This window comes from Grus americana, chromosome 2, assembly GCF_028858705.1.
Source record: "Grus americana isolate bGruAme1 chromosome 2, bGruAme1.mat, whole genome shotgun sequence".
Lineage (NCBI taxonomy): Eukaryota > Metazoa > Chordata > Aves > Gruiformes > Gruidae > Grus > Grus americana.
Window position 1 is genome coordinate 43607728 of NC_072853.1, and position 72089 is coordinate 43679816.

The window sequence follows — 72089 nt, forward strand, 5'->3', positions numbered from 1 at the left end:
TGCTGCTTTAATATCATCATCTTCATCTTCATTTTGGAGGGTCTCCTTTGCTTGACAATTGTCTGCATGGTATCTGTGAGTCCTGAAGTAGAGCAAAAATTGCCTCCACATCGAGAAATAAAAAAGCTGTTCCTGAATCCAATTTTACAGTGACCTTTCTTGAAAAAGCACTTTTATTTAACGATGAAACAAAACCAAATCCCAGACATTGGGCTGAACGACAACAACATAGAGATGGCTCGCCCTTACGCCGATGGGCAAATGTCAGGGCCTCTTGCAGCTTGCCAGTTCTTCCTGCAGCCTCCACAGTTCTGGAGACAAACAGGATTATCTGCCCTCAGATATCTGCAGTGCCTCATCCCCTCAGCATCGTGCCAGCTTAGAGATTACATTTACGACTTCGTAGGTTTTAGTTAAGTTGAAAAGGGGGAAGACAGGCACATAGTGGTTGAATACATGTCAGAGGAACAGGCTGTAACAATCATGAAACACATTTTGTCACCTCGGAGTGAATGTATTTTATTTACAATTTGAAGGAAGAAGCAACTCAGGATGTAGTTATACTCTGAAGGCAGCACCAAATGTAGATGTCTGTCTTAGGTCAGTGGCACCTGTCAATCACGTTTTTTCTCACCGACTGAACAGATGGTCTACTGGTAATCCTTCCAGCCCCAATGAAAACACCACATGAGCAGCAGCCATGTCTGCAGATAGAGACAAACTAAATATAAAGACTAAGACTCCAGGTAGATTATTAATAGATCATTTCTCTTAGCTTTATAGAGGGCTGCCAGGCTTTTGCCTTCTGTTTGTCAACATTCACTTGCTATTTATTTTTTGTGCTTTTTGAAATACAGATGGGAGAAACACAGAAAAATTAGGAGGAATATTAAATTATTGTGAAATTTTCATTCAAATAATTATGTAAATATGGTTTATAGTTCTGGTCATTAGCAATGCTGTTATAACAAGAGCTAAGTAAATACTAGTGTTCCTTGTGTGGGAAAGCATTTGGGAGCCTTTTAAAACACCTTACCCTGGAGACAGCAGAAAGTCAAACTCATACGTATGTTGGTGTGCATTGAAAAGAATGAGTCTGATCATTTATTCATAATTTCAAAATACTCCCAGTTTTAATAATTATATACTTTAAGTTAGTATTTTTATTAGACTTAGCTGACACTTCCAAATGAGAAGTTACTATAAATAGGGAGCCAAGAGAGCTTCCCTTTTACAAGTATCTGATGGGATATTCTATCTATTTTGAAAGTCTACAACATCTTTTTCCAAGTTGAAAAATATGTCTAACCCAACATCTTTTTCTGTCAAGAGTCAACAGTTTTGACAACTCAGCATTGTAGATGTAGATGCAATGCCATCTGCCCCCATAGCATCTCTTGTGAGAAGAGGTGCCTTGGTCACATCTCTGTCTTTTTAAAGAGAAATCTATTAAGTGCTGAGGGGAAAAATGAAGAACGCTGAGAGAACACTTTTTCCAGCCTTTGGCTTGACAAGCTGAATTGCACTAGAAGTCATCATACAGTAAGAAAGCTGTTGTGTAAGCTCTGATAATAAGTCTGACTTTGGCAGAGTTACTGCTGAGGTTTAGGTAATCACCTTCTTTTCTGTCCTCTAGCCAGGCTTACTGTCAGCAGCACTGGGTAGCTCAGCATTTCCTTTTTCCTCCAAGGAGCTACTCCTCTGACCTAGCCTTTTCTTGTGAGAGAGGATGAAGTTAGAGGATCTATTGCTTCTTTTTTTTTTTTAAATTTTAGCCCAGAGGTGGGCTTTATTTCACCTGGCACTGCAGCAATTTCCCAGAGAAGAATGCTCCTTCTACACATTTGGGTGCAGACTCCCTTGCCCAGACAAGAGCTGTTGGCACAAAGCAGCAGAAACTGACGGTGAGAGGAGACATGTTGTAGGCTGCAAAGAGGGGGCTGGAGACTCTGAGACCCTCGAGCTTTCGATATAGAAGTGCATGTTCGTGGGACAGAGACACTTGTCCCTACCCCCTAAAATAATGTACTGTACTATTTTAACCCCAAAGGCCTTTATTTCTCAAGGCTATAAATAGTTTTGAGCTGGCCTTTCTGTTCCTGTTCCTGCACAGTACTTCACTTCCAATTTTCTGACAATATAGCATTGTGCCATTCTACCAGGGGAAAAAAAATTGAAGATGTATTTATTACAATAAAATGTTAGTTTATTTTTCTTTCAAAAACATCGCTCCTATTGAGGATAAGATATGTGCGATTCCTTAACTGAGCATGCAAAATTTAATTTCAAAGAGGTGGTGGAGCAATCAGAAGATTGCCTGGTATGACATTTGCAAAATTGTGATGTATTAGCTTTACCAGATCCTTTAGGCCAGGATCTGATTAACTTAAAAGAAAAGCGATCCAAGTTCTATGACCCAGAAGTCAGATAAGTCTATACTGGTTGCAGGAAGCAGGATTTACTCATTTAAAAAAGTACTCACAGACTAATGTTCTTCTGCCATGACACAGACACTAAAATGAAGATAAAAGGAGAAAACAAAGACAGACGAAGCAGTAAAAACACTGTTCACAGTGGGCTAATCTTGCTATAATTACTCAGAAAAAATGTCCAGTGAAGCACTCCCTACCCCCTCACATTGAAAAGTCACTTCTGTTTCCTTGAAAGGAAGCCTCGTCCATGACAAGACAGAAAAGAATCCAGCATCCCCCATTCTCCTGTCCCACAGGTCCTCCCTGATACCTGTGAGGCAGATGTGACAGCTGCTGGTAGAGAGATGGATTAAATGGGAAACGCATGAGATGAAAATAAGGAGAAACCAGAATTGTAAATTTAGTCAAGTCCATTCAAAAGTTACAAATGTCACAGAATCTCCTCTCCAGGATAAGAAGCTGGTTGTGTATCAGTGGGTCATCAGAAATCACTGGGATTTGCTCCAGTATGTGAGCAATTTTCACACTTCCTTGCAATATCAAATCATGCTAGATTTTTTGGCAGATGATTTGGGCACCTAAAGAAATATCTAGATGTCCAATGAGATTTTTCAAAAGCCATTGGGCTCTTTTGTTCCATACCACTAAAAAGCCCAAAGGAGCACCTCAGATGTGAAGTTTTTTAGCAAAAAAATGCGTCAAAAGGACTAAGACAGACAGTGACTGCCTTTTTCTTATCTGCAGTTGAAATGTATGTTTAAAATTATAAATAAAAATATAGAATAGAAAATATTAAAGTATTTAAATAATTAGCTTTATTTATTTTATTCTGAAATTTAGAGATAACACACAAATTTCCACCAGTGGGAAAGAAGAGCAAATCGTATCTTCTGTGAGGCAACTAGCAGTCTTCCTCTTCAACCCTTAAGACATAGCCTATGAGATGAAGTGCTGGAAGACATAAAGACGGACACATTCTGATATATTTCTTCTCACCTTGCATTAGAGACAGATTACTGTAGGTTCATTTCTTTTTTGCACTATTGCCTTCTTCCATACTGTGGAGCAGTGCTTTGGGGAAAGGAATATTTTAGATTTACAACAACATGTTCTTTGGTTTTCCCCATTTGTGTGAACTTGAATTAGTTTCTTCATATTCCTCTGCCTCAGATTATCTAGAAAACAAAGACCCTCCTACTTTACATGAGTGTTGTATGGACTTAGCCACTGATGCTCAAAAAGGCTTCAAGTTTCATACATTACAAAAATCAACTAGATTCCTTCTAACGTTTCCCTCTTGCAACCTACAAGCAGACCTGAATCGTAGTTATTTCTTCTTCTCCGCTGTTGCCTCTCTCCTGTTATAGAATCCCCTTTGCCAAAAAATAACAGGTTTAGTTTAGTCTGCTGGCCAAGTGCACCTGACGCTTAGTTCTGTGGTAGAAGAAACATGTCCTACTCTTGCAATGCACTCATGGGGGCTTCAGGCTGAAAGAAGTCACGCTAAGAAGCCCATGCCTACGGCTCACAACCATCCCTTGTCATGTGACATACATGCTGCTCCTTTCCACACTGCCCTGGAGGATAGGTTTTAAGCCTTGGGAAAGTAGGAGCTTGAGGACCCAGAAGATCTGTTCTGAATCCCTGGATGAATAACCTTAGGGTAGAATGAGGTACTTGGTTTAGGAATGGTAGTGCTTAAAGGTGAGGCTAGTCTCCGTGTTTTTCTAGTGTATAGGTATCACTTTGACAATGTCCTCCTTTACAAATTTTGCCATTTTTTATTTTTTCATGTGTGAAGAATATTCTGTGAATTAGAAAAGTGTGTTCACTTTTCCTGACCTTTTGAGTATGTTTTGCTCAGATGAACTTTCCAAGCTGTTTCTTCTACACATTAAAAACTTGTACAGACATGTAGGAGACAGCCAGGTGATGTTCAGAATGCTGAAAGGTTAAATGGCAGGTGTGCAAAACACTTCTGTAATTTGCAGAATATACGAGAGACAATGATACATTGTTCTTATTACAAGAAGGAAAGGAGAACAGAAAAATACTCTCACGATCCAACTGTCTGTAGTCTTACTGTGAGGATGACTCATCTGCATTCATTTTTCTAGTATTAAACTATTGAACATTTTTATTCTTTGTGATCCAGGCAATTGATGACTTTTATTTCTGCATGCTGATATGCATTTCATTTTTTTCTGTGTTTCACACATCAATAAAGTCATGTAAATATAACAACTTCAAGTGAAGCTGCGCTGCCAGGAGTTAATGGACAAGCACTGATGTGACCAAAATTAGGTAAATGAGAATTGTTTTGCAGCACCTGAATCCTGAAGGATAGATGCTTACCAAAAAGTTGGAGCATAGTGCTTTTGCAATCATAACCCTTAGCAAGATCCAGTTCAAAGAATCAACCAGTATGAACAAAGCACTATGAGGTGGTCTCTCAAATTGATGGGTTTATACTGGTTGCTGAGGATCGCCTCTTGCTGTCATAGTGATGACAGGCACACACGAGACAGGTTCCTGTAATGACTATATACTGGGTTTCTCAAAGCCTCTCCTTGCAATGCAATCAAGTTCCTTAACGCAGAGAGGGCCTTATGGGACTCACACCGAATGAAAATTTTCAGATGTGCCCAAGCATTTGGCAGGCAGGGTAAGAGCGTGTGTAAATCTGCAGCGTACCCACCATCCCATGGCAAGGGGGTTCACAGTGCAACTGTGCGCTTGTCAAAGGAGCAGCACTATCCTCGGCAAAGTTTCCACTACACTATTTACCTCCTTTCTCAAACATTTCTTGTCCACACACACGAAGAACTCCAGCAGAGGTGTGAGACATTACTGTCCCTTAAAGAGCTGTGGTGACTTCTTGCTAATGCTTTGCATTTATTCCCTTACATGCTGTAGAAAAAATACGTAAATTAAATATATTATTATACAGGTATATTCAGGAGCAATATATTGTTTGCATTCTCTAATATGATACATTGTGTTCACTAATTTGATTTGTCTGCTAGAGACTATTAACTTGACTGATATAATGTCATGTTTACTGTTTGGTAGTTCCTTAAATGCCCCCTGGAACTGCTGTTAAAATATCAATGTAATTAATTACTATTAAGTATGTATGTCTTAAATTCCTCTCTTTGCATTTCTCTTTCTGCTAATTCAGTAGATGCATACCACTATGCCTTACTCCAAGGTTACAGAAAAGTTACAGGACAATATTTTTGACTTTAGCCTCTCAACAGCCTATGAAATGAATAATAAAGCCAGAGTCTGCCATTCATGACAAAGTCAACATGCTAAATCACAGTTTTTCAAAGTTCTTTTCTATAGAAAAATGACCATGTTGCCGTAGCATCAAAATTTCGATTGCAAATAGCAATGTCTTCTTTTAGCCAGACTGAATGGATGGTGCTAGACTCTTGCAAGTTGTGCAATTAGGCAAAAAACCAGCCCACTACCAAAAAAACCAGACCCACTGATGACCAAATGCAAATGAGGACCTCCAAATAAGAGATCACACTGGGCATCAAATTGAAACCATGTATTTATTCTTCTCACATGAACACTGTGTACTAACAAGTACTGAACAATACTGGAAGTGAGGACTGGAAGTGAGGACTAGAAGTGAGACAATCACACTTCTAGAGAGGATAATTTCCTGGAAATAGGTGATCCCCAGCAGAAGAAATGGCTTTGCATGCCTAGGCAAGTATTCGGGCCGTTACTCTGCTAGACATATAGATGGGCACACGATGGAGAGCAACTCTGTGTCTTAAAACTGGTAGCTGGAACTGCACTTTCAGAAGTGCTGATCCAGCTTCCATGGGTTTACTAAACTCTGAGAATAGCTTTTGGACTGAGCTTTGAAGGGCGAAAGTGGAAGAATACCACGTCTGGCTTAGGTAAGAGAAGGCACTAAGTTATCAGTGTTTTCAGTGCTGAGACATTTTGGGGTTTAGGCAGAAATATCATTGTGGACAAGTGACTAAGTTTCACAGGAAAGCCTGACATGCCTCCAGCTTAGATAAGGGCTGAATGGTAACTTATAGGTTCACTGTATAGGCCTTTAGCACCTTCCTTCCGCAAGTCCCATTTAGAAAGCTTCATCCCTTGTTCAGATTATCTTGTAAGCCCTTTGTGCTTTGGTTTCTTTATAAAACGGGGAGAGTCATATGTATCATCAATGGTAACGTGGTTTGAAATGACTGTGGAAAAGGTGAATATGTTTATGCCAGGTGCTTGATGCCAGAACACAAAAGAAGAGCAGTGAGTGAGACATGCCATAAAAAGGCGGAGCAGAAGAAACGCAGAATGACACGGGACAGAAGTGACAAACACTTGTAAAAGAGGAACTGGTTAAAATAAGGCCTAATTCTGTGTCTCAGCCCTGAAATAAAAATCAGATTCAAATAAGCTTTCAAAATAACAGATTTCTATTCAAGACTGTGTGGAGATTTATATGCTGGAGATCAGGAGTTGTGCAAGTGTTTCTTATCAATGTATGTAAGCAAGCAACCTGCAAGAACACAAACGTGTTAGATTAAACCTCAAAGCCCCATGTGCTGGGTAATCCACAGAATCACATTAATGGATGTGTTTATTACAGACTAGACAGCACATGGCTTAGAGAGCTTTCTTCTGCTAAAGCATAAAGAAATGCAAATGCTGTTGCTTGAACTATGCCAGGGATTTAAGCTCAGTTTGTCATGTTATCAAGAAATCAAGAGTTTTATTGTGGTATTAAAGAAAGATCGATTTTAAAGGAAAAAAAAATCTTATGGTGGAAATATAATTAATCAGTGGCACAGTAATGAAGATCCTCCTTGAGTTAAAAAGCACTAATAGAGGTAATGGCCAGGTATAATTTAAAGAACAGTGTGTCCCCTAGATGGAAAATATAGAGACCGGAGCAAAATGAGTTAACTGTAGACATCTCTAGGCCAGCTCTGTATCAGCTGTCTTGATCTGCTCACACACAAAACTCTCTGACCTATTTCTCTCTTCTCTGCCTTTCCTCCTTATATGTTAGCAGAATTACTCTTCAGGATCATTTCTGACTAGGAGTGGTTATGTCTGTGCACTTCATCACAGTATGACTGGAAAATTTCACTCAGCAGCCGAAGAGAGTTTTTTTCTCAGAAACATGGGAATTTAAGCCTGTGATTTCTGAAATACTTCAGGATTTCGGTCTGAAAAGTTTCCTGCTCCTTTCGCTTGTAGGGACAAAGCCCGATACATACAGGCTGATGTTTCTTTTAAAAGGAAGAAGTTGTGCAGGGTGCTCTCTCTTGGGAAGAAGGAAACGGCGTGCCCCAGCGCACAACCCAGCGCAGCTCAGGCGGCGAGGGAGAGCCGTGAGGCACAGCCTGGCCTCCCTGCCAGGCACACCCGCCCGCTTCCCAGCTGTAGGAAAGGGTAAGCTGGCGCCATCGCAGCATGAGAAGCAGAAAGCAAGAAAACGCAGGGTACTGGAAAAGAAAACCAGCGGAGCCCCAGGAACATTTCAGCGCCAGGGGCACAGCCCACTATCCCCGCGGCCATTCCCCCTCCCAGGGCTCCCTCCCCAGCTTGGCGGCCCATCGTCCTGGCGGGGCGCGGGGGAGAACGGCGGAGGCCTCCCCGGGGGGCGCGGAGGAGCCGGCCCCGAGGGACAGCACCGAGGGGAGCCTCAGCCCTTCCCTGCCAGCCTCGAGTGCTCTATGCCAACGCGGAGCCGTTTCTCGGCAGCAAGCAGCACGGGTGGGCACCTACACCCTGTATTCTCCTGTTGGTCTCCTCAGTACCCTGTATAAAATCATATACTTACATATGTGTGCATATAAATATGTATTCTAAATACATACAGCCGCGCAGGCACACCACTCGTACCACACGCCACAGCTCTACGCGGGGGCAGGGGTGTCGGGTCTCCCGCTCTAATGGCCGCCGGGTGGGGCCGTGCGCGAGCCCCGCCCACCGCTCGGCTCAGGGCGGTGGCGGGGCGTGCTCGGGGTGAGTTGGCCCTCGGAGGCCGCCGTTGCGGTCAGGTGAGCGGCGTCACATGACGGCGGTCGCTGTGGGGTCGCTGCGGAGGGTGGCGGAGCGTAGCGTTGGGGTCCTTTGGGTGCGCGGGCTCCTCGGGCCTGCCGAGGGGCGGCTGCAGCTTTCGCCGACCCGCAGCCCTTACCCGCAGCCCTTACCCGCCGGCGTGCCCGTGGGGTGAGTGAGAACTGTCCTGGGCCCTGCCCGGCACGGGGGGCGGGCGGCTGGGGGGGTCCTGGGATGGGAGCGTGCTGCCGCACGGCCTCTCACGGCGGCTCTGGCAGGCCCGGCGGCGGTGCGAAGGGATCCGCCTGGCGCCGCGGCTTTCCTGAGGGCTTGGGCGGCCCGGGGTCCCCCCAGGAGCACAGGGAGCAGGGAGCACAGGTAGGACAGGAGCCAAGGGTCTTCCTCCCCCCTCTGCCTCAGGTGCCTCTCGGCTTCTTTGGTTTCTCTGTAGCTTGTGTGGGCCTGAAGCCGCTGTTACCGGCCCTCCCCTCCTCTGCGGCTTGAGGAGTGTTTAAATGCCTTTGCCTGGGTCATGTAAGAGCTAGGAAACGTTCCGTGGTCGTTGAAGGGCATAGTAAATAGTGGCGTCTTTGTGGGTGTCTGCTCACAGAAGTAGTTTCAAAGGGAGGACAGTTCTGCTGCTCCGTTTGTTCAGGGTAGTTCCTTTTTTTTTGCTTTTGTTAGAGTCATATTTTCATTCAGTCATAGGAACAAAGTGTATTTGTTAGGGATGGGGCAGAATGTGCTGGTTTGGTCCTGCTTGCTTCTGTAAAGGGAGCCAACAAAGTCCAGAAGTATGCTGCGTGGAGAGGCTTGATGCAGTTTGGGTTGTAAGGAATTCCTGCTCCAGCTGGGTCTCAAGCCCTTGCAAACACGCTTCTTGTTTTGGCATCAAAGTCAGGTGGAGATTAAACCATAAAGGAAGGAGAAAGGAGAAGTGGTGAAGGTCACTGTCTATGGTAATGTCCCAATGAAGAGCTTCTGTTTGTATTTATTTTTCTGTTTGCTTTTTGTATAGTGATGATTTTAATCTTCTTGTTAGTCTATGTAACATGTTTTTTAGTTTACATATTTTTTTTCTTTCTGAAGTTGTAGTTCATGTGTTTCCTATGTCTAAATACTCTTAGACAAATACCTGAACTAAGTCAGCCCTAATATGTTGGGGGAGGGGTGGTGTGCACTGAATTTTAACCCTTATTGTCAGTCCTAACTTGGAAGAAAGACAACTGCTGTTATCTGTAGGGCTACTTGGGGATTGCAGAAACGTAGTCTTTATTCGAGTAATGTCATTTGATTGTTTGAAAATTTACAGAACTAGGAGTTATTTAGTAATGGTATATATTTTCTATTTTAGCAAACTTGTGATTGGTTGCACTTTAGTGTATAGTTATGGCTCATTTTGTTTGTTTTAGGGAAGTCATCTTTTAGATGCTGTATAAAACTGATTACTCAGAAGGTACAGTTTTAGGGAATGGGGCACCTGAAAACAGATTTTCCTTTTTTTTTTCTTTAAAATATTGGACAGATACTCTGCTCTTTAATACTTTAATAAGAGGTCTCAAATCTGACTTGCATTTCTAGGTACGTTTTAACTATCAATTAAGATGGATATCCGAGGTGCTGTAGATGCTGCTGTCCCAACAAACATCATTGCTGCCAAAGCTGCTGAAGTTCGGGCGAACAAAGTAAACTGGCAGTCATATCTCCAGTAAGTAAAGACTTTCCACATTTTTTTCCCCCTTCCCTCTTAAGCGTTAGACTTTTTGAGATTTTGGGTTACATTGGGACATTAGGTTGCAGTGAGGAACATTCTGTCTTGGTCCCATAGAAGCAGTTGGAAAAAAGTCTACATTAAATGGAAAGGGTTGGGGAAAATTTTCTTATGACTTATTACCAGAAAGGGAACTCTAATTTTGTGAACTGAACACCATAATAACAAATAATAGAAGCTTGCACAAATGTGTGGTAAAACTCCATTTTTTTCTCATCATTCAAACACCATTCTCAATTTTAGCCTTATTGGATGAGTATTGATGCAAGAGAAGCTTACAGTAAGAGTTGTCTTACATGTAGGTGTGTTATCGCTATTGCTGAAGTGCCTTATGTACGAATACAAATCGTACTAGAAAAACTGGACTGGTAGAGTCCAGGAAAATAAGCTGTACCTCAACTAAAGGAAGAATAGTGCTGGAGAGCAATTGAAACGAGTAAATCAGGGAGTAGGCTGAAACAAATACTTCAGTGTGGGGACAGCTGTGCTACTATTTCAGATAAGCTCAGAGTTTACTTTGAAAGGTATATAATGGTATTGGGACTAGCGAGAGAAACATTGTCCTGAGAGCATATAGGGACAAGCTGAGGAAAATAGATTTTTGCATGAGGTAGGGAGCAGGGAGAAGAAACAGACTTTTACTAGTCTTCTGTAGTCTGAAGTGAAATGCAGAATTCTTGCATCCCTGTGTTCCTCATGACAGGTACCTATGAAGAATATTGGCAAAGTATAAATTAGTATTATCTCTTGAGTGTCCATGTATAATAGGAAATTACTTCAGTGTTCGTTGCTTTGTAACTGAAGTGGCAGAAATCTTGATAGTTCTAGAGATACAAGCTGTGCTGATGACGCTTCGTGATTATCGTTACAGCACTCTGCAAAAGATATTTTTTTCCAAATAGCTGCGATAAATAAATGTATGTTATATATTAAAATAAGTTTGCGAAACTGTACGCACGCAAGCTGATAAATGCTGACGTGGTAGAATCTCATTAGGCAGACTACCTGCTTTGTTCTGTGCTATGCAGCTCAGTCTTGCCTATTCCATTCATTCAGTTGTGTTATTTTTTCTCTTTGTGATTGTATATCTGCATGGTCAACTAGATTAAGGAACTGATCTGCCGAGGAAACTTCCTTTTTCTTGGCTATCTTTTCAGATGGATTAGTTCCTTGTTCAGTTTGCAGTGTGACATTACAATGACTTTGCAGGCAGAAAGCGAGGTTGGCGTGGTAACTTGACAGTGGCAGCTACCAAGCACTTGTCAAACAGCCTAAGTGGCTTTTGCTGTTACAGTGTGTTCTGTTATCCATCTGATAGGAAGCGTGTCCTGGGGAAGCCTGGCAGCTGTTCCTGTGCTGTCCTAGTGGCAAATGAACAGCTAGTTCGCAGGTATTTGGGATGAAAGTGGGAGTACGATTGTTCACTGTCAATCTAAGTGTTTATGGGTTAGTCGTCTTCACTGCGTCTCTAGTGGTTCAGACTATAAGGATGGTGAGATTCATCTATTGCTTTTGTTAGTATAGTGGATGGTTATGTTTGGCAAGGAGCTGTATTTTGAATGCATATGTAGTATTAATTGCTTGACTGTGCTTTAGGTGGTCTACCGTTTCTAATTTGCCTTCATTCTTGGGGTTTTCTCTCTCTGATGCTGAATAAGGATGGGGGAGTTTTGTTTATATATGTCAGCAACTTTCTATGTAACTTCTTTTGATCAGCAGGCAGGGTTGATCATTCTTTTTCAGATTCTAGATGTAGAATTTGACTTTGTTTTGTTCTGGAATCTATAAATGAAGAATGTACTAATTATTTTCTTCTCTTTGATGGGTTAGCCAGGTTTTGGAGGCTACTGTAGTGCATCTGGCTCGTGTTTGTGATCCTGTTGTGAGACTGTTCAATTCTTGGTGACCTCTGTATGTCAGTGACAGTGTGTCCTGTTTGTTATTGCTCTGAAATAAATGTAATCTTTGTGTCTTGTATTTACTGATAACAGTCTGGCTGTCTGGCTAAGGTAGCTTCAAGGATGAACTTAAGTGGTGCCAGAGGGACTGTGGAGCATTGTGAAGATAACTGTAGTTCCTTGGCTGAGGAGTTTGCTTATCATAGTTATTGGAAAATATCAGCAGAACTTTTGGTGCTTGTAAAGACAAAATAAAATTATATCTGTTTTTTTGGACATGTCCCTTTTACAACAGCCAGGTTTGGACTTGATGGTATCTTTGCGGCTGGTGCGTGTAGGGATTTGTTGAAAAGTCAGTTAGTGCAGCTATTTCGATTCATTTCTGGAATGAAGTACATTATTAATGACTTGAAACTGCTTGCTTCTAATGCACCTGTTAGAGACAGGCCAAAGTGGTTTATTGTGGTCTGTAGAGTAGAAGGAAGATGGGGTGCTGATGATTTTGAAGGATGGTTCTCTTGCTTTCTTCTGAGCTCCCGTTCTGGCAGTCTGTGCATTTAGTGTGGTAAACTTGCATATAAATATATGGAGGTGTACTTCAAGTCTTCAGACATATTTACGTTAGAGGAAAGATTTTTATGTTTGTTTTCCCTAAGTTAACACGCTCAACTCAGGCATGACATAACTTTTGTTACTTAAACTACAGATAGTGTTTATGTAGTTGGAGTTAAAGAACTTCACATGAAATTCTGACAAAGTTTCTTTTTTTTTTTTACTTTTAATCTGTCTGTGACAGTTGTATGTGTATAAAGATACTTCCATGCTGTTGCAACTGATGAAATCTTTGGAGTCTGGATCATGCAGGAATGGCTTCTGAAGTTCCTTTCTGCTCTATGTGTTGTTCAGTGCAAAAGTAAAATGGCTTACTAATAGTCAGCCAGGCTCTAGTAGCCTGACTTCTCTTGTAGAGTCAGTTCAAGCTAAAGATTAACTGGCATATTTTTTATTCCATCTCTGAAGTTTATAACCATAAATGTCAAGCTATGCTAACACATAACTGCTGACTTCTGATGTTTTCTGTGTATACTGTTGGCACAGAAGTGAAATACTTAAGTATGAAAACTGTGCGTATTACCAGTTTGCCACTGTGTTCACTGTGCACCTCAAAATTAGACTGTGGAAAAATCTTTTTTTTTAATGCTAAAATTTACACTTTCTTTGTGTTGAATTCCAGCTAGGGTCTGTGTCTGAAGGAGAAGAAAGTAGCAAAACTTGGAACAGTGGAAGGTGATATGTAGGTTTACCTACCTTCTGGAAACTAAATGCAGATGAGGCCATTAGTTCTGTACAGACTTTTCTTTTCTGCCTTTGCATCTTGAGACTTGTAGCAGTTTAGAAGTGTTGATGCCCTTTGCTAGTTGAAAATACAGTGTGTTGCTGTTGTGTACTGTGTGGTTGCTGTCAGCATTTGCCTTTGGAGGGTGTGTTAGCTTGCTTGAAGCAAGTTTGGCTTTGCTTTCTAAGGGTAGTAAATGAATTCAGTGGAAAAGTGAACTTGTTTCAGAGTTTAACTTGCATCTTGCTGCACTGTACGTTTTCTAGGTATACAGCATTTGATGATCCTATATATTTAATTAGGTGAGATACCTGATGGTGAATTTGTACTTGGCTTCCCATGTGTCTTCAAATACTTTACATATATGTTTGTGAATTCTGATGTTAAAATATCTATTTTAGTTTCCTGGGGCTAGGGTAACCTTCCAAAGCAGGTTAAATATCTTGGACTTTTTAAAAAAAAAAAAAAAAAAAAGTTGCTTTTGAAGAAAGCTAGAAGTTTCCTAACCTGTAATGTGTGTGGGTGGTTTTTTGGTGGGTTTTTTTTATTTGTTCCAGTCTTGTAGAGTACATTTAGCCTGCTTTACTGTTTTAATTTTGTAATGTTAAAACTGTTGAGCAATTGGATCAAATGAATGCCCATACATGCAAAGTACTGCAGATATGTAGATGAAACAAATTATGCTTTGACATGATGGCTTCATATGAACTTCATAGCTGCTGCAGGTGTAGTCAAATGTTTGTGATTTTTCTTTTTGGGAAAAAAACCCCAAACAACCAAAAACCAAAAAAACCCCACCCAAACAAACACCAAACAGCCCACAAACTGACAAAAAACTCCAAAATTAAAAACCAAACAAAGAAACTCCCTAACCTCCAGAATGACTTTGGTTAAATCATTCAAACAAAAAAAGGGAACAAGAGCTGCTGGAGGAAATGCATAATAAAAAGAAGGAATCACAAGCTTCTGAATCATTGTGAGAGACCAAGAGGTTTTAAAAATGATGGTCTTACAAATTTGTGCTTTCTAAATCTTACCTAGCTTCACTTTACTCTCCTGTAGCTCGTGCTTTCAAGGGCAGGCCGTAGTATCTCAAGTGCAGAGCTTTAAAATGTCGTTACAGGACTCCTGGTCTAAACCTCATATACCCAGACAGCTGAAGCTCAGTCAGAGTGACTTGTATCTGTTTCCAGGATGTATCTACACAGTATTTTGTAAAACAAGAAATTAAATGGGCTGTTAGGAAGAGGGATGGAGGGAAGCTTTGGTTACTTGCATTACTTGCTTAAAGGTGCTGGGAAATTCCCATCTCTGAAGACGGGATGAGGAAAATGTGGTAATAGCATCATGGTAGCTGGTACCAGCTGTCTGAGGCTGCTCTGCATTTTCTTTTTTTTTTTGTGTGTGTGTGTGTATGTTTGTGGTTTTTTTCCCCCCACTGGTTGCTAAGGTTTACTACATAATCAGTTATTTCAATTTTAAGATGAGATGAATCGAAATGGATGCATTTGAAATTACTAAAACTATTAATGACATGTATGTGATCCTTGATAAAATATTAACAACTTGTTTACAAAGCTGTCAAATCCCTTGTACTGTTTTGTTTGGGTTGGAAAGTGTCTTTTTGAATGGTACTTACAAAGCAATAAAGAGTAAACCCTAACTTCAACAGTTAGGCAACATCAATCCCCACACCTTTATTTTTTTTTTTATTTTTTTTCTGTGGTCTGAGGTAGGATGAAAGCAAAAGCTTTAAAGTTAGGGTTTGTTTTTGTTTTTTTCCCTTGACAGTTGGCAGACCTCTTCTAATAGCCTGGCTATGAAGAAGCATCTCTCTTCCTGGACTAAAGCTTTTTCAAGCATTAAAGCTAAAAATTAAGGATTCACCTTATGTCATCTTTGAAGTGCTTCTTTAATGGCAATACTCTTATAAACAAGCTTCTCATCTTGTTACTTTATATCAATATCATCTAGGAGTCTGTGCCTTGGCCAGCATTGATTTGAAACCTGGGAGACTTCTCGTTATGGGTTGTGAAGTCCAGTGTTTGTGGCTAATGAATTGTCCTTATCTTTCAACAACTACTCAATCCATTCTTAATAGGCAAGAAAGAACACAAGTCAGTCTAAAAGGCATGTGGTAGCACAGGAATAGTGCATGTGGTACTGGACTGCTTATATTCTTTGCTTGAAAAGAAAATAGGTAAAAGATGGCTCAGTTATGTCTTGAGGATGGCCTCATCACAATTTAAGTAAGAGGAAAGATAAGAACACATTGTAGGTGTTATTTATGTTTCTGTGTTTCAAGAAATAATAATAAAAACACATTTCCTGTAAGTTTAGAAGGATTTTAATGGGACCTCAAGTTGTGGAACATCTGGAAACTGATCTGGAATGTGGAAAAGATGGATTAAAAGACTCCATGCTACATAGCTTTGTGAAGTGGAAGAGGCGTTTGACTCACTGGAAATGTAAGAGGAGATGAGTCTTGGAAATAACTGAAACAGAGCAATGTCTAATACTCTCATCTCCTGTGACTTCTGTATTGATGATGGTGTGCACAATTTTCTTGTTTCCCAAAGATTTTCTGGTGTTAACTAGTAAAGCTAGTCACCTATTAAAGTCTTGGAGGTTTTCAGGACTACTTGATTTAAAATTAGTTTTCTTACCTGAAAAGTACCTGACTCTACTATTTTGACAAGTTTGTTATTTGTTGTGATGGTAAGTTTTGTATTATAACAAAACCCCAACAGTATTCTGCCAGCTCTTCAGCTGAGTCAACAGCTTTCTGAAATAGCACTGATGATGGCAGTAACCTCTTGAATATTAAGTTAAAGAGAAGGTCAAGAGAGATCTGTTAGCTTATAGGTGTCCACAGTGGTTTACTATATTAACACCCCTTGCTGTGTGTTTGGATGAGCTTGCACATGTATCAGCTTTTAAACTACCAGGAAAAGCTGAAATGTCGTAATTAGTGAAAGCTAACAATACATTTGGAACCAAGTTCTCTGTACTCCTTAAAATTCTTTTCAGTGCTTATAGCAAATTCAAAATAACAATTTTTTTATTTTTTGCACATCTTTCAGGTTATATTAGACTATTATTCATCTTATGTATTATAATTTTGGCATAATGTGCTAGCTGTGTTTATTTCAGTTCTTATGACTATTTCCACTGGCAGTTGTGTTCAGCCTCTGGAAGTTTAAGAATTATTTAGAGAATGCTGTTGAACAGAGGGCCACACATGGGGATGGCTTTAGAGAGTCTATTCTGTCATTAGTTTTAAATTCTTTGTATGTGAGAGCTTTACCAATCCTGTATGCCACAGTAGAACGTAAAGTGATACCGTTGAGATACCACGTTGAAGAAAATAAGGTTTGTTTGGTGGGTTGACCTTGGCTGGCCACCAGGTGTCCATCAAGCCGCACTTAATAGTCTCCCTCCATCAAAAGAACAGGGGAAGAAATACAACAAAAAGTTCTTGGGTCAAGATAAGGACAGGAAAATCACTCTGCAATTACCATCATGGGCAAAACAGACTCTACTTGGGGAAGTTAAATTAATTTATTGCCTATTAAACAGAGTAGGATAATTAAGAACAAATCTAAAAACCACCTTCGCCCCACCCCTCATTTCTTCCCAGGCTCAACTTCACTCCCGACTTCTCTTACCTCCTAACCCCGAGCACCACAGGGGGATGGGGAATGGGGGTTGTGGTCAGTTCATCACATGTTGTCCCTGTTGCTCTTTCCTTCTCATGTTCTTATCTGGCTCCAGCATGGGGTCTGTCCCATGGGAGACGGTCTTCCATGAACTGCTCTAGTGTGGATCCCTTCCACGGGGTGCAGACCTTCAGGAACAGACTGCTCCAGCATGGGTCCCCCATGGGGTCACAAGTCCTGCCAGCAAACCTGTTCCAGCGTGGGCTCTTCTCTCCACAGGTCCTACCAGAAGCCTGCTCCAGTGTGGGCTTCCCATGGGGCCACAGCCTCCTTTGGGTATTTCCACCTGCTCTGGCATGGGGTCTTCCAGAGGCTGCAGGTGGACATCTGTTCCACCATCAACCTCCACGGACTGCAGGGGGACAGCCTGCCCCACCATGGTCTTCTCCAAGGGCTGCAGGGGGATCTCTGCTCTGGCGCCTGGAGCACCTCCTCTCCCTCCTTCTGCACTGACCTGGGTGTCTGCAGAACTGTTCCTCTCACATATTCTCACTCCTCTCTCCGGCTGCTGTTGTGCAGCGTTTTTTTCCCCTTCTTAAATATGTTATCACAGAGGCACTACCACCATTGCCGATGGGCTCAGCCTTGGCCAGCAGCAGGTCCTTCTGGGAGCCGGTTAGAACTGACTCTGTATGACATGAGGGCTGCTTCTGGTGTCTTTTCATAGCAGTTGCCCCTGCAGCCCCCCTGCTACCCAAGTCTTCCCATATAAATCCAGTATAGTTTGAAATGACTTACTGTTCATGTTGCTTATGGTTTCATATTTTGTTTTTTCAGAGGGCAGATGATTTCAGGTGAAGACTGTGAATTTATTCAAAGATTTGAACAGAAAAGAAATCCAGAAGAAAAACAAGAGTTGTTGCAAACAGAAGGCAATCAAGTAATTTTCCTTTCTTTTACTAACGTATCTTTTGGGGAAGAGGATAGAAGGAAATTTTCATACCAACTCTATTTTAATGTTGGCTGTATATAGTTAAGATGTTATGGAAGCAGTATAAAACTTGTTTATTATGACTTTTTTTTTTCCTAGATATACATTGGACATTCTTTTAAAACCCTATTAAACATTTATTAAATGTCACCTGACTTTGAAGGACTCCGTTGTAGGACAAGCTAGCTCAAGTCTTTTCGCATCCCAGTTTACTTAACTATTCACACTTGTACTTGAGCCACTGTTTTTGAGCTTTTTCCCTTATAGTTTATTGCTGAGAGCTACTACCAGTGAGATTTCAGCTTAGTTAGCTGAACAATTATAATGTACTAGAGTCCACTGACTGCTAAGGTGGATTCAGTTAAACACAGGTGTCTAATGTCATTTAGACATGCTAAGATATGAGACATCTGCATTGGACAGAGCTGATGTAAGATTGCTAGGTGACCCATGCCATGTGGTTTATGGAGTCCAGGCAAGATGTCCAAAGACACTTTAATGATATTTGAAGCAGTAGAATCTCAGCTTCAAGCCTGAGGTTCTAGCAATATCAGGCATCAAGAGGACTGAGGGGGGTAGGGGGGGAGATGAAAAACAGGAGATGCACTCAAGACATACAACTTTCCAGCCCTTTTTTCTACTTTAATTTTAGGTTGTTCTCTTGTTTTTTTTCCCCAAAAATTGTATTGTGTGACTACTATGTAATGAACTATAATTTGCATAGTGACAAAAGCATATATGGTGAACATTATATGCCACTATATAATTACAGTGTAGCAGTTCAGAGTTCCATTTTTCTTTCAACTTTAGTTGTATATGGTGAAGGGGAAAGAGGGTGTGTAAAAAAGTAGTGTTGTGACTATTTCAGCCTATTATATCTGTTGCCGAAATTGTAGAGTTGTTCAGGAGGCAGAAAACAGCTCAAATATGAACAAAGATTTGCCTACAAGGTATAGGAAGTGAACAGGTAAGAGTGACCTGTCTTCCCTCCCTCAAGTTGTTGAAACTTTCTTATACTGTGTCTAAGTTTGTTGCTGTTTTGTCAATTTACTTGGTTCTTCTCCTCACTGGCATAAAAAAGGATGCTGATGGGAGATTTTTCTAATCAGTCTTTCAACAAAGCACCTTGCTGATTTTTCACTAGTGAGTTCTTGTTATTTCATTTGAAAGCCATAAAACATTTTTAAAGGGTAATGATCAACGTGACAGAAAATTTTCTTGTAATATAATGCCAAATGTATTCATCTTTTATTGCAATTGAATAAGATGTTGGGATGCTCAATGTTTATGTAAGACTTAACTGTGAATTGATGAGGTCCTGTTTTATGTTATCAAAAGGAATGAAGACAATTGCTAATACTAATTTTAATGTCTCTTATTTTTCTAGTGTGCTAAAACATTTATAAACTTGATGACTCATATCTCCAAGGAACAGACGGTTCAGTACATTCTGACAATGGTTGATGATATGCTGCAAGTAGGTCAATAACCTGTCTTACTTTTCAGTCTTTAAATACATGCTTGAATGTTTCCTTAGCCTAATTCAGGTCTCTTCAGGTGTTCATCATCATACTGTATTAAAAAGATTCTTTTAAATTTTCAGATCTTGTCTTCAGAAGTTAAATGTTAGCACTAAAGTTGTACATATATGTGTTCATATTCTGGAAATAAAACATACCTGTATGTTTGTCTGTTGGCTCTCAACCATGTTTGCAAAACTTTCACGTTCAGGCATGATTTGTGACCTCAGCCCTTTACTCTTGTGTAGACAAGATATGATTTCTAACTTGAAGTTTTTGAAGCTTTTCCTACGAAGGTGTTAATTTGGCCACCCTCAGCAAGAAGGTGTAGTTTCTGCAGCTTCATGTTTTCAATGTAAGTTAGACTGTTTAGGACAACATGTTCTGAAATTCTGTATGGCTTAATTATAGAACAGGAACTTTGGATTCAATGAGATACATAGCTCTTTGTAGCTATGGGATACAGTGACTTAGAAGAGTAGGCTATTAAATTTGGTGTCAGGACTGCTGTGCTCACCTGGACAAGTCAGGAGGAGACTTTACTCAGTCAAATAATCCTGCTTTTGTGTTTCTTTGCTCTCTAGTAGGCGATGAGAAAGTGGTCAGAGTGATGATGTAACAAGATGGATTGAGTTGTGCGAGGTTTTCACCTGGTATTCAAGTAGAGTATCTGGTTGTCTGACAGTTTCTCTTCTGCTGTTTTATGTTATATTTAATACAAGGTTACAGTGAAATGTGTTTAGTGATGACTTAACGGTTTAGGGCATTGCCCTAGGAGGTGAACCATGTGAGTTCTAATTGCAGCTCTGAGTATTCAGTATTGCCAACAGGTAAGTTGCAGAGTATTGAACCTCTCCACTGTACATATAACAGGGGGATTATGGTATTCTTTCAGGTGGCTGTCTGCACATTAGAGCCCTGACGGCTAGAACAATAGCTAGTGGTGGTGGCAGCAGTTTATTCATGCTGGTCTGCAACTTTGTCACTCTGACCCTCTTCCTCTTTTCTTTAGATTTACTTTTTCTCAAGTGTGATACAAACATCAAGCAGCAGAGAAGACAAAAGGGAGCCTCAGTGGCATTCCTTGATAAGAACACTGAGTTGGGACTGCCTTGTTTTGGTTTACGCATTTGATGACAAGCTTTGCCTTAGTGTGTGAGAACTCTGTTTCTTATGGCCACTTTTGTGAGCAATGGGTCTCATTTTTTGTGTAAGATGTGTTGGTAGCCACAGAAGTAATCGTTTCACTTGCCCTTCTTTGGAACTTTTTGTATTAGTAAGTCTTGTTTTGCTTATGTGCTTTGACATTAGCACATAGCCTATAGCTACAATATGTAATAGTGACAATATCATCTCCTGTGCTGTGGAATTAATGCCTCACAGTCAAAGGCTTTCACTGGCTCACACTTGAACAATTGCATTAGTTCTAGGTGGTCACAGAAAGTAGTTTTGACTAATCTCTTAATTGCCCTATTGGTTCTGTCATATGTGTCTAGATGAACATGTTTTCTTGACTTTATGGTCATGGACTGACATTTCCATATTCAGGGCGTTACCCTGTCACAGAAGTGTCATGTGTGGAATTATTAATGTTAAACATAATGACTTTAAATAGTCCAGGCTTTATAGTGATAGAGGAGAATAGAGAAGTTGGTGCACAGTATATATTTGCTTCTGTTTGAAATTGGATGCCTTTTTCACTTTAGAAATTCTTCAAGGCTGCACTGGCTTTTGCAATGCTCTGTTGTGACTTTATTATTCAGGGATATCTTGCTGCTGGCAAAGAGGGCTTGTGTGCAGGCATCAGCATCGCATCATCCTAGGCTTCCTAACCCTTCGTGCCTCCACTAGGCAAGGCTGAAACAGGACTTCTGTTGTCTTTTGGTCATGTTCAGATGGTAGAACATGCTGTCAGTGATGCCTTGTGGGCCCTTGGTTGCACACTTTGAAGCTGTAAGATTCTTGTCAGAAAGCAGCATATTGGCCATTGAACTCAGTCAGAGTTTAGTGCAGGATCTCTGAAGACTGCATGGACAGAAGAATCCACGATAGTGGATATGAAGTCTCCTGTCTTTGCCTAAGTAGTCTTAATTCAGTACATGCGAAGATTTTAAGTGAGAAACAAGGACGTGGCCTGTCATGGTGCCACTGACTCTTACAGTAAAATAGTTTTGAGCAAGGATGTTCGCTACAGTTTCATGTGACGAACAAATAGTATTTGAAAGCTGAAACTTCTAGAAACTATTGTAGGTAACAGTATCCGGCTTTTGTCTGTCTTGATAATGACTGTCTGTGGTTCTTCTATTATCTTTCTCTGCTTTTCTTGTGAGGTTGTAAAAATCATACCAATTGTGTTTTGAGCACGCCAAAAGCCTGCCTGGGTGTCTAGGATTGTCCCAGCAGTTCTACTTATGGGTTTAATCATCATTCTAGGAAAGATTTATTTTTTTGGAAGTTTGCAGAACTGAAATTAATGTGGTGATTGCCTTATAAGAATATTACCATTCTGCATATTTCTGAAGGTGGAGAGTGTTAGCATACTGAAATCTCTAAGGAAGCTTTTCTTATTCTATTCACATGATAAATACTTGGAACAATTTCTCTGGATTAGTGACCCTGTCACACTGCACAGTCTGTTAATTATGAAATCTTTAAGAACCTGTGCAGGTCACAGTACCACCCAAGTGAGCTTCATTATGCTTGTTCAGAAATGACAGATGCTAAATAATTCAACTATTGATGTGAGAGCTTCAGGATTTCCTTTTTGTCAGTGTAGTCAGTAGCTGCTTAAGAAGGTGCTGCACTACATATTTCAGGGCTGTAGGCAGTTCTCCACTCCCTCCCTCCTGCCTTTACCCCGCACCTTAACAGCAAACCAGACTAGTCTTCCGACTGACAGCATGTCGAAGCTATTTCAGCTTTCCTGCTTCCAGACCTGTCTGTCTCCTCCTTAGTTATGTTGTAAACTGAACGCATTGCTCTTGTTATTTTTGATCTTCTTAGCAAGACTCTGTGTAGCACAACTGTAGACACTAACAGTGATTTATTTGATCAAACTGCCATTTTTCATCAAACTAGTCCTCACAGAGTGAAGGCTCTCCACCAAGGCACCGTGTTCTTGAGGTCTTACTCTTTTTTATTTCGTAGTTTGCACAGCAAATTTTGAGAGGGTTTTTGAGCGCTTTTTGACACATGCCATATAAAGCATTAATCACTCTAAGGGTTATGACTGTCAGATAACCAGTGACACCTGACCTTACCCAGTCAGTGAGCAGGACAGCAGTTTGCAGCCCCCATGTGGTGCAGTAACCTTTACACTTGAAAGGAAGGGCTGGTTGCAACTCTGATGCTTAGTACCATGCCAGTGTTTGGGTCATGGATACAGTGAGGTCATTTTGTTTGTAATGGATCATACTCCAACAGGCAGGCTTGCCTAGCTGATTCTTGGTCTGTAGAGTTAATAATAGGGTGCTGAATTGATGGAGGAAAGCCCTTCAGCTAGGGGAGTTTGAAAATTAAGTTTATTGGGTAGTGGAGACTAAGATACTCTTCTCATGCGAGTTTCCCAATTGCAGCATTTCAAACAGTTTTACCTTCCTTGATAGGAGTTGTAACTTGGTGGTAGTGACTTGACTTCAGTAGGGAGACATTTGTTTAGAATGAAAGCTTACTATCCACCAGGCTAGAAAGTATATAGAAACACTGAGGAAAAGCAAGACTCTAGGTATTGGATTTTCTGGAAGATTGTCTATATTCTAGGCTTTAGGAAACAGCAGAGCTCCTCTTTCTCCTTCAGGTTTGCATGGCCTCTCTCTGGTCTGCTTTAAGGAGAACCGTAATAACTGCTTTTCACAGTGGTTATTAGGTGAAATGCTTGAAGAAACTGTGCATGGTGCCCAGGTTCAGGTGCTTGTGGTCTCTTGTGGTTTAGCCTAGAAGCCCTGGAGAACAGACTTGTGGTGGCAATGTCCTCTCCTAGGTATGCAGGTTGCCTGAGGTAACAGCTGAACAAGCTGCAGCCTCACCTGGGAGAGAAGAGCTCGCTTCCCATTGAGAGGAATGGAGAGGCAGGGCTAGCTTATGTCTCTGAAGTTTCACTTGTAGCACACGCAGCCAAGTTGAACAACGGGCTTTTGTGTGGAAGTAGCAATACGTGGAAAACTTTGTATGGACTTCATTCAAGCGTAATTGATTGGATGAAGAGTAGTGTTCCTCTGGAAAATGACAGTATTTAGTTAGTCTCTCATTTCTCTCATTCTGATTGCTTAATCAAAAGGATACATCTGTTTTTACTCAAGCAGGTGTTGGAGTACTAAAATATAACTAGGGTTTCAAAATTTGTTTCCGCACCCCTGCCCCAAATCTCTAACCTTAATGTTGGAGTGCTGAAATGAACTGTATCCACAAGTAACTGTGAAACTGCAAAATTTCCATGGGCTATTACAAGCCAGGATACACTCTGATAATGTATGCCAACATAATGAGAAGCAAATAACTGCTTTATGTTGAGTGTTTTTATAAGTCTCTCATCTTTTCTCCTCTCCCAACTTTTACAGGAAAATCATCAGCGCGTTTGTATCTTCTTTGATTATGCAAAACGTGGTAAAAACACTGCATGGTCCTATTTTCTGCCAATGTTGAATCGACAAGATCTTTTCACTGTGCATATGGTAAGTTTTACATGAACCTATCTCTGAGGATGGTAGAGAAAAATGCTGGGTTTATTTTTCTTTAGGATATTTTGGAGTTTGAAGCTACACTATTGCCTGGACTCGAATGTTTTGCAGTCTAGATGAGTCATCTTAATATAAGCTTCACTTGATTACTACATTTTAGAAAGAAAGAAAACTTTTAGAAAGAAAAGTTACATTGTTTATTGAAATTGATATTTCTGGGAGATTCAGTGTCCTGCAAGCACTGCTCTGCAACAGCTAAAACACTGGCGTGTTATCAATGCTGCTTTGGTCACCAGTGTAAAACACAGCACCATATGGGCTGATACGAAGAAAATTAAGACCATCTCAGGCAAGCCCAGTACTACCATGTGCGCTGTACGATATCTGCTGTGCTTTGAGGCACTGGATGCTGCTGGTGTATATGGAGTGACTTTTCTGGAATTCTTAATGTTCTTCTGTCATCTGTGGTGAGAACTGGCCATTTCATCTCAGTAGTTGTTTTTCCTTGTTGGGCAAAAAAAAGGGTTGTGTAACTGCAAATTCCTAATGGAGACCATTGTTTCCATCACTAAAACTCGTGTTATGGTTTCAAGAGAGAGGAAACTGCACAACTATGAATTGTTCTTTGCTGCATACATTTATGCTGGCATGGTATAGTAGAATCAAATCAGTGGCTCAAACCTGACTTGCGTTGTGCTGTGGTGGCAGTACTGGCACAAGGAATTCCAGGCAAGTCCTGCTGTTTGCCCTTAGGTGTGGTGAGGGCAACTGTGTTTTTGGGCTGTGCTGTGACTTGAACCGTGAGCTGGCCTATTTTCAATAAAAATGTCAGGCTTGATGTTTTTAATCTGACTGATTCACTGCATGGCTATGGAAACAGGTTACTTGGTGCAGCTGAAGGAGGAGGCTTTTGTGGGTTTATTCATTTTTGGTTTGGGTGTGGTTGGTTGTTTTTATTTTTGTTTGGCTTGGCTGTTTTGCTGGGTTTCTTTTTGGTATTGCTGCTGAAGACCCATCTTGCTAAACTGCAGTCTGAGCAAACTCAGACAGTATTGGCTTGTCAAGTATACAGGTAAAGTGTACTTTTCCGATCCTTGTGATGCATTCAGTCAGTCTCCCTGGAATGGTGGTTTTCAAGTGTATAATATAGAAATTTCTATGTCTGGTATCATTTTGTTCACAGATGTGTTATTCGGCTATTGTTTCACTACTGCAAAAAACAGATATAACTGTACAAGTCACAGAGAACCTCATGACATGAATCCACTTTAAAACACTAAGTTTGCTTCCTTTCCTTGTGCCTTTTAGTACTCTGTGTATTTTTTTTTTAAAGCACATGAATGCTTTCCAAAACACAGTTTTAGGTTTATGTGTGGAGTGGTTTTTTTTTTTTTTTCCTTACTGTGCACACTGGAAGACTTCTGATACCACATCATTGTATCTGCATAAGCAAATGAAAATAAGTGTCCTCTGTGTCCAGGCTCAAATTCTGCTAGGTATGAATGGTCTGTCATTCAGGTAGCTGTTTTAATTCAGGAGCATGATAAGCTAAAGATCTAATATCTTGTGTTTCAAAGCTGAAGGGATTTTACAGGGTTACTTGACTGCATTCAGAAGTGGACTTGATGCATTTCAGTGTAGAGATTTTGTTCCAGCTTCTCACGATCCCTCCAGAAATCAATGGTGGTGGTGCTGCACACCTGAATGCTGTATAGTGGAAAGGTGCCTGGAACACTCTTCTTGCTGCATCATGGAGCTGTATGCAGGAAAAAAAAACCCTGCCTTGGTATTTTCTTGATTAGACTGCCTCTTTATATATAACTGGCTCAAATGTTGCTGCAAGTAAGCCGCAGGCTGCAATGTAGAGTTACTTCAAACATGATTTGGAAAGGCTGGCATAGAAATGCACTCTTCTGGTTTGTTATGTGTATTCTTGTGCCATAGGCATAATGAAAATTCCTAACCTGACTATGTTTTTACTCCTCAACTTCATTCTTAAATTCCACCTTCCCTTTTGGTTTTTCGCTCTTTTTGCTTCAGTTTAAGTACAAAAATCTAATACTTTGCAGTCATTTGTGTTGGCATATGCTGTAGTTGCTTAAAGTAAGTCTGCTCATGTATGTGTTAGGCCATTAAGTGTCTTACTGTTGATGGATTTCTGAATGTAATGGTGTCCTACAGCAGTAGCTCATTGATAGTTGTTGTGTTCCCCCTGTGCCCCCAAGTTCTTTGTTGATGCCTTGTGAACTTCATCAGCTACAGGTGTCTGATAAATTGTGAAAAATATACCAGTTATTAGGCAGTAGAAGCAGCAAAAAGCTGAAGAAACAAAATTACTAGGCATGGAAAGTTACCTAGTTAGAAAACAGGTAGATTTCTGTAAGGGGCCATCTTTTACCTAAACTTGGTTTCCAGAGCTTATAGGACTTCTCACTGAATCCTGAAATTGCTTTGTTTTGAAAAATCTGTTTATTGCATTCATTTTCAGGCAGCAAGAATTATTGCCAAACTGGCTGCGTGGGGGAGGGAACTCATGGAAGGCAGTGACTTGAATTACTATTTCAACTGGATTAAAACTCAGCTCAGTTCACAGGTAAAAAGCTACTTCTTTTTAAACATTACAGTGACTTTGGAAACTTTTTTTCAGGACTATGAATATATAGATGTGCAAAAAGTACCTTTTTGGTTTTCTTTTTTTAACATGAAATTTTACTTTGTCATTTTAAAATAAAATAAATATCCTTTATTCATACACATAGTTTTAAACTTAGTATTTTATATTTTCTAAGGCTTATTTTATAAGGCTTTTTGCCTCTTCTGTTGGTTAACATTGATTTTCTTCTGGACGCTGAGGAAACATGTGATGAGGGGTTTTTGTCTCCCTGTATTGTTTTGTTGCTCAGAGCTTTTTGCCAGGAATAAAAATCACATGGCAGCAGGAAGTGAATATCAAAACTTTTTTCCAATTTACTGTAGTACAAAGCTTTTATTTTTAGTCCCATTTCTTGATACTAAATAAATCCTGACTTATTTGGACAGTATTTTTTATGGCACTAGCTCAGTATGAACTGCTTACTGCTGGTTTGTCCTTCAAAGACTAATTGTTCTCTGTTGTGTTAATTTTTTGAGATTTTCCTTTCAAACCTTTTAAAAACCCAGAGATTTGTCATTCTCTAAGGCAGTGTTGTAGCAGAAGTGGATTCTGGAGAGCAGAGAGATATTCAGTAACTTTAGTAATGGTATATTTTTTCATAGCTTTCCAAATTTGGTTTATTAAAAAGGAGTCTTATTTTTTTCTCTGGAAGAAGAATCTTAAAGTTGGAATTTCTTTCAGAAAGATTCAAGAGAACATTTTTCAAATTTTAAGATAAGGATGGATAGAAGTCTTAAGTAAACACACACTTAATAAGTAAAATTAAATCTTAATATACCAGGATCAGCTCCAAGCATATTCTTTTAGACATAGTGCGTGTGGGAAATAAATACTTTTCTTGCTCAATATATTATCATAATATATTGTATCTAATAAATTCTTAATCTTTTTATGACTAGAGAGATGGGAGAATTGAAAGAAACTTGGTAACAACTGTTCTATAACGGTGAAGGACAACTCTGATTTTAAACTTTTTTTTTTTTTTTTGCTAGAAACTGCGTGGTACAGGAGGTTCTGTGGAAGCAGGAGCAGTCTCCACAAGTGATGTGAGTTTATCTTTGAAATCTGTCGATTTGCTATTTTGAACAGGTGATATCCACTGTTCGGATTAAGGTGCAGAGCTATTCTGGTGTACTTGGAATCAGAACTGTACAACACCAGAGTGCCAGGTGATGGCGCCAAGAAACAAAAGTATTTTTAAAACACTGATTTCACAGAAAATGCTGGTAGTGGAAGTATGTATTCTACCAGTTGGTTTGGGTTGTTAAAACTGCAGACATATCTAGCATTCTCTGTGTTAAATCTTGAAAAAAATGATACGCAATTAATTTAATACTTGAAACAATACTGTTTAGCACTGAACGATTAGACTTGTAGAAGAAACCTGAGACTAAGAAGCTTTTGGCTCTTGTGATGTGCAGAACTTAGAAAGGGCATGTCAGATAGTAAAGCTAACGTTGCCCCTCAACCTCTGTAGTATGAAATTACAGGAGTGCTTTCAAAGCTGTAAGATTCTCATGTTTGAATAGCTTGAATTTAGGGGAAAATGGATTGTCCTTTTCGCATCAGTATTTATACTGAATTTCATGTCGTTATAATGGCTGTTAAGCTTGGAGATGAACTGCAACAGTATAGCAAATGCAAGTGATCATCATAACTGAATTTTCTGTTTTTGTTGTGGCACAACGAGGTGGTTTATTGTAGCTTTTGAATGTGGAGTAGAATTCAGTTCAGTCTTTTGTTCCTTTTGCAACCTGAAAGTGTTCACAGTTTTTTAGAAGACTTAAATATGGACCTGAAATTTGTTTTTCTTCTAAATATTGTCATCGCTTTAAAGTGTTAGCTTCCTGTAGAGAAAAGCCTCTTAAATTACCACCTGACTGGGGTTTAAAATAGAAAAGATGAAAGACTGCTATGCATGACCATGGATAGGGGGTAAAATTAAGGACCTGAGCATAGAAGTTGAAGTATTTCAATATTTCATATGCAGTTCTGTGTGTCATACTGTTAGGTTTTGTTAGGCTGACAGCCCTTGGTCATATAGATTTAAAAGAGTAAATAGTTCTACAGCATGCACCACCACTCATTATGGAGCTGCAAGCCCTCCTAATGTGCTTGGAAATCTTTATTCATTGTCCTGTAGCACTGCATGGATGTACTGTACCACTGTAGGGCCCCAAAGGAGCAGAACTGATCGTGCAAATATATTCTAGGATAATTAAGTTAGTTAAGTATTGTCTTGACTTTGTTAGTGTTCTGATTTCAGATCTAGCTTGTACAGGATTTTCAAGCCAGTCCGAACTAATTTATTTCAGAGTAAATTAGAGATGTAGCTGTAGCATTTTACACAGGAAATGAAGGCTGGAATTTATTACGAAATTTCAATTATAATAGTGTGCAAAGAGAATGCTTTTATGACACTCTTTAAAAAGAAAACTCCCAAGTTTAGTAGTGCACAGGTTGGTGGTGCAGATAAGTTAATACATTATTTGGAGGGGGAGGGCTGTCTGTGTATGCATAGCTGTTTTACTTGCATGGTGTGTGAGAGTGAATACCTACCCAGGGAGATGAACTTTCTGTATAATGATTTGGGCCTAGATGTTCAGACTTGGTTTTTACATAAAGGTCTTAATCTCTGATGAGAAACACAGAGTTAATTCATCTTTATTGTAAATACTGCTTATTGTCTCTTTTCTCTTAATATGGGATTGCCTGACTTCTTTCATCCGTTAAATGTTTGAAAGGTTTGACCTTGTATTATGTGAGTGATCTACTGTAAGACTTTCAAGACACTCAGTAAAGAAAAAGGCTTATAGGGGGAAAAAAAAATCCACCCCAACATTTTATCAACACCATATGTGAGTATTAGTAAAGATAATGCCAGAAGATGAGCAAAAGAGGAAAAAAAACAAAGCTACTTCTGTTGTACTTTGGGGTCTTTCCGCTGCTGTAGCAGAAGGGACAATGAATTGGCCAAAACCCATTTTTGAACTGCAGCCCTTCTGAGCAGTAACACAGAAAATACATGCTTTTAGAGATGAAAAGCTGTTTAATGATTCTGTCTTTGTGCCTGTTCATATAGGAGTCTGAATGAAAATAGAATTCAGTGGTGCATCTCTTGGCATTTTCCTGATAAGAAAGTTTTTTAGTCTTGTTATTCTTTTCTTAGCACAGTATACTGTGCTAAGCTTTTAATGAAAAGAAGAAAAAATTAAAATGCTAAGTTAAACTTTGTGGATGATTTTGCATACTCATTTTTTAATGGTATTTTTTGTATAAATATACATCTCATTATGATAAGCACGGTACCTATTGTGTGGCATACGCGTAGGAAAATATACAATTGTAATGACACCACTGCTAGTTTAACTTGGAGAATGGGAAGAACCTGAGCCCAGAAATCCCTTTTCTATAATGACCTCTAGCAAACTTCTTCAAGTTTGGTAACCAGTTTGCTGCTTTATTTCCCCAGGGTTTGCTCAATAGAGTAACAATTGATTCTGTGGATGAAAGGGCTCTGGCAGTATAATCAAACAGAAAACAGCCTTCATTCACAGATGCTGAAAGAAGGCATGTTCAAATGGTCTATAAAAATCCATTAGGGTAATGTAAAATGGTATCACTTGCATAACACTTCTTTCCTATTCAAAACTCTTCTCTATTTATATTTTGCTTTCCCCCTCTTCTTGTGAGATTTTTTTTTTTAAAGGGAGGGTTTTTTTTTTTTTCATAAGGGTGAGCCTGTTTAACTCGGAAGGATTGGTGAAGAAATGTGTGTTGAAGTATGCCAGTAAAAACTAGTAAAGCCTAGTTTGGAAAACTGAACTTCAGCACTTACTGCATAGTTCTTCTTGTAAGAAGTGATGTGTTCTTCTTTTCACCCAGAGCTCCCAGTATGTACAATGTGTTGCTGGATGTCTGCAGCTGATGCTCAGGGTCAATGAATATCGCTTTGCGTGGGTAGAAGCAGATGGAGTAAATTGGTGAGCATTTATTTCAATTTATATGGATATACTTGCACTTAAAATAACATGTTCCCCAGTGACCTCTTTTGGAATAGAAGTCTCCTGCAAAAGACAGCTGCTGTATTTGAGTACAAAACCTATTTGTTTTCAAACATTAATACAGTCAAACAGGCAAATTGAACTTGCAGATATAGGTACCAATGTTGAGGCTTTAATGCTACTTTGTTCTTCATTAAAAACTGCTTAAATAAATATCTGAAGGGGAATACAGCCATTTGTCTTCAGCTGAAGATGCTCTGGTTTTCATTGAATAGAACAAGGACTAACAAAATGAGTTTCTGCCAGTCTTTCTTGTCTTTCAATTTGGAGCTGTTCAGTCTGAAAATATTAGTGAAAGGAGAAACATGTTCTAGAGCTAAGCTCAATTTTTTTCCACACATATGACTTCAAGTAGTCATTCTTTTATCCACATGTTCTTCACAAATAGCTTTGCATGAGGCTAGGATGTTGTCACTCATATTATTTAAAAAATACCTGTCTAAAAATAACTTTCTGTCATACATGCCTCTATTGGGGATGGTGGCTATACAATTTGCACTTTAAGAAAAAAATACCCTTGTACTCTGAAATGGAGAAAAGTCAAAGTTGCCAGTGAAGTGAGAGTTCAGAAGATGTTTGTGTCTGTCAAGACAAGGCTATCGAAACAAACTTTTTCACCAAGGAAGCTGTTTAATAAGCTATTAAAGCATTGCAATAAACCTGCATTTCAACAAATTTGAATTTGTCTTTATTTTGATAGCAACGATCTTGAAAGTAGTTTGGTTTATTTTCTGTTGTTTTGTTATCTTTATTTTTTTTATTAAATTGGGCTTTTTTTTTGAATGGGCTTGTGAATTGCTTATTAAATTTTCAAAACTTCAGCTGAACAAAGTTTTTGTATGATTTCTTCTTGGAGATCTTATGATATTTCTTTTCTAGCAGTGCTTTGTATATCTGTGATGTGTATATCTATAAGTTGTTTCATGAGAACTCACTTGTTAATGACTATTTCAGCTCATCTTGGGCAGTTCTGTGGAGACATACAATTAAGGAAACAAGTTCTATTTGTGTAATTTTGTTCTGTCTGTTTACTCCTCCTCTTTCTTGACTCTGAAGGAGTAGCTATGTGTTTCTCTTTCTCCTAGAATGACAAATCGTGCTCTAAGCATGCCACTAGCAAAAGAGTCTCAGTGAACCTGAAGATGGATACAGTACCACATCAGTTCACATGGGAAAAGCTGCTTTACAGCTGTAAGGCTAAGGAGGAAATAACCATCTTTAAAAGATGGTTTTCTGAACAAGCTGCTTGTACAATGATAAATACTGGTGCAGGATTCTGTGAAGCGTGTGTAGTATATTCACCCTCAGCAGCTCTTTCCAATAAGTTCCTGTTCACCATTTCTTTTAACGTTTCAGGGTGCAGCAGTACAATATGTGCAGTCTTTATTTAAAAATCAAATGTATGCTATGTTAATTTTTCAGTATCATGGGAGTCTTGAGCAACAAATGCGGCTTCCAGCTCCAGTATCAGATGATTTTCTGTGTGTGGCTGCTGGCATTTAGCCCTCAAATGTGTGAATATCTCCGTCGGTATAATATTGTTCCAGTGCTGTCCGATATTCTTCAGGAATCTGTCAAAGAGAAAGTAACTAGAATCATCCTTGCAGCATTTCGGGTAAGTGTCTGTTGACTGCAATTGCACCATGCTTCTCTCTTTTTTTTTTTTTTTTTTTTTTTTGACCTGAATTTTGCTACAGGTAATAGACATGCTACTACAGGTAACAGATGTCTGCTATTCAATGTTGTCTTAAAATAAGGTTAACTAAGAAACCCACTATATTAACATGGGCATTAGTGATTTCTCTTCTCTAGGTCAAGATTTTTTTTCCTACTAGTAGTATAAAACAATGGAGTTACTAATACGTGATAAATTTTGCTTTATGAAGCTTTAATTAAAAAATAGTATTTTAAATGCATATCTGTCCAACTTGGAAATTATTTTTATCTACTAGTCCAAAAATGTTTTCTTGCTGGCTCTGTCAAGACGAATGAGGATATCCATGTAAGAGTTATTAGTTGACATACTGTGTCCACGTTAACTGAAAATCACTGGTCCTATTTAAGATAATTTGGAATAACTGAGCACCTAGGCTTGATGTTTTCATTGTGAGAGTACCAATTTGTGTTCATGGGTGCTGACTGTGCATGTGCACATAGTCTTATGTGCGTGCTTGTCAAGTGTCTTGTATGTGATACAGGAGTGCTATAACAACTTGTAATCCTGTTTTAAAACAGGACTTATATCCTGAATAGGAGATGTAGATCATGGAAACAGTTTTCCTGGGTACTGACTGTGTTCCACTAGTAGCTGTTGCAAGTAAATTAGGATGGGGAGAGGGGAATTGTTGCTAACTGACTTGCTGATGAGCAATAATAAGCTGTTGGACGGCACTTACTCTGTAACTTAAAGGGTCTCTCTAGCCAAAAGTATCTGCTACTTTTAAAAATTTCTGGATAAGGTAGATCATATTCTTATGATATTTATCCTGCTGAAGGAGGTCAGTGGCGTGAGGTATATAATAGGGGCTATTCTTACTATGTAGACCTCTGTAGGTGTTCTAGTGTTCCTTAGGATCCTATTATTAGGATTAAGCAGGGACAGCAAGACAGCTTGAAAAAAAAGAAAAGTTGGGGGGCTCAGCAGTTTATATTCATTTTCTTCCAATTCTAAGGTCATAAAAAGTAGGAGAAAGAATCGTGAGTTCTTAGATTTAGTGTGTTTTGCAACAGGAGACAAAAATGAAGCCAAGTTCTTCTAATAAATAAAGGCTAAGAAAGAATAAGATGGTTCTGTTACAGACTTTGGGGAAATTAACTTAGCTGTTTCGTTCTCCAACATTAAAGACTAGTGTTGGCATGAAAATGAGGTTATAAACTGGCAGCCAGGAAATAATAGATTAGAAATTAGACATCCAGCCTGTGAGTTCTGAAGCAAAACTGAAATAGGTAGCAGAGGCAAAATAGCCCTTTTCCTATGTGAGAGGCCACAGTATCAGTTTACGGGGGGGGGGGAATATATATAGACAAATTGCATGAAGGACTAGGCTTGGTGATGCCCCAAATCATCCCTACTGTCTGTGCATTACTGAAGGTACGCCATGAGTCTTGACAACTTGCATACGTCTTCTCTACTACGCAGTTTTGCCTATTTTGACCTGTTTTACCTCTTTGGCAAGTTAATTGTCTGTATGTAATTGTAATGTATTTTTTTTTCTGTAAAGCAACAGGTATTGAGTACTTCGGTCTACTTTGAATCAGTTACTTTCTTTACCTATTACAATGTTTTTCCTCATTTTTCATAATTTTATTGTCTTTTATGTCTGTTTCCCACCTGTAACTCATTTTGGCCTTAAGATTTATCGCTGAGTAGTTTACTGATCTATTCTATTTAGTCATGTGTTCCTGTTTGTACTTTTCTAACATATCCTTTCAATTTCACTGTAAAGAGCTTGAATATCTCCTTATGGTATGAGATAGGTAATAATATTTGGAGTAGCTTCCACATCTGCCTGTAATTCTTGGAACTAGGAGTTCTTGGAAACTTTATCTACATTGCTTCTTGAACTTGTTGACTTTTGTCTTTTAAGATTCATTATTTGTTCTTTTGCTTTCTTTAGCACTTTAAATTCTTAAGTAATTTAGCATTATTTTCTGTAAATTAGCTTTTACTTCCCAGTGCTGTTACTGAAATAGAAACAGGGTTTTTTAACACATTAAAGGTAATTGTATGTGGCTGTTAAAAGCAGTAACATGACTTATTTTCAGTATGCAAGTTTTAACATTTATTTGCACCGTTCTGCCTTACTAACTAATATGATGTCTGATATCTTAGAAACCTGAAGAGTAATTGTCCTATGACATGAATGAGAGTGGTGCAATCTATATGGTTTCATTGCTTATTTCTGGTAGATGTTAAGGCTTGTTTATATGAACACATGTAGTGTTTGTTAAGGACTTTGTCTTTTATATGGAATTAATGTTTTCAGAGCTTTATCAAAAAGTGCAGGTGGCTAGAAGCTGATTAAATTGAGTAAAAACGTAATTAATAAATGACATTGGAACTTGACTATTACACTCTGTGCTTGTAATTCCAGTCTTGCCAACAAGCTTCTGCTTGAATAAAAATGTCTAGTTGGAATATTCCCAAATTCAGAAGAAGCTGATCTTCTCTTAAGTTGGAAAGATGACTTCAGGGTTTTTGGTTGGTTTTTTTTTTTTACGACTTTCTTGCTTTATGCCATTGCTGCACAGAAAGCTAAAATGACAATCCCAGATAAAAGTAGTTGTTTATGGCAGAGACGTTAGCATTTGGGATATAAGCCTGCCGTTCTTCTTTGAATAGTTTTTGTAGTCAGCTTGATTTGATGATGTGGGAAATGATCAAAGCAGGTAAATGACTTTCTAATATTGAAGCACATACGGTTGCATATGGTTGCGTTAGTTATACCTTGCAAGACGGGGCCTTTTTTTAAAGTTCCTCTTCATCTGCTGTAGGGACAGATACAAATACTCTCCTGTGTAGTAAAGTCAGTCCTAGGCAATTTATGTTACTAAATGTAGGTGCAAAGCAGCCACCATGTGGTAGACTCATACTTTACTACTTTGGAAAGATTATTTCGGGAAGTGGTCAGTTCTGTCACTTACTAAATTAAAAAGTACCAATAAGAATTTCTTAAAAATATTACTTTGTTTCGAAGTAGTCTGTTCTTCAACCAAACAAAATAAATCAATTTTTACTTCCCTAGAATTTGTTAGAGAAATCTACTGAGAGAGAGACTCGCCAAGAATATGCTCTTGCCATGATTCAGTGTAAAGTTTTAAAGCAGCTAGAGAATTTGGATCAGCAGAAATATGATGATGAAGACATAAGTGAAGATATCAAATTTCTACTGGACAAGCTTGGTGAAAGCGTGCAAGACCTTAGGTATGCTTTACAGTGTGCAATTAAAAAAATGCAATTATATAAACCTTTGTAAACCTCTTTTTTAAGGCTAAATAAGACACAGAATTATGATACACAAATGCTAGTTGATAAGGTAGAGCGTACAGAAGTGCTGGTTGTACATAAAAGTTTCCTATTCTAAGTGAGCATTTACAGGCTGAATAGAAAATAGATCTTCACTTTTGTACATGTGATCTTCGTAACTTAGTTAAAGGATTTCAGAGAAATCTTATAGGAGTTCTAATCTAAGCTAAAGACTACCTGATTAGAATAAACATTTTGCTGTCCAGATTAACTCAAGTTTTTGCTAGTGTTTACCTAATTCTTGCTGTTGTGCATAAATTGAACTGCACATTGTAGTTCATGTCAAAGGTTTAATTGGATGAAAGGCAAGGACTGGGATTCTTGGTTGGGGAAGTTAAAACCTAGAAAACGGGCAAAATAGCCAACTAAATTCCCAAGTGCTGTGGTTGTGTGGCTTGGGTTTTTCCTCTATATTTTTTTTTTTTTCCTTCAGGAATGGTGTTTTGGGGTGGATGGAGGAGTATGTTTGAAAACAATTTTTTCTCTCGCCTTATCGTGCCTTTCCTTATTTTTAAAGTGTTGAACTCTGAGACAGGGAACAGCTCTCATCCTCTGCAGAGAACTGACTTCCAAATGTGTCATAGCAAGTTGTGCTCCAGCTTTGTCTTGCTAGGGACAGGCCCCTGGGCACGCGGTTCAAACTGTGTTCATAGAAACTTAGCCAATATTTCATTTAGGTCTTTTGCGTTGTAGCTCATTCGATGAGTACAGTTCTGAGCTCAAGTCAGGAAGACTGGAGTGGAGTCCTGTACACAAGTCTGAGAAGTTTTGGCGGGAGAATGCTGTAAGACTAAATGAGAAGAATTATGAACTACTCAAGTAAGTTTTCAAGTCCTGAATCACATAATTATTTAATATTTTCTGTGTTTAACTGAACCTATATCTAATACAGGTTTTACATTTCAACACAAAGTAATGTCTAGAATGAAAGCAAGTCAGAACATCTTGCTATTTTTAGAATGTATGGTCCTTACCCATGTATTGTCTGTTTTGTTCAAAAGCAAAATTATTTGCTTTACTGGTCAAAATGTATTGATGATGAGGATACACGGAATATCTTTAGCTTAACTTGCGTGCAGATTTGTGCCATTGACTCTTTTAATGCTTTCACTTGAAAAACAGCTATACTAATTGATGCAATTAAAATGTTTTTACCATACCTTAGTCTTAGTTTTGTGTTGTGCATTGTTGATCTGAGTCAAGAAAGGAGTTGATTACTACTTGAGGGTTGAATGTAGTGGTGCTGTTCCATGGAAAATCTGACTTGCTGCATTATGTTGCAGTCTGTCTATTTTGTCTTGGGACTGTGTTTTGGTGTATATAGATTGTTAGGTGAAGTGAAGCTGAAGCTCATCTTTCCTTTTGGGGTCAAGGACTTGCTGGTTTCTGAAAGTAAGTACTCAAAAGATGTTTAGGCCTTAAGTAGCTTGTAGGAGCTCTTAGTTGTTTAACTGCACTGTCATTAACTGGTAACACGTGGTGTTCTTCCTGCTCAGTATTTGCCAATAAGTGCCAGACCTAACAGAAATCAGGAGGTTGAATGGAGCATGTGACATGTTGGAAAGCATGTTAAGAGCAAGCTGATCCTGAGCTTTATATGCATTTCAGTCTGCCCTGAACCTCACCAAAACAAGTCTGATAAATTCCTCCCTGAGGGCATATTGCTGAATATGTAGGATTATAGACTTAAAAATTTTAGATGCTACCAACCGCAGCATGAAGTTGATGTTGAGGCTTACTATTTCCTGTAGCAATTGCAATGTTTTGCTGTATTCATCTCTTCTGGTTCCGGGACTGTTCAGTAAACTTATTGTGCTTGTGCTGCCACAAAGACAGTGATCTACAATGGTTCCTTTAAAAAACACCACCAACAACAAAAACCCCTCCAAAACCAACCAAACAAAAAACCCCACCCCAAAACCAAACAAAAAAACTGCCCACACAAAACCATCTTCTCCCCCTCCAATGTGGTGGAAAGATTCTTGCACCTCAGAACTTCTCTTTTGTGTTGTAAGGCATCTGACAGACAATCCTTTCTTGCTTCAAGCCGCATAATTTTATTTGCCCTTATCTGCCAGCTTACTTGTTTTCTAACTCTAACATACTTAAGTTTGCTGTGTTAAACTTACTTTTTTTTTTCCTGCCTTCCGCCATTATTGACGACTTAAGGAAGTGATACTGGACTTGTATTTTGTTCAACATAATTGTATGGATCTTCAGTCTCTTCTGACTAGTGTTATGGTTCAAGTTTCTGCTTCTACTTCCTGTCCAAATTGGGAGTTCTTTAAAATGAAAAGTGCTTCATCTTTCACTTTCCGGCCTCTAGGGAGGCAGCGCCTGTGTTAAGTTAATTTTACCAGAATGTTCTTTTTTCAATTCCAATTGAATTTTTAAGCTAACTATTTCAGCTTGTTACTAACTTTTCTGTGCTTAGAACACATTTGTCATCTCACTAACTGTAGATGAATCTAATTTTCCAGTGATCTGTATGTTTTACCTTTTAACTTAGTGCCAGGCTTCATATCTGTGTCACTTTTCCCCCCTCCTTATTACTGACTGGAAAACAGTGTTACTGGTAGCTGTTTTCCACTAAAACTGATTAAACTACCTAATTAAAAAACGCAGACAATATTAAGAGCTGAGAAACTGTTTTCTAATTCTTTCAACTGTGTATTTCTGTTCATGCTAACAAAATAACTAATATATGAGATTGGAGTCAATTACAAGGTATAGCTTTCATCATCTCTGTCTTTGAGTCAGGACAGAACTGCTTTTTAGACCACAACAGTTGACTGAACAAATGATGTTTCTGAGATAAAGTTGACGGTCTTGAACCGAGAGAAGTTCACAGTTGCACAGACCAAAGAACTTGGTGTGCTGCTTTGTTCTCAACTGCAAGGATGCTTTGTAATTTTTAAATGACTCTATATAACAGTGTTCTGCATAAAATTCTGTCCCTTTTGTCCTGTGCTGCATTGAGCAAGGCTACTGTTGTAAGATGAGGGGAGGAACAGAATTGGGGAAAGGCTGATAGATACCAGGCTTGTCAAACCCCCCTTGCTTTGTCACGAGCAGTGTGGCCTTAGCGCTTTCTGAATCCGTAGTGTAGGATGCTGAGTGCAGGAGCTGGCAACAGTGTGCAAGCATGACTGGGGGCTCTTGTATAACAGAAGCAGCAGCATCTTTTGGCCTTGTGTAGGCATTGTGCTTGTGTCCCACCCCCATCTCAGTCTAGAAATATTTATATGTTTGGTAAGTACAGCTTATCTTGAACTCAAAACTGTTGGTCTTGAAGCCAATGTATAAAAATGGAGACATTTGTAAACCTTGGTTATAGGTGCTTGTAGGTGTGGCTCATTAAACTCACTCTAGTGAAGGCTTTTGATAATTCTGTTAATTAGGGCAAGATCTCCATTGTTTTAAATGCAACTGCACATTGGGCAAATTCTATTCTAGCTTTGCTGTTTGGGTGTGTCCTCATTTCAGCTAGGATAGAGTTAATTTTCACAAGGAGCCAGGACAGGTGAGCCAAGCTGGCCAGGGGGCTGTTCCATACCATGTGACATCATGGTCCCCATAAAAGGGGGCTAGTTGGGGATGGGTGGCTTGACGCAGCTCCGGGATGGTCTGAGCGTGGGCTGAGCATCCAGTTGGTTGTCAGGTTGGTAAGTTGCCTTGTGTTATCTATCACTCATTGTATATATTCTGTTATCAGTACTGCTGCTGTTATTTCCCTCTCCCTTTGCTGTCTCAGTGAACTGTCCTTATTCCAACCCATGGGGTTCACCTTTGTCTGCCCATTCTCCTCCCCATCCTGCTGGGGAGGGGTGAGCGAGCAGCTGCCTGGTGCCCAGCTGCTAGCTGGGGCTGAACCATGACAGGGTGACTTCTAATGCATTTTTATTGTTACAGGCTTTGGTATTTTAAGTTATCAGTGATTTAAAAAAAAAAACAGCGAAGAAAACCCAAAACAAAACAAAAAACCCCAAACCAAAACCTGGGACTTGATTGTTTCAAATCCTTTCCTAGAATCCTGACAAAACTTCTGGAGGTTTCTGATGACCCACAAGTGCTGGCTGTAGCTGCTCATGATGTGGGAGAATACGTACGACACTATCCCCGTGGGAAACGGTAAGAAAAATGCTAATATGCTGTTACTCAAGAGACTAGCTATAGTATGTGCTTTGCCTGTGGCTTTTTTCTTGTTTATATAAAAATATACACATAGGGATTGCAGGTTATGGTTAAGTTTAATTCACTGGGAAGGTGAGAAAATACAAAATAGATCAGATGAGAAAATGCAAACTAGATCTTTGACTTAATGTATTGTAGTGCCCCTTAACAGTGAAGGGAATCTATGTATAAAGAAATCTTCAATACATTGTTTGGACTAAAGCAGAAGACATGTGGCAGAAGAAATTAGAAGAGCTACCAAGAATTTAATCAACATATCATTTTTATCCTCTGTTACGACTTTTGGACTGTAATTATTGGACTTACAGTAGGGATGGACTATTTCAACAATGCTTAAGTCTATTTTGTGACTTAAAACTAGCGAGACAAGTTTTTTCTCAAAAACAATTGCTATTGTAATTTCAGTGATGTTAGCACAGATTTAGTTATCACTCTTCTATTTTAGCATGTTTTCTTTTAGCTGCACAGGTACACGTTTTCTTGAAAGTGTTACTGTTTATTGTAAACCTGAATTCCTGTAAAAATATGTAGACAGACATTGCTATATTTTCTTGCTTTGTTTTGTTTTAAAAACCTGTGAGCAAAGATGTTTGTTTGCTGCATAATTGCATCTCTAAAGTAGAGAGACTACCGAAGCAGGAAGGGCCCTTTTGGTTTCTGCAGGAATCATGCTCATTGGTCATGCAAAGGGGCATGTGACTTAATTTTTGTAACAAAGTAGTGGTCTGTGTCTGGTTTCTGCATAGGGTTTAATGGGGAAGATGAGAATGGTCTTCTAGGCTTGTTGGGAATTTCTTGAACACTTCTTGTGCAGACTGCTATCTTGTAGTAGAATCACAAACAAACACCAGAAACTTAATGCTGTATATATGTTAGAAAGATTTGCTGGAAAGATTTGTTCACTTTAGAAAGACTCTCAGCCCTTGTAGTCTTGTAAGCAACTTGAACCGAAGATGGTTTAGATTATTAATTGATTATTAGCTGTTTTCTAGGTCCACTAAGAAAGGTCAGAGGTGTTTAGGGTGTACCACTTGTACTGAGCAGTACTGTGGATTTGCTAATTAGCTCATGTGTCTTCCAAAAGAGATTTATGACAACTGGTGTTTGGAGGAGAGGCAAAGGTATTCTCCAATAAGGTGGCAACTTACACTGCTGTCTGCAAGTGGCAAAGCTGAAGGACTAATAGTGGTCGCTCCTGCTTTGAGCTGCCGCTTGTCTGAAACCATTTTATTAGGCTTTTGCCATAATCTTTAAACAGCTTGCACACATCTACCCAAATGTGGCATAATGCTTGGGCCAGTACAGCCATGCAGTGGCCGGACCAAAGCTATCAAGTCAGATGAGTGGATAAACAGTACCTGTATCTCTCTGTCTGTAGTTGAGAAAATGTACTGCTGGTGGGACCCCAACTCTGCTCACCTCCTAGGCTGTTAAACCTATTCAGAAGTGCATCAACCTTCAAAGGGAATGGTCATTAGCAAATAACAAGTGCCCAGATACTATTCTAACATACATTCTTGTATCAAATTCTAATACTTCAGATGCTTTCTGCTTATGGACTTGGTTTATTTAGCTTTCTGTTCTGATGGACAAACTAAAATGTGTCTGTCTTTTAAAGAATTTCCTTTGAAGTCCAGTGGATTTTTACTAAGTATGACTTAAGCAATTTTAGGGCTAAAAGCTTAAATTACCTAAGGACCGTGTGTCACTTCCCATGTAATAGTCTCTTTCCTACCATGATGTTTTTTGATATATAGCTGTTTTGCTGCTCTCTCACCTGGTTGGCCTGTCACACTCTCATTGTATGACTCACTTTGAGAATGGATGTTCTTTGTTGGTTTAGAAGAATAAGAGAATTCAGATGTCTTAAATATTTTTGTTTCCTTTAAGTGCTTATCCTCAACTCTTAATTGGATCGTCCTTCAGCCTTTGAAGGTTGCAGAACCCAAAACTTCTTGAGTTTACCTGCTGCGTACAGCAGGGACCTAGAGTTACAGTTCTGGCTAACCTTTCCCTTTGTCTGATGAAAGAAAATGTTTGTTAAACTAAATACTGCATTTTTGCTTGGCTGTTCTTTAATGTTGTCAGCTTAAATAATTTTAACTTGCTTTTAAAAACTGCATGTTGTGGACCAAATTCTCAAGGCAATAGCACTGTGGGCTTCTAATGAGGCTCACCAACATGCATTTTCTGGGAATATAATAGCAGAAATAAGTACAACATTGGTGTTTGATGTCACTGAAAATAAATGCAGACTAAACATCAGCCTCCAGTACAACTTCCATGTGGCCCAAGGGTTACTGCTATGTAAGATCAACACTTTTAATCACCTGAATGCCATAAACATGGGGTTTAAGTTTTGCATGTGCAAGAGATTGACACCTAGAGCCATTCCCTTCCTTAGCTTGTGATTCAGAAACAGCTTAATTGCATTCACTTTTTCACCTTGGTCTGCTTTTAGATATGTAGTGTGAATTTTATATTAATATTTTTTTGGTATAGCAGTCTAAACTGCTGTCACTTGTCTTCATCTTCTGTTTCTTCTTTCTCCCTTTAAATGGGTCATGTTAAAATCTGGCTCTTCAGCATCCAGAAACGTGTTTGAATTGCCACTGTTGTTATGGGTAACAGTCCCTGCAGAAGATACATACTGTAACTGGCCCACTGGGCTCTATCACTACTGTAAAGTAAGCAGAAGTTCAGGAGAGGGAAAACGGAACTAAAACTAGTGTTTTGAGCAGGTTTTGAACTTGAATGGCATTCACTGTGAACCTTCTTTACAGTTGCTTACCTTTTGGTTTAAAACACGTGGCTGGGAGGTGATTTGTACCAGTAGGCAATGTTATGCAAAAATGGTAATGCTGTTCTTTGACTTTTCATATTCTCAGCCATAATTTCAGTGATGTACTGCTATCTGAAATACTCTATTACCATTTGTGACTATAGGATTTTAACTTTTCATTTTGATTCTTGCATGCTCCTAGCGTAAGGAAGCTTTTGAACTTTAATGCCTTTTTTACCTCCTTTCAATTCCTGAAAATTCAGTGTTTAAGTCAGTCCTGTAATGAGGAAAAAATTCTTGTTTGTGTTTCATCGTCTTTGTATGCAGTGGTTTTTATATTTATGGTTAAAAATGCGAGGCAGCCTAAGGAAGGCATAACATATTTTTTTTGAATCCGCTACATTACTAATAACTTCTTGAACTCCTGGCAAGGACTTCTCAGCTTAAAACAATTGCACTTTTCTGAGTGCATTCCCGTTGTATGAAACATCCTTAAATGTTTTAATATTGTTAGGAAATAATATTCCCTGTGGTCTCCAGGGTGGTTTTGACTGAGTTGTAAAATGAAATGAGAAATTCTCTTTTTCATCTGCACACTATGTCTTTATACCTGTTCTGCCGTTTACAAAAACGTGTTGTACTGTGCAGCAGTAAATGCATTAATTTGGCCATGAAAAGAACAGTAATAAAAGCAGATAGCTAATGCAAGCTCAGAATGGCAGGATAGCATCAGGTTAAGTGTAATGCAAATGATAACCTCTTCAGAGGATGTTGTTTAATTACTCAGTGACCTGTGAGAGAATTGATGTAAAAAACATGCAAGTCAGTGAGTAATCAGTTTATATATTCCTTGCAAATTTTCTCCAAACTTTGTTATGACAGACCAAAATGCTGCGTGTAGAGAGTCATCTGGATAGTGATACTTTTTCAGGTTTTAGTGTATTGCTTTTCTTTTTTTTTTTAATAAGAAATGATATTTTCATTACATATGATACAAGGTTTCATCAGTATTTTGTGTGGGATTTCGTATAGCTATTAAAAAGCTATGGCTGAGTACTGTGGTGAACCTTATACTGAAAGATGCAACTCAAACATACTGTTTTTCTGGAAATGGTACCTTAGCAGCCAGTTCTGTTTCTTGGGCGAGAATAGCTCCAGTACAGTTTGAATGGCAAAAAGCACTATGACTACCACCAGGTGGCTGGTTTAATAGGTGTAGGTGTGATTACAAGCATTTTTTCTGGATTAGGCAGTGCTGGACTGGATTGGGGCTTTATTCTTGCAAAAAATTGAGTGACCTGGTTATTGTCAGTTTATGAAGGGGAGGACACTACCTCCTCCTAAACAATAATCAATAGTGTTGTGCCCTGCCAACCATCTTAAGCCAGTATTGAGTTCTTTAGCAAGCTGGGTAAAGCAAATAACCCTCTCTGAAAAGTGCTCCTTCCTTGATTGTTGTTTATTTAAAAATTTATGGAAGCAGGCAGTAGGTAGCAAACAGAGGAGTCTGATGATGTGAATTCTTTAAAAAAAAATAAAAATTTAAAACCAAATTCAGTAGGTAGTATGAGAAATCTGCATTTTTAACATGTCAAATAATATGTTAGTAAATAAATACTTTTTATTAAAATAATTACTATGTGACTTAAACTTAACCTCTTAATGCCTTGAACATGAAGTGGTTGGATAGGATAACTACCCAGAAGCTGAAGCAATGTCAAAAAAAGCTGCTCCCCTCCTCTCTTTCAGAGTGATTGAACAACTTGGTGGTAAACAGCTGGTAATGAACCACATGCATCATGAAGACCAACAAGTTCGTTATAATGCACTACTGGCTGTGCAGAAGCTGATGGTTCACAACTGGTATGTGAAGATTATTTAACATTACTAACAGTAAGAAATATTGGGCCGTGGAGAGAGGATTCAGGACAGTAGATTTCTGTAAGGGGGGAATAACATTTTATGTGGTGAGACTGCAGTTGTTGAATGATAGAGCAATATGATGCTGATGTGTAAGATCTTAGCTAGTTTTTTCTGTATATTTTGGTTGCAATCAAATTCAGTAGCTTCACCTTACATGATTGAATGCCACATCAGTAATTCACTTGAACAATATATTTTAACTTATTTGAACTGCTTAATATTTAATATGAGCTGTAATTTAGGCTTGCAAAACTACAGTCTTCAAAATGTTAAGGATGTATGAGGTATTTTAGCAAGTTTACTTAATCTCAGCTGAAGGAATCAGTAGCTTGATGTGAGAGTCGATGTTCCAAGTACTTGCAGTTGCTTTGCAAAATGCATGCCTGACCATTCTTTTGCATTGTTTTCTGCTCTAATCCTTTCCCACAGTCTACACTGTTATTTTTCTGTTGCTATTTTAAGGGGTGCAAGTACAATTTGTTTTGAGCTCCTGGAGTAGCAGAAGCTTATGGGCTGGTTGGTTAGATGAAGCAGAAAAATCACTCGCTGGGAATAGCATTTGAAATGAGATTTTTCCTTCATTGTTTGTGGACTAGTTCTCTAATTATTTCTCTAATAAAGCTCCAAAGGCCCTGAAGTTCTGGCATATTCTGCCACAGAACTTGCTGTTGGGTGATACTGCCTTTCCAACAGAGCACAGGACGCTTATAGTGAAGCATTGGAGGGCTGAAGTCCTGAAAAACTTCAGTGTTCACGTAACGACTTTGTATAACTTTCCAAACTAATTAAGTATGCTAAGCATAAAGCCTGGAGAGTTAAAAATACTAATTAGGAATTATTAATCTGATACTTAATTATGATTTTACCAAAGCTAATATTTCCAGTTTGGCATTGTCTTAAAGATAAAATCATAGAATCATAAATGGTTTGGGTTGGAAGGGACCTCAATGATCATCTAGTTCCAACCCCCCGCCATGGGCAGGGACACCCTCCACTAGACCAGGTTGCCCAAAGCCTCATCCAGCCTGGCCTTAAACGCTTCCAGGGATGGGGCCTCCACAACCTCTCTGGGCCACCCGTTCCAGTGCCTCACCAAAAATGCAACAGTACATCGGAGGACATTGAACATCAGTGTTGAGATACAAAAAAAAAAATTAATTTTGAACTTAACCTTTTATTCTTGAAAAGCTTGGTTCTTGGAAGCACATATAACTTGTGTCAGTTTTTTCACTTCTGACAGAATGTGATCTTTTTAAAAGGCTGAGTAGTAATGGTGCTAACAGTGTGAAAGTGGTAGGGGAACAAGGTTTATCAAGCACATTCTTACAGGTTCTTTGTTTAAGTCACCTACTTGCTGTAGAAGACAGGCTAGCAAGGCTGACAAAAAGCTCCTGTCCCTTCACCCTGCAGTGTATCTTCTGTAAAACACAGCTAGTTTCCCCCCTTTTCTGAAGAATATGGGGTTTAACTCTCACGTGTATTATAATATTAATTTGAACCTGCTTCCTCCCTCTCTCCTGCTGTGGGAACCTTCTGTAGTAGAGAAAAACTTACATCTAAATAACCTACTATGACAAATCCATACTTAACATTCTCCACCTGTAAGGAGGACTTCAGTAAATAACACTGAATTTCTGAGTGCGTGGAGATGAGATTAGATGTGTGGTCACGTGCAACCTAATTTTGGGGCAGTGTTGTATGTTGCGCTCCACCCTGCTTCTCAGTTTGGTGACAATGCTGCTTTTGTCACAATGCTGTTCTGATATATTTGAAGGATTCCAAGTATTATAAACTGGCTATAGCTAAATACAGAGTACAGCGTGGAAAGCTTAGCTATGGAATTTACCTTCTGCAGTGGGGACACATCTTATTTCATAGGTGTTCTGATGTCTTGAAAATCTGGTAATAAAAATATAAAACTGTGATCTTTCTCCAGCACAACCCTCACTGGTAGTAAAAGTTTTCTTGGATACCTAACTTGGCTCTTTCTCATTTTCAACTTAAGCGTACTCATTTTAAAAACATTACAGCTGGCTGTCTAGATTTGTCTTGGTTTTTTTTAATGGCATGAACATTTCTGTGCCTGCTTTTCAGTTTGTGAACCTTTAAACTTGAGACTGAGAGATTGCAATTACATCTAGTTTCAGATTTTCAGAGGTGTCAAAAGAAAGGATCTGTTTAAGTTAGTGCCATTTTCAGATTTATATTGTCATCTCTGTAGGGAATATGTTCTTGTTTAATTCTTACTGGAACAAACGTCTGGGATACATTGTCCTTGGCTTGTATTTGCCAAAGCAGTGTTCCCCCTGGAATGGACATCAGGTAGCTTGAACTAAGAAAATGACACATCATTTGTATGTGGGAAGCTAGATCTGTCCTCATATAGATCTGGCTTTTGATGTATGTCAGGAGCTCTTCTGTTTCATAGCTTGTGTGGGGAGAAGAGAAAGCAGAGTCCCCTTACTGCTGCAGAGTGCAGTTCAAGTGCCTGCTTATTTAGCTTTGCTTTCTCATAGAATGGAATACTCAGCAACTTTAAGGTTTTGCTTACCTTGCTCTTCAGAGCTGGGGAAACAATAATCATTTCCCCCCTTGCTTCCATGTGTTTTGGAATTCCAGTTACTTCCCTCAAAGCAATTGTTTTTTTTTTCCTTTAATTGGTATGGAACAACTTTGGCAGTCAGGCTCTTCCTAGATCTGGAGACTAACCGAGAGAAGGATGAGAAAATAAGGGACTTGCTCTGGCAGGTTGAGGCTTGGTGCAAGTGCTGTGCCTGGAGCAGCAGCGTGAGGAAAACTTCTGGTACCTGAACTGAGGGGGTGTCACGGGGCAGCTGAAATGGCATTCTGCTTAAAACGCAGCTATGTCATTAGACTGCTAGTAACTCAACTTGGAGACAATTAACTGTTAAGTAATTTGAATAGTTCATTACAGGCTGCTCAACTGGCTTTTCCTTAGGGGTTTTTAAGTCAGGGATAAATGGAGGGAAATCAGGCTGTCAGGCATTCTGTTTAATAGTGAAACTAGGTTGACAAAAGCAGTAACTGCTGTCAGCTTTTCAGATGAGGTAAGTTGAGGTGAAGTATTCCAGTTACATTTGAATGTTAAATGATCATGCACTTGAAGCAGGGAGAGAAGGTATCTTTTTCGCTTCACCTAATGTCTTTAAATGGTAATTTATCCTGTGTTTTAATCTCACTTGAACTAACTGTGTTAGTCATAGCACGCCATGCTGGTGGTAAAAACTTGCTATTGGCAGATGGGGGAGTTTGGCATGGCAATGATGGTGCCGGTTTTTTCTTTTTTTGCGTGTCTTGTTCAATTTGTGTTACAGCTACATATGAGATACATCATCTTATTCCTTGTCTTTGGTGGTGTTCAGAGGCAATACCCAACTTGACCATTTTAGTATTAGGAACTGGTTTTGGGAACCCAATGCTTGTTGGAGCAATGTTTTTAATGACGCAGACTTGAAAAGTATCAAATCATTAAGTTCTAAACTGACATCACTTACATATATCACTTTAAAGAAACCCAATATGTTAATCTCTACAGATGAAGCATGTGCCTTTCATGTGCTCCGTGGCACAATGTCTTACTGAACTTCAGGGATGGGGTGTTGTGACTCAAAGGACCTATAGTTAGAAGCCCAGGTTCCTTCAATGAACAATGGAGAGAAGCAGGTAGTTTTTCAGGGCAGTGCAGAGCAGCTTCAGTGCCTGAAGTTGAGCAGTGGGAATAATCTTCTGTCTTTAAGATTTGTGAACCAGTACTCTCCTGGCTTCATTCTAAAGGGGTTAATTCCAACTGTATTCACTAAAGTAAGAGTTAGATGAAGAGCTAGGTGAATTCTAGATGTTCCACATTTAATGCATAGTTTATTTATGACCCTACTGGTCATCTAGAACATAGTGTATTAGTTTCTACTGCTTGCTTGTCTTCTAGCCAGGTTAGGCCTAGGGAGGTTTGCTCATGACTTATGTAGTAAGCGCAGCCTATTACTTTTTTCTTGCTCTGTCAGCAGCTGTGCTGTTGGGAGTTGGGGACCAGAGGTCAGAAATAAAAGAGAATTGTTACAACATCCAGTGTAGCCGAGATGTGCAGAGGTGGATCATGTGCGCACTTTGTTCATGCAAACATAAAGTAAAATGCAGTGGTTTAACCTCTATAGGTCAAAAGTTCTTCAGTATTCATACAAGTGCTACTGAAACCATGGTGGATCTGACTTCCAAACTCATTTATTTTTCCTCAGGCTGAGTTAGGATAATGGCAGAACTTATAGCATCTTTTGGCATTTGCTCCCATTGACTAAACTACTGGACTGTGTTGCCCACCCTTCTGCTAATGCCTTTGTAGTGAGCTACTGTTAGTGAGGGTTCGCATCTCTTACTTCTGGGTTCATCTCCCCAGGTTCCTTTCACTTGTGTGGGCTCTGAGCTATAAACTTCCTTTAAACAGGCAGGCTTTTAGAATAAACTGCTCTTCAATGACTTGATACTGACATGGACAGTGTGAGTACGTTGGAGGATGCTAAACAATGGGAGTTAGGATGTATCATTGCTGCATGATCAAGTATGGTATTGGAAATAAAATTAATAAATGGGACACTGAAACAACAAATGCAGATAAGCTTTGAATATGCTACAGATTCATGTATGATTTTCAGAGTGCACATCCCAGACAAAATTACTTGCTTTCCATCTTTTAAAATGACTAGTTATGCGGAGAGACATTAAAAAAATCTGAAACTGCTTGGGATTTGCAGCATATGCTATATTTAGAAGCTTTTGTTCTGTAGACTTAGCATTTGTCACTATTTTTATTTGGTATAAACTTTGTTCTTCGAAGCCCATGTATCTCCTAAGATAGGTTCTGTACCATGCTTGCTTTTGGTAGTGAGAAATGTAAGGTGTAATGATAGTTAACTGGCAGCCATCGAGTTTGTCGTGTGTCTGTCCCCCACCCTTCCCCCGCCTTTTTTTTCTGTCCCAACACTCAGTAATGCTTAATAGAGTAGGCTTAAATCTAGGAAACGATGCCTTACGTGATAATGCAATTGACTGCATTTATCTATCCTGTTTCTTAGCCTTCATCATCAGTAGAATTCCTTTATAATAGTTGACAGAATTTAACTAACTGAAAAATTTGAGAAGATAGATTGTGTCCCTGATAAAAATTAATATTAAAGAGGACAGTTCCTAGCTAAAATGAGACAAGTTAGGCAAAATCCAACTAGTTATAGGCAGACTTGATATCTAGTATAAGTGTTTCATATTTTATTTGAACAGAAATATGTATTCTTGTAAAGCTTCATTCCATAAGGGTAGGGCCTGTGGTTTGTATTGTGCATATGCTGTCCGTGATTTCACTCTGTGATCATGTTTTCTGTCATGAGATCTGCACTCTTTGTAAAACGCACTTTATTTTTTTTAGAGCTTCTGTTAACATGGAGCAAATATTTTGCACATATCAAACATCCTGCTCAATTTGATAGTTTCATTTCTGATTAGTGTTCTTTTAAAGATGATTTCCTGATAGATAATGTTTAATTCAGTTTTCCTGTGTCAGTTGTTCTGAAATACTTTGTGCAAACTTAAAGCTCTTAAGTGTTGAAAGTATCTTGCTTACTGCTCATGGTGACAACTAAATCTTCTGATTAAATATAAAACCCCTTTAAAAACAAGTTGCATGGTTTAGTCATGTTGGTTCTTTTTAATTCACAGAATGGCTGGGTGTGTTAGCTCATAGCACAAGTGAAAAATGACTTATACCTTGTCTCCATAATAGAAAGGCATATATTGAGTTGAATTTGATAGGGGTTTTTAATAATCTAATAAAATGTTTGAGTAATAGCTTTGTAATAGGAGCTCATTGATCTGCTGTTTCTTTATGCTTGCATGTGAAGTTTTGAACTGGAAGTCTAGAATTATTCTTCCAAAAAATGGACAAAACTGCTCTGAAGGGAAACTGCTGAGTAAAAGGGCAGTTCTTGCAGTATCTCAGTCTGAAGACACATATTGATTTTGCATTTCACGTCATAAGGAGGACTATAAACCATGCTATGATTCAGTAATCAGATGATAATCTGTAGATTGTCTATTAATATTATTGAATTCAGCTAAAGACAGGCTCCATTTGGGAAATAACCCAACAACTTAATGTTTATAATCCCTCTGTCCAACCATTGAGGCTGTTTTAGTCTTAGTGTGCACATCAGAATGTTGAATGTCTCTTTACTGTGAATAATCAGCAAACAAGTGGCAGAAGAGAACCGCACTGTATGCCTGTGTGGTAGTAGTCCAAGTTGGACAGTCCTCTTAGCCCAGCTCTCTGGGAAGATGTCTCTTTGATTTTTAGTTTACTACTTTCATAGCTGTATGATTGCTATTTACTTCTGTGAAGAACAGTGCATGTAATGTAGAAAACATTTTATATGCATATAAAACCATACACTATATATTTTGTAAAGAACAGATAAAAATATGCAGTGGTATAACTTCTGATCCAGCAGTATGACTTGTTAATATTATATTTCAGGCTCCAAATATTAATGTAGCTCCAGGCTCAGGGTTTCTTTAGTTTCTCTACTGACTTCTGTGGCTCTGGTGGAAGGCAAATGCACCTGTAGTGGCCACCCTCCAGCTCCATGTGCCTTTCTCCTGGCCACCACTAGTGTTAATGTGACACTGCAGTAACCGAGTTCAAGGAAGCTTATTGGGAGAAAACAACTCACTTGAGAGTTAAATGAACAAAACCCACCAGAATGCCAGCATGAGTGCTCTGTGAGCAAGGCAGGCACACACAGCTGGAATGGGTTTGAGGGTGGCTGTGGCACCTTTGTTCTCCACTGGATTAGATGGGGACATAGGAGGTGGTTGCAGCCTTGTCCTGGTGTTGGCACTTCATGACTGTGCTGCTTAGAAGGTTCCAGGGGTTGTCACATTTGTGGAGTTGTCCTTGCAGCAGTCTAGACCGAGGCTTTCAAGGGACAGTTTAGCCTGCTTAGAGCTGGGAATACATCAATTGTGTAACTCGGAATACCTTGTGAAGCCGCAATAAATGACTAAAACTGGTCTGTCTCTCTCAGCAAATCCAGGTTATTAGACCCATAGTAGAAATGCAATGTAAAGATGTCAAATCTGTTCAAACTATTCCATCTGCCGCCTGTCCTTTGAACTTGTTTTAACTATTCATTGTATCTTTGATTTGTCTGTAACCATGTGTGTTGGCAATGACTTTTGAGTTGTGTAGCAGGCTTTTTGTTGGAACTTTATTGCACTTCTGTACTCTTTCATAAAGGGAATAATTTCTTTCGAACTAGCTTTTCATTTTCACTTTCAAAAGCACGGGACTTTAGGTTTATGTTTAGATAGATAAAAATAAAATCAATATTTTTATATTGTTTGTCAAGGGAAAACATTCTGCCTCTTAGGAACTTCAGTCTACTAAAATAAGCTAGATATTACAGATGTTCAGACCATCATTTTTTTTTTTATTATGTAGTTCCTTAATAAATTGGATTTAAGCAAGATTTAAGATAAATCTTGTTAGAAAAGAGAGAATAGGAATTTTTTTTTTTTCTATGCTTCATCTACTTCTCTTCCTTTGCCTGTCAAAAGGAAGAATTTTCAGTTTTCCTTAAAGGACAGGTAAATCTAACTGCACTGGAATTTGGAGTATAACACTAAAAGTAGTAGTTCTTAAGCTGCAAGGCGTGTTCCTTTTAGCACGTGACCTCTAGAAAACTGTTGAAACCTTAAAACTTTTCTATCTCTCATTTGTTTTTTGACAACGGTCCTTTGCTCAGTCTGAAAATTAGTATAAAATTTTCAGGTAGAGTCTTTTGCCAGTTTGCGATTCTCCTTATTCCATACTCGCTGAATTTGGTGGCTTACGTTTTGGATCAGTTTCTTGTGCCTTTTCCTAAGTGACCTTTAAGCATTTGTTGCAATTACCATGACACTTAAGTATATCTCAGCTTGAGGGTGTCAGTGTCTCTCCTATGCCAACAAAACCAATTAAATTAAACTGAACAAAGCAACAAACTCATGTATTCACCTCTTATGTGAGCCGTATGTAATGGCTGGACAGCTGGTGTATTTGTGTTGAGAAAATGTTTGCTATTTCTGACTGGCTGGTATTATATACAATAATACAGTGCCTACTCAAGATGAAAGGCAGCTTTCTCATGGAAAGAATTGATGACTGAATTTGTTGTTGGCCAGGACAGTATTTTGCTCTTTTTCCACAACTTTGTACTTGAATTTTGTACATCTTGTAGAATGCATATTGAGCGACACTCTGCAGATCTGCTTGGCCTGATTAGAAAGGAAAAAAGCTATTACTGCTAAGATTATGTATTGAAAGGCAATGGGTATGTGGGCCTCAAAGCTCAGCTATATCAAATGTTAGCAGGATACGGTTTTCTCTTAGTCTGTAATATGAGCTGATCAGGCATCCATGAATCTCTGCCAGTAGTGGCAACACTCTTACGTTGTATAGTTTTACTTCTGAGTTTAACCATCTTAGAAACTTGATGTGCTTGCAAAAGACCAACCGCGATGCTTTTATTATGGTAAAGATGATCTTTTTCTGAAGTTAGGAAGGACTAACAACAAAAGTTTAAAATAGGGTGAAGTGGTCCAAGTGGGTTTATAGCTTGTAATTTTAAAAGTCAATTCTAATACCTCATTACTTTCCATTGTAGCATGCATTTCTAATGTCAGATGCTGTTTTGAATATTTTGTGAAGTGATTTGTTATCTTGGTAACAAGATCTATCCTTCTTTCATTGTACGTGCTCTTATAGTGCATGATTGAAGCTTACAGTGCTATTTAACGTCCTGATGTGACGAAACACCAGTGTGTAAAAAATATACTTCAATTTTCTTGTCCTTACAGTATGTATTTTTAACAGATGGAGAACAGGGGCCTACTGATGCCACTGTCAGTAGCTTGAGTTTTAGTGGGAGACGGGAGGGAGCAGTGACCAAAGGCCTGGCAGAATAACCTATCAGTCTGCTCTCCTAAGGCTGCACATGAAAGCTTCATGTTGAGAAGCTGTCTGAATCCCTCCTGTCGGTCTCTTACCAATCCCTCTCATCATCTGGCATAGACCATGCAAGCACTTGTCCTAGGTTTGCCATTAACATGCAATTGGAGATGATAACCAAATAGAAAATTAACTGGTACTTGTAAGAGCAAGTGGGACAATTTTTTTTTTGCGTTTCAGTGGCCCTTGGTAGTGAATAAAGAAGTGATGGGATAGGGACGGTGTGGGGTTTTCAGCCGGGGTGGCAGCATGGCAGTGTAGAGCAGTAAGTGCAGATACTCATTCTGTATGGGGAAATGATATAAGACCTTTTCCTTGTCCCTGGACTTAAACCTCACACCTGCAAATGAACAGCTGAAATAAAAGGTTTTGTAGGGAAGGTACTGTACTATCTACTGTATGTCCTTAGAAGTTGAATATGTCTGTTAAGGCACTAAGTACCTACAAAATATACTACTGCTCTGCCTTCTCAGAGGTTTTTGCTGAATGCACTGCACTGTGGTTGGATTTTAGTAAGCCTTGAGCATACCTCTGAACCAGCGTAAGCTGTGCAATAGTTGTGCTGTTACGGATTGTTAGCTTGATTGCAATTACTTAGAAGTGGGAAAATCATAGGCATTTCACATTTAAAATGGTTCATGTGTGCTTTAAGAATAAATAACTTTACAGGCTTGTGATGCTGCGAGCAGAGCCATGTATGCAGTGTCAGTTGCTTTCAAGGCTGGATGTCAGACAAGAAATACTAGTACAAGTATATAGGCATGAAACAAAGTTAAAAAAACACTGAGGAAGCAGAAGGAGGTCTGGTGAGTTTGGAAGCTTTTCCATAGTTGCTGGATATGTTTTTGGATGACTGTCAATTTTTTTATTTTGGTGATACAATTTTGAGTCCTGCAAAACCACAAGAGAGCAGCTTGTTTCCTTCTTTGCCATCAGGAGCCTCTACTTTGAGGATGGTAACCTACCTATTACGATCAAGAGTCGTATCTATTGAGTGCAGCCCAAGCATTAAAATACTGTGATCCTGCAGCAACACCTGATAAAGCTGTGAAGGAAGGTGCTAAATCGTAATGTATGGCTCAGCATACAAATTGTGTGTTGTTTGCTTTGCTAGTGGAATTTGAAGTTAACATTATACTTCTGTAGGAATTTTGCTTTTCTAGGTACTTAGCTTTAAAACTGAGGAAAGTGCTGTTGGGTGGTATGGTTGTGATGCTAAACTTCATTGTGCAATAGGAATTGCAATGCATAGGGAATAGCTGTTCAACAGGACACGAAACTTAAAACTAGTTTTTGAAATGTGCAATAAGAACCGATTTTTTAAAAAAATTTATTTTAAAGAAAAAGTGCATACTCTTGAGGCTTTTTTAAGAAGGCTTCGTTCTGAACGTCATTTCTTTGAACTGCTTTTAATGCTTAACCTGTGTGGGCTGAAATACCTGTGTAGTGAGAAACTGTGGTGCTAAGTGTACAATCAGCAATGGAAAAAGAATGCCTACGTTTCACAGGTCCTGAAACCTCTCTTTCAGCTGATGCAGTGGTACAATTATTGAAGTTTTGCTTGTTACAAAACAATAACAACCCAGATATTACTAAAGACCTCTTTCAGCTTCTTTGTGGTTCTGTGAAGTGCTGAGCTGCTTTCACAGGAGACAGTGAAATATGAGAACATTCAGAAGAATTGTGCAGTATTTTTCCGTAGAATTTAGGTATTGTTGCTCGAGGTAAATGCTATGAATTTGGGGAGTGTTTGTTCCAGTGTTGAGAGGACAGGTATAAGCTAAGTGACTTAATGCACTTCAAAATACAGGTGAGGAAAACACTTTAAAGAAGGTGGGTGGTATACAGTGGGTCTGGCTTGGATATCTTTTCTTTCTTCCAACTCCAACATATGGTTCTTCAGTCAGTGCCTGTTTTGCTAGCCTATGGGTTAAATTGCCTGTGTGTCCATCGGTATTACTTGTGCTCATGCAGCTGGGTTATGGGAAGACATCCTTTTAAATACTTTGCCACAGCTTCTAATACGTATATTCAGCAATCCAAATCTGTGGGCTTCGTATGTGGTCTGTAACAGTTGCCAGGACTTCCAAGTATTGCCATTGGTCTTTTTCCAGACAGTTGTGTTCATGCTTGGTTTGTACCTTATTTTCAGAGGGATAGATGATGGATACCTAAAGCTTAGATACTCAGAGTAGCTCCAGTTGACTGTCAAAGAGTAGACATTATTTGAAGGAAAAACTGTAAACTTACAGCTTTTTCCTCTTTCTCTACTTCATGCTTCCCACCACTATTCTACTCCCCACTGTCCACAATGTTTCTCAGTCTAATTTTTTTGTTCTGTTTCAGGGAATACCTTGGAAAGCAGTTGCAGTCAGAACAACCTCAAACGGCCACCGCACGGAGCTAAACACTTCTGTCAGTTCATGCTTATAACTACAGTATGTTTGTCTTTAAATTAATATCAAGGAAACATTGAAATCACATGTTCTTTGCCTGCTACTGGTGCATAAATTTTTCCAGCTTACCTCGAGTGTTGTTGGCTTAGTAAAAATCTGTTCAACTAGTTCTGATGATTATGCCTATTAGCTTCTTGTTATATTCTGAATGTATATGAGGAAATGTGGCTAATATATTGCGTTTGTTTTATGTATTTATTCTCATAATAAAGAATGTTATTAAAGGATATTCATTCCCTGTTATAATTAGCCTAGAGAAATTGTTCTGTTCTGCAGTAAATGATGAACTTGGAATTTCATGGAATCTTTTTGTTATTGAAAATACTTGTAAATGTTAGGGTTTTGGTGTCACTCTAAAATCTATTGTATTTCCTTTATATTAAGCCAAATGATTTGGCTGTCAGTCTTTTCTGTGTTTTGTAGTTCCTGATAGTAAAAAAAAAAAAAGTAAACATCAATAAATCAAAGATGATATTGGATTGGCATGTGAAAACAGTCCTGTTGCGTGTATAGGAGCTTGATTCCAGGCACTTGCAACACAAAGCAGTTAATATTCTTGTGGTTCATTTTTAGAATGAAAAAAGAGAAGAGGTGACAATCTCATCGGTAGTCTTGTATGGTGCAAGTCTCTGAAGAAGCTTAGGGTACTTTGTCATCAAGTAAAAAAACAAATTGGGAAAACTTTTCTTATCTAGTCTGGATTTTCATCATATGTAACTAAAATTTGACTGCTCTTGCAGTGGAGAGAGAGGACTTTTAGGGCATAAGTGTTTGATGATTTCTTGGCCTTCTTATAATGACTATTGCTTACTCCTACATATAGGAGGCATAGGCTTTATTATGGAAGTTAGTACCATGAGGATAGATGCTGAAGCTTGGAAAGAATTAAACTGATTTTCATTGGGGTGAGGGTTATCTGAACGGATCTTATCTCGGAGCTGCATGTTCCCACAGTGTTGAGGGCTGCTGGTGGTGTGCAAACCTGTTGGGAGAACAGGAGTTGTACCTATGCTGCCATTTTGATCTTTGGTCAGTTGAATGCTCCTGAAATAAATCCGAGTCTTCCCTGCTTTTCACACATCAGTTTGCATCACGTGATGGCACAAATGGAGTTCTTTGGTAAAGCTAAACTGCAGGATGTACATACCCTCTGTCTTGGCTAATTGGTATGTGTTCAGCCCACCGGACCAGGTAAGATTGTGTTTGAAGTATAGCCCTTTGAAATGCATGCAGAGTGAAAGCTGGATTCTTAGCGCCAAATGTCGTGCTTTACAAGTCTGATTCTCGTGTCATACTTCTTGCTGATGTAAGCATGGCCTAAGACTTACCTTGAAGATGCTGTAAAAGGTTGGTCCTGTGGTTACAGCTGTAATGTTGGGCATAAGAACCATGGCAGGACATTAATGGGGAAGGAATATACCCCCATCTTCAAAACCACAAGTTTGTGGTGTTTCCTTGTCTGAAGGGAGCACTGAAGCACTGCTTGGTAAGGGGATTAGGGTGCGAGTTGTATGTCTAAGGACAATGAATGCGATCAATGGCAACCCCTCCAATTATTTTGGGAGCTAGAAATAACCAAACTATTCATAACATGAAATAAAATTGCTTACAGGGATCATCCTGAAACATCTAAATATTTTGTTCACATATTATACAAATCAATTCTCTCTGTTGCTTTGCTAGTATTACTCTGTGCATAGTTTAATTCTTCATTATGCAGTCTTTTTCTAAGCTGTGTGATACCTGGGCATTCTCCTCCATTTAGTTAGAAATCTGCTGGAGACAGAAGAAGGTATTTAAAGAAATGGTTGTGATGCTTCACTTATATCAGTGTGTAGTACTGATACTCTGGTGCCTGTGAAACCTGAAAGCCATGAGAGTTCCAGCCCATGGTAATGGTAACGTTCATGTGGCTCAAGGGTTGTGATCTTGGGGAGTTTAATGCCAACAATTGTACAGGAAGAAGCCTGGAAACTTGGGGAAGGGTGGTGGTCTTATGGAGGAACTTTCTGTGCAGCCAGTAATTTGGACTGTGAAGTTGCCAGAGCTGAGACTTCTGCAGGGGTCACAGTGCTCATCGTGTCCTAGAGGTCCTGGGGAATCTTGGCATAGCAGGGAGCTGCAGCCAGGTTCCCAGCTGTAGGTTCTCTGTCTCCCATCCATGGTGGTCCTACACCTGTAGGCACTGGAAGGCCTTGGATCCATAGTCCCAAGAGAAAATGGGGCAGAGCTGTCCTGGAGCTTTTAACCTTTGAAATACTGAAACTCGACCAAAAGTTTTCATTGAATTTCAACATATTCATAAAACTTTCTACTGCATCTGATTTTTGTCTGAGAAGTTATAATTAGCTTTCGCTTTTGCTACTGAGCACTGTTTTTGCTATTCATCTGTTTGCATTAGCTCAGTTAACTTCATTCTCCCAAAATCTGGCATGGGGCAGGTAGGCAGATGCCACGGTGGCAGATTGAACGCCTCAGGGCTGCATGTTGACGGTGTGGGTACAGCTCGGTGTTAGGAAGAGAAGCGTGTGCCAGCAACTGCCTGCCTTCCCTCTGGTGACATGAAGATTTAGAGATGACTGGAGATAAGCTGCCATGGACCAGATGACTAACTTCTTCTAAAGCAAAGAGATACAGTTACCTTCCTCCAAATTAGGGTAATCAATCTTTCTGAAATTTTTCTCAATTGTCCTAATTTTTGTTTTCACTCTTACGTTCCGTCCAAGAATAAATAGAGTTTAATTTTCCTGTAAGGAAAATAACTGAGTCTTTGAAATCTTTACAAACTGACTTTAAAGTTTTGCATTTGAGGTTTCTTTTGCTTTTCATGATGCATCTGCTTAAATGACTTTAAACTTTGGTCTTGGTGTGAAATCTAAATGGAAATAAACTTGAGTAAGTTTGCAAGATATGCAGCAACTGTAAAAGGAATCGAAACTTGTCACACTTCAATGCAGGAGGGATGGAAGGGAAGCATGGTGAAGAACAGTACTGACATCTGGAACTAAGGCAGGAAAATGCTTTAATCATACGCTTAGCGCATGTTTATTATTCCCACAAGCCATTTTGAAATGTTAAGGCCTGCAGCCGCATGAAGAGGTGGCCAGATCTTGGTCTTGGTCAATGGCAGCTACTCTGCTAGAAACAAACCAGGGCTGAGCAGGAGATGGGCTGCCTGGGCCCTGGATGTACCACACTGCATCAGACCTCTCTTCAGTATCTCGTCAGAACTGCAAAAATGTCTTTGTGCACCTGCATGATCAGATGAAGATTGTCAAGGATTTCTAATGCTCAGGCCTGCTGGGCCAATTTTTTTTTTTTTTTTTTTTTTTTTGTTGTTGTGAGTATGACATGCTAGTTTTAGCCCAGTAAGTGACAAGGAATCAGAAGGAATCCTGTTGACTCATCTCTATTCAAAAGCTTTTGCTTTTCCCTTTGGCAGCTTCTGCAGAGTAGTTGTGAGTTGTCATCTTGGAACCACATGCTGCGTCAGAGTTGAGATCAGAGCTAGTGCTCTCATGATGATCAGGTATGTTATTAACTTGATTATATTCACTTTCTCTTAGACTCCAAAACGATTATTCAGAAAATATGGACTGCTGTTGAAGTTTTCAAATACCACAGAAAGCATCAGCCTTGCTTGCAAATGTTCGGTGTAGCATTTAGGGAGTTAACCTGGGACCTCTTTTTACCTTAGGGTGTACAGCTGGTTCCAAGATGCATCAGACATTGCTGAACAAAAACAATGTGCTAAAAACTGTCAATATCCTTTAAGAATATTTTTCATGGCCTGCCTCTTGACCTTACCGCTGCTCATAAGTGAAGGTACTGTACAGTAAGGAGCATAATAAAAACCAGAAATGGAATAATGGCTGACTGTTACGCAGAGTGTCTTGTTTCTGTTACTTGGTTGTATCCAAGAACGGTTCTGTGCTATGGGAACTTAATTTTTCTCGGGGGAAAACTTGAAAAAAACCAAACCCTCTTCATATAAAAGTGGGCAGTGGGACAATAATTTTTTTTTTATAACCTGATAATCTCAGGCTTTCCCAGAAGTGCACAACTTGTCCCTCTGTGAAAACGAAATCTCCAGAAGGGAACAATTAAGTTTTTCATGAATCATCTTTGGTGTTGTTATGGGCATATTCGTGATAGAATTTTTGCAAGGCTCTTCAGTTACTTTGCCTTGTCTGGATTCTGTGTAGAGACAAAACTGTCAAGCTGCAAATTTAAATAACTTTTTCAGTGTCGCCATAAACTATTGTAATAAGGCTGCATGCATCCACTTCTGCCAAAAAATGGGCAAAGAAATTGGGTAGCTGATTGTGGCAATGACAGTTAAAACCTGTCGATTTGGAAATCATAGAACTGCTACATTATCAGATTATTTTGTAGCAAGAAAACATGGTAAATTGCAGACTTTGAAAGTCATTGTTCTGTAGATAAATTCCATGAAAAGGAAGTGTGCAAAACAAGCCTATTCTGTCAGGTTCAGATGGCTAAAATACAGCTTTAATTATGAGTCTGCCAGCGTGGGGATCACAGCTCATAGTTTGGTTGTAGATGCATACAAATACAAGGCAAGATACTTTGGTCATCAATTAAAATAATTTTGACATAAAATACTGAGTAGAAAAACAACCTTTAGAACCTTTTTTTTTGCTTTCAAGATTTTTCAGTGTTGCAACTTTTTTTTTTTTTGGCTGGGAGAGCACAGGATATTTTAATCTCAAAGCGTTTACAAAGAATTGCTGTGTATCTGGCTTCCCCAGCTAATGCGCTTGAACTGAGCTGGTCCTTTCCTAACCAAATGTATGGGCAGGAGGCCACTGGTGAGATACTGAAATCCATCTTGGATGTCTTCAACTGGTGAAGTACTCTTATAGGAGAAATTCTTAGTCTGAAGCACACAAATTGTACCTTCTGTTGTATTTCTGAACGTCACTCCTCTTAGTACTATGATGTATTTAGTTAAATTGGGAAGTACTACTAATTCTAAAAGGGATTAGAATATAATACCGAAAGAACTAGATGGCACTAAGAACTGGAATACTATGTCAAACAGATGATAGATCAAACCTAGAATAGGGGAGATATTTTAGGAAAAAAAATAGTTATCTTTCTCTGGTAAGAAAGTGTTATTTATGCCTCTTCTGTTTTGTTGCATTTTACCTGCTTTCCTTATACATTCCAGTTCAAATTCTGTCAAATACTATTTCTAAAGGAAGAGTCAAGATTTTTATCCTATTGCTCTTAATCCACCAAGTCTGTTTAAGTCCAGATCACTTCCTCTTCTTTTTTTACTTATAGACATGAAATTTCCTAAATTTTGTCATCCCTGATTCAATATGCATTGTGCTGATTTTTTTTTTCTAAGAAATCTGGAATGGGATGAAATCTTCCCCTAAAGAAAATGCATTAAGCGCCCTAGATTTTGTTTCTGTGCAAGTTTCCATTTCCTTTCCTTAATTTTATTAGTCCATCTGAATAGCCTTTAGCCTGGGGCAAAGCCGAGCCCGTTCTTCATGGCTTTGCCCTGCAGGCACTAGACATCGTAACTTCTTTATAACAGCTTGTTTTTCCTGTCATGCATCTGTGCCCTTTCTGGACATGAAAGGAATTGCATTTTTTGGTCTTTGTTTCCTAATCCAGTATAGTAATCAATAATTTTGATGAGAATCTTGTGATGTTGCAGGAAGGACAAGTAATGGATTATTCCTTCGAGCCACTGACATCTTGGTCGTCCTCTGTTCTCCATCCTGTGTCCTTGCTTTCAACTGTCTGAATTTCCCATCAGCTGCTTTGTTGCATGAGAAGAAAGTCCTCAGTCATGTATAGTTGCATCTCTTGCACTGGGATGAACCTCTGGTCTTCTCTGGTTTTTACATAATCTTTGGTGTGCCTGCCTTCCCCCCCCCCCCCCCCCCCCCCTTTTTTTTTTTTTCATGTTCTGAAGTGTTGCAAGGCTGTTCTTTCCTCCTTCACCAGATGTGTCTTTGGTCACGTAATTAAAGACCATTTTTCTCAGGTGTTTTAATTTAACCTGTAGATACTGAGTTAACTGTTCTCCATTTCCTCCAAATTGCATATGAACTCCATTTCCAGATCCAACTTTAGTCTCCAGCTGCTCAGTGCTTTGTGCAGGGAAAACTCTTTTGAGTACCTGTTTGAAATTTTTAAGCAGAACATGTATCTATAGGCATTTTTTTATTGGGTCTTTTTCAGTGCTGCCATTGTTGCCATCACTATCCATTCTCTCTCTCTCTTTTTTTTTTTCTTTTTAGAAGTAAGAACAATTCATTCCGTGTTTTGTAAAGTCACTTGCAAATTTATATGTTTATGCAAATTTGGGTTTCTAAGTTTGTATTCTGAAGAGATGGAGATGTGTTTTCTGCATCAGTGGGGATGCAAACACATCTGTCTTGCTGGCTGCGAGGCTACAGCTTCATGTTAGCGTAGTTTAAATTTTTGTTGTAGGTAGATATGGCAAATCACAATTTGGGTTAAAAAGCCATACTATGGAGTAATCCTAGATCACCATACACAATAAATATAATACTTTAAATCAGTAGATTTTTAATCATAGGATCATTTAGGTTGGAAAAGACCTTTAAGATCATCAAGTCCAACCATTAACCTAGCATTGCCAAGTCCAACCACTAAACCAGAAACAGATGTTGGAAAATGATGATTCTGAAGACCGTATTCTTGAAGACCTTTTTCATGTAGTGCTTGTAATAGAAGTATTTTGTACTCATTCTGGTCATATCTCACAAGATCCAGTCTCTGCAGTATCAGCAGTATGGTACTTGAAATTTAATCTGCATCCCTGGGACTCCGCAGCCTGACAGAGTTAGGTATTGTATTCTCAATATAAAATAAAATTCTGAAGTAAGTTACTTTTTTAAATTACTTTATTTTCCTTGTCAGTTCCCTTTTTACCATAAATCAGTAACAGTGAAGTGCAAACCACTTCTAGAAAAACGCTCTGAAATTAATTCCATTGTAGCTTATGTAGGTGATGCTAATGACTTACAGAGAAACAAGTTAAATCTTGGTCTTTGTCAAAATAGACCGCTCTGCGCCATCTACTCCTTCCTCTGCTCAGTGTCTCAAGCCGTATTTCATTTGAAATGCCTGTGGTGCAACACTTCTGGCTGTTTGCTTCTCCCTTGTGCCCAGTCTGGATTCCACAGAAGTAATTGATTTGGGGACATTCGTAAGGTAAATGGATTCCAAAAGAGATCAGTAAATGGAGGATGATTTCTCAAGCTGCGCTTCAGCTGTCAATGGCTTGTATGGCCTTGCAGGAGTTGTAAAATAATTGATATGGATGTTTTTCCCCATCTGTAGACAGACAGCTACCACCTTGCTTGCCTTAGAAGAAACCCGCAAATAAAACCCCTTGAGAATATGTGCTGAGGCCTCAGCGTAGTGCGCGTGTAGCAGTTGTTTCGCTATTCTGAACGCGGCTAGCCCTCCTTCCGTCCTGTCTCTTGGTACCAACGCTGACTCCTAGGGCGGTGAAGAACTGCTTGCTGTTCCCATTTAACCTTTTGGCTTTCTGGCGAAGCAGCAGAAGGGGTTGCATGGCTTGTGCTGAATATATTTCATTGCACCAATTTGTTTTTTTCTGTAAGCAGACCTACAGCTTCATTTTTCTCTCTTCCACCATGCCTGCAGGAAAACCTTCATAAACACCAGGCAATCCAGGAGAGGCAATATTTCCTTCTGGTATAGTTACGGCTAAAGAGCTCCATGTAGCTTTTCTGGGGATGAGACTTGTTTGTACTTCCTTTAAAGCTGCTTTTATTTTTTTAATCTATATTTTTTTCTATTATGTGAAGCTGTTAGCAATTGCAGATAGAACTTGTCATTTTATGAAGTGGTAGGCAAGCTATTTCCTACCTGAAGTGTCTGGGGAACGAGTGAAATAGAGCCAGACCTGATCAAATGACGCTTCTGAGACTTTCTCAAGGGGTTGATAATAGTATTGTGGCTTTCTACCTTTAAGCTGACACATTCACTGTGCCTGAGAGGACATCATTCACCTATATGGGGGCAGGAGGATCTGGTTGGGTTGTGTAGGTAAAGATACCTGACAGCAAAGAATCTGCTCGACTAAAGGTTGCTGCTGTGTTTCCGTGGCCCGGCCGGGGAGTTGCAGCAGGGCGACAGGCAGCTGCATAACCCTGCTCCACGTGACGCTGAGGTTTGGGTGCTGGGAGGTGGTGCTGGGGGGAAGTGTGCAGCTGCCTCTGACTTCTGCCTGGATTCCCCTTTCAGTAAGTCCAGCTTTCCTAAGCCCCAATGTGCTCATCAAATTCCTGGTATCGGTCTTTGACAAGTTAAACTGATGCCTTATATACCTGAAGCAGCATGTATTAATAACTTCTGGTTTACTTTCAGAAGAGGTCCCCACTGATAGCCAAAGGTGTTAAACCTTTAATGTTTACATTGATTTTTCTGAGCTTTTAGAAACTCTGCTGCCAGACCAGGTAGCAACTCATCTGTCCATTTAAAGTATCTTTTGGCTATAGTATTTTGAATGCAATAATTGCCATGAAAGGCCTTTACAATGGGGTCTGCATAAAGCTTCTCTAAATGTTTGGGAATTTGCTTGTAGTAAACATTACTTTGGCAAAAATGCATGCCCTTCTCTTAGCATTTTTGAAATGGCAGAATGAAAATGAGCGTCTGGTAAATACTAAGAGGGTGACCAAAGTAGAAGACAGATGGTGCCTTTCTCAGCACAACTTTGCAGTAAAGGAGTTAAAAATAAAGGTTGCAATATTATCAGGAGCTCCTGTCTAGCATAAATAACTTAGTGTCACTGCTTAATTAAACTAGTGCTTGGTAATGCTATTTAATTGCCAGTGTTGCAGCACAGGATTTGTAATAAGCCAAAGAGGCTAAACAAAAGCAATCTGTGTTCTGATGCAATTTGTTATGAAAATAGTTGGCTATATGCCACGTGGACAGAGCAGGCTCCACAGCTAACTTGCCGTGTAGCCTCCCTTCTGAGGTATGGCATCAAGAGAGAATTGCTTTGTATTAAACAAGAAGGTTTTCATGAGAAGGGCTCAGCTTTTTTAGCAGACGCCGTGAGCAGCGCGGGGCGTTGCTCAGTAACCCCATGCTGCCCAGACCACTACGGCGGCGTGAGCTTGGGTCTCAGGTCCCCCATTCTCAGAGGCTGCAATATTAATTGCCCTTGTCTTAGTGTTCGTTGTGTTTCTCGCTCCTGCTCTTTCCGTTGGGAGACTGGACCAGAAACCCACTCATCTGATGGCTTTAAACCTTCTTGCTTCCAGATTCATTAAAGCTATGGTAAGGATATTATAACTGATTCTGGTGCTGATATTTCCTCACAGCTACTTAACCTTCGGCAGCAGTACCTCTCCTCCCGACGCCTCCTGAAGTCACTTAGAGAGAAAACACTTAGAAACAGTTAACTCTGTCTCTAGAGGGTCCTAATAGTATTGCGAAGTCTGCTTTCTTCCTCGAGTCAGAATGCAAAAAACAATTAAGAGCACCGCTTGATGTATTAGAGGTGTTTGAAAGTCCTGACACAACCCTCACATCTGTCTTACAGGGAACCGGTTTATGAGACATGGGCTATATATGTAGGTTATATGTTATCTGTAATGGAGCTGATACCTCCTGACACAAATAAAAAATCTTAAGTGTGAGGAGTACAGGCAGAACTAATGAGCTGGTGTGTAACTGGAGCCTTAATTACCGAACCGATATGCTATGTTTCTATTGTCTTTGCCAGGTCAGAGTTGTGGCTTTCTGGGGAAAAATCTAATATCTAAATTAAACAATGCCTTAATTAAGCTGTTTACGCACACAACTATTTCTCTTTGCTTTTGTAGGGGAGCAAAACAGCTTTTGTAAACGTGGTATTTCATAATTATCTTGTGACTGGGTCTGCTGGTTTGACTTGTTTTTCACATAGAATGAACTGCCCTGCGATATGACAATACATTTCTTGTGTATTCAGCTGAATATGCCTGAATTTGTTTTTTCTCTTGCATCTGAATGACTATGTGGTCAAATATATTAATCTTCACTTCTCCTTTAGCCATCCTAAGTCACTCAGGTATTACTTAGTATTGCATTACTCCATTCCCATGGTAATCATCTCTTGAAGATAATAGGGAAAGTCACTTCTGTTGCCTCAAAATCTTTTCCCCAAAGCTGTTTTCCTTCTTTGAATAGTTTCTTTCTGATGTAAGTGCTATGATGTTCTGTTAACATCACATGGGTATTCTTGTTTCATCAGTGCCTTCTCAGTGGCCTCATAGTCTATTTGGTGAGTAGCAAGTCAAAGATACGAAGGAAAGATATGTAGCATTAGGTGGGCATTCAATCCGCGATAATTCTGTGCTACCTTACTTATTAACCATGCGGTCCGTGATGGCAGTGTCACTGCCCTTACTATGCTCACCCATCTCACCTCAGTATGAAAGCTGTGCAGTGGTATTTGGGTTCTGCCCATCCTCGCCCATTTCAGTTGTCCATTCTGTTTGGTCTTTGTTGGCCGGTATCTCAAAACATGGGCCAATGTAACCTAATTCTTGACTGCAGCAAATGAGCACCATCTGTGCTCCTGATGGGGATAACAAGTATAATCCTGTAAAAGCTTGTAAGGCTTTGGAAGACTATTGAATGTAAGGGTAGATTTTGTGTGTGTGTGTGTGTGTGTGTGTGTGTGACTAATTTTGTTAGCAGAGAGGATGAAGCTTTTCTACTTTCTCTAGTTCTGGAGCTAAGAAGAGGTTAACTCCTGCTTCTGCCTGCAAGGCTTAAGTCTTCTAACATGTTTTCCTGAAATGCAGGGCTGGTTTTGTGTGCGTGTAGCTACATAACAAGCTCTAATTAAGAGGATTTGCAGTCGTCTTACTGAGCTGATTTGCCCTGAAATATTTCCAAACTTTAATGGGCTGATTGTTAATGCAGCATGATTTTTTAATATTTTTTTTTTATTTTTACAAAACTTGCTTAGCTGATGAGCTGTTAGTGATTTGTTACCCTTAACCAAATTGCTTAGGTATTATGGTATTGGTAACTACTCTGAGCATGATAGCAACTCTCCTGTATGCTTACCTTAAAAGGAGATAATTAATAGCTGTTGAACTAATGATGCAAACATGAGGCTCTCCGAGAGAATGAACTGGGGGCTGGAGGGTCCCCAGTTTGCAATCGTAGTCATCATCTTCGAACGGTTCTAGTTCATAGCCAGCTCAAAGTGGATAGCGAAGCTGATGCTGGAAACAGATTGTCTCTTGATGCATCACTACCTTACACAGAAAGTTAAATATGGGGCAGAGAATGGGTCAGAGTAGTCTGAGCACTTGTTAGATGCAGAAGACAGAGGTTGTATCTCTATCTCGGTGAACCAGCTATACAAAATGGAGGTGCTCCAGCAAAGCAGATGGAGAAACTTCCCAAGAACACTAAGCTGGAGGTCACAACACCCTTCTGGAGAGAGATCCCTAGTCTCAAATGGATTTTAGGCAGATGGGATATTTGAACTTGAGTATTCACAATCAGAATGAGTAGTTAAACAACTATTTTGAGGCTTACAGATTTTTCCCTTTAGAATTAAATTCCTAAATAGCTTAAATGCCTCGGAGAGTTAATGGGAACTTGCCATAAACAGAATGGAAACGAAATCCAGCCAGCCAAACTTGATTTCATCTTATACAGCAATATAAGTTAGTCTACTTAATACCTGGGTAGGAAAGGGCTCTCGCGCACACAGAAGAGCTGATATAATATTGTCTTGATTTTTTAATGTAGCAGTATTGAGTGGATAACTACAGAATTTATTGGATTTATTGAGATGAAGTTTGCTCATAAAATGCCTACGAGCAGGTTGTGATTCCATCAGGGTTATTTGTTCTTTAATTTGTTTGACTTAATTTTCTGTTTAGAACTGGGTTTTGTTTCTCTCTGTTATTGTTGGCAACTGTTATGTGACTAACTGATGCCATCACTTTGAACTAGATGAGCTGCTGTAATTACATAAGTCACAATCTATCACTTACATATCTTGTACTGGAGGAAAACAGCTTTGTAATTAGGAGAAACAGTGGAGGCCACAGGATGGGGAGCAGGATTTGACTCTTGGGGAGCAACAGTAGATGAAGAGGATAAGGAAACTTTTAGATATCGCTTAGGTCACTTGACCTAAGCGATATCTGAAATGTCAATCCCAGACACAATAGCCTATCTTTATATCTGTTCTGAGTTCAGATGTGAAATGATAAATAATTTGCAAAAGAAGATTTATTACAGTAGTTTCTCCCTGCCCCGGTGGGGGCTGTTGCCCTTTTTGCTAGGCATTGTGCATGATACAGCATCTTGCTTGTTTGCCTGAAATAGGGCCCATCATCCCATACGTGCTGTATTAGCAGCAGAGCCTTGGTGGTTTAAATGTTGAGCACTTTTATTTTATAATTATAACTTGAATATGTGCAGTGAGTTGTTTTCTTGAAGCAGGAAGCAGGTGTAAAAGAAATGCGATCACATTTAAGACAGTCATTTACTACTCAGCCTCCTTCTTTAGGGGTATAAGATACAGCATAAGATGAATTACCAGAAGTTATGGACAGTGAAAAATGTTAATTTGTTGAATTAGTTTGGTAGGGAGACAGATCTCAGTATCAGGAGGGTAAAATACCTGTTCTGATAAGTTTTTGTTGTTGCACACTTTCTGTGAGTAGCTGTCACCTATCTGGCTCCTTGTGAGAAGACACATCAGCTCTGCAGCCGTTCTGCTTACAAAATTACAATAATCCGTAAGCAGAAATCCTTAATAGGCTTTCTTGCAAATCTGCAAGCTGTTTCACCTTTTAGGTTATGAAACAGCAGCGTCCCCCTTATGCTGTGGCCTCTGACTGAATGTGGTTCAAGTCCTTCAAGATGGACTTGGATGCTCAGCTCCTGAGTTTTGCTGTGAATCTTCATGAGCTGAGGCAAGGCCAACAGGGGGAATCACAGAATGGTTTGGGTTGGAAGGGATCTCAAAGATCACCTAGTTCCAACCCCCCTGCCATGGGCAGGGACACCCTCCACTAGACCACATTGCCCAAAGCCTCATCCAACCTGGTCTTAAACACTTCCAGGGATGGGACATCCACAGCTTCTCTGGGCAACCTGTTCCAGTGCCTCACCATGCTCACAGTAATGAATTTCTTTCTAACATCTAATCTAAATCGACCCTCCTTCAGCTTAAAGCCATTACCCCTTGTAATTGCTGCAGGCCTTGGTAGAAAGTCTCCATCTTTCTTATAAGCCCCCTTTAAGTGTGGAAAGGCCACACTCATTGTGTCTCCCTGGAGCCTTTTGCATTTTTGATTCCAGAATTTCTATGGTATTTTATGACCTGAATTGCACAGATAGGGGAATAAAGGTTTTACTCATGTTCTGCAGGCTTTGCTGTGCCTGGTTTATCCCGTCCTTCTGGGGGTATATCTGCACTTGGCTTTGGAAAGGGAATAAGCTCCGGCCATCCAAGAAAATGGGTGCCTGCAGCATCCTAAATCCTTAGGTTCTGTGAAAGAGCCGTTGGAGCAGAGCTCCTGTTCAGCTGCAGGAAGATTAATATCTATGGAAACAGCAGGTGTTTTTCACGGGCTGAGGAACGACGATTTGAAACAAGACATGCAATTGGTGTGTAAGAGCTAAGGTCAAAAGGAGAATTGAATCCTCTGCACCTATCTTTAGTGGTGGCTTCATTTGCATCCGTATAATCTGCTTGCTACTTCTTGTTGTGTGTTGGGTTTTTTTGGTTTGTTCTGATTTTGGTTTTTTGGGGTTTTTTTTAAGGCTGAAGCCATATTCTCTCTGAAAGTCTCTTCAGTGATATAGAAAATCACTAATAATAAAGGTGAAATGAATGACTTGCTATGGTGTCTAAGCAATATAATTTTTATTTAGTCTCCAATACCCATCCCTGGTTTTCTGTTCTATAAAGGAAAGTTCTGGTTCTCCCCTTTAGTCATTTGCCTATTAAACCTTACATGCTTATCATAAAAAATACTGAAGTTCCCTATAGCTCCTCACAGATTTTTTTTTTTTTTTTTTTGCTTATTTATATCATGGGGAATCCAGTATTACAGAGCAGTATTTATTTCAAGCTATCTGTTATTTGTTGTGTTTCCAGTGCTTTTGAAACAACTGCATTTATACATTTTTTTTTTCTTTTTAGATCACTTATTATTGCAAATGAGTACTCTAAAGCTTAAACTTTTTTCTCTGAAGGCTGACTGAAGAGAAGAAAGTAGATAAATTATTTGTAAGAACAACAATCCATTCTAATGTAAGAGACTACAATTTTCTTGCATTAAATTTTATGTTCCTCTCAAGCCTTTTTTTCCTATGGAATTAAAGTAAAAATTTGTAACTTATGGTCAGCCTAACGTCAGCCTCAAGGATACTCTGGAAATAATTGCTGCGTGGCAGAGATTTGATGAAACATTACCACTTTGTTACTCATTTTCAAATACAGACAGAAAAAGGATGCTGGCATATGCTTTTTACATCATCAGCCCCCAAGTATTCTGTTTATTGGAACAAGAGAATAAGAATAAAAAGTAACTTCTTTTTTGTTTTCTTAATTTAATCCTGCTAAAGATACAGGAACAATGATGAATAAACCATCTAGGAATTTGGAAGAATAGGTTTATCCAAACAAGTTTATCTGTTTTTTCTCTTTAAAGGTAGAAAAAAAAGAGAGAAAAAACCAAAGAACTGTTTAATGGAAAATTGAAATATATATCCATCATGTAAATTTTGAAAGATAATTTCTGATCTGAATTTCAGAATGAAGTAGGCTAGCATGTGAAGACCACCATGGACTTCAAACTGCACAGAAGGATCATGTTAACTCTGTAAATATTATTTGGCAAAAACCCTTTTTGCTCTCTGTTTTGTGCAGTACTTTGCCAATGTGATTTAAAGCTTATTTAATGCAGGAGCAAGGGTTATCACCCTTTGTTTTAATTTTTGCTGTGTTTTCATTTCTGTCTTCAAACAGAAACTCCAAAACGCAGTTCTCTAATGTTCCCTTAATATAGTTTATACACCCCAAATACATGAGAGAAGATATTCTTCAGTTTCTAGCTGTCCCTGCTGTGTACGAAAGACTCGTATGTTCTTGATACATGGAGTCAACCACAACTTAGCACTGCACAAAAGACCATGGAGACTGAAGTGGACTGAAGGTAACAATTATTTTGTTGATATAAAACCAATTAAATGAGAGATCCATATGAAGGTATAGCAAAAATTCAGGAATGCAGAACAACTCCAAAAGAGGAGAGGTGAGATACTCTAGGAATTTGTAACCATTTCAATATTGTTGTGGCAGAAATGCCTAGGAGATGTTCTTTATACAGTATGAGCTCTTTCTGTGCAAGCCTAGAAAGCAGTGGCTGATGTGTGACAGCGCTTTAGACCTTGAGCCATGGCCAAGAGTGAGCCTGCTGGTAACTTGTGGATGTGGACTTGATGACTGAAGGTCACAAAAACATTTGCAGAGCACATCTCCACCTCTTTCGGCAACAAAGTGGAACAGGAGGACGTGGTACCTCCCCTGG

At 39.2% G+C, this 72089-nt stretch overlaps 1 protein-coding gene across 2 annotated transcripts; it reads left to right on the plus strand.

Moving 5' to 3' along the window:
• The first annotated feature begins 8343 nt into the window (after positions 1-8343).
• ATP6V1H (ATPase H+ transporting V1 subunit H) lies at positions 8344-56957 on the plus strand. 2 transcript variants are annotated; one of them, XM_054816108.1, is made up of 14 exons: positions 8344-8476; positions 10059-10185; positions 17979-18081; positions 19520-19609; positions 24209-24322; positions 26817-26921; positions 27974-28027; positions 30867-30964; positions 32468-32660; positions 35791-35969; positions 36765-36890; positions 40101-40202; positions 44797-44910; positions 56369-56957. In XM_054816108.1, exons 2-14 carry the CDS (start codon positions 10082-10084, stop codon positions 56427-56429), a joined length of 1443 nt encoding a protein of 480 aa, XP_054672083.1. In that variant the 5' UTR covers positions 8344-8476; positions 10059-10081; the 3' UTR covers positions 56430-56957. The 2 variants fall into 2 exon arrangements, with proteins under 2 accessions (XP_054672083.1, XP_054672082.1); XM_054816107.1 differs by having other exon boundaries at positions 8439-8648.
• Positions 56958-72089: the final 15132 nt, after the last annotated feature.

Bases quoted from the DNA above. Each gene is read 5' to 3' on its own strand.
- ATP6V1H (XM_054816108.1), top strand. From the start codon at position 10,082: ATGGATATCCGAGGTGCTGTAGATGCTGCTGTCCCAACAAACATCATT. The intron at 10,186-17,978 runs GTAAGTAAAGAC...TTGTTTTTTCAG, and splicing joins AACTGGCAGTCATATCTCCA to AGGGCAGATGATTTCAGGTG. The intron at 44,911-56,368 runs GTATGTGAAGAT...GTTCTGTTTCAG, and splicing joins AAGCTGATGGTTCACAACTG to GGAATACCTTGGAAAGCAGT.